The following is a 72,089-nucleotide window of genomic DNA, read 5'->3' on the forward strand; positions in this document are numbered from 1 at the left end:
TTTTAGATCTTACACTTAGGTATTTGATTTACTTTGAGTTGATTTTTATATGTGGTGTAAAGTAGGGGCCCAACTTCATTCTTCTGCATGTGGATATCCAGTTTTCTTCACAACATTTATTGAAAAGACTGTCTTTTCCACATTAAACGGTCTGAGCACTCGTTGAGAATCATTGACCATACCCACAAAGGCTTATATCTGAGTTCCCTATTCTCCCTCAATGTTAATTTTAAGAGAGAAAAAATTTTCAAGATTTTATATACAGTATGAGTTCAGGTATTATTTTTATGTTATAAAAAATATTATTTAACAAATAAAAATAATGCATGTTCATTCCAGATAATAAAGAACTTACTTATAGAAAGTAAAGTATAAAAAAGACAAAAATCACTGATAATCTTATTTTGGTGTATTCTTATTTTGGTGTAATCTTATTTTGGTATAGAGCTATAAATATTTCTTGATGGTATTTACCATCAAGAAATATTTGTAGATCATCTATGTAAGTAATTCAGTCTCATTACAAAATTGGGATCATGCTTTTTGATAGTTTTGAATCTACCTTCTTATACCTAATGCAATATTTTAACATTGTCCAAAGGCTTTTTTTCCTGAAACACATTTTGTAAATGGCTGTATAGTATTCCAATGTTTAAATAACATACCATAATTTATTTCACCATTTCCACTAGGGTTCCATATTTTATCTTGTTTGTAATTTCTCACTATTATAAATAATGTTGCAGTAAACATCACTGTACTTAAATTTGTACATATACTTATTATTATAACCTTAGGCATACACTACTTTAATAACAACAATGAAGAATTTTGCTAGAAGAAAGTAAAACTTTGCTCTAGATTCTTATATGTTGGCTCTTTCTAGAATGGCTTTCCTCAGTGGTATTCAAAACTGACTTTCCACAACTTTAAACATAGCTTTTTATCACAGAGATTAGATTTTCCTTTATAGTTATGCATACTTTCAAAATAACAGGACCACTATTTGTGTTCCTCCAATGGTGGACTCCAGATTAAAATTCTTAAGATTTTAGAATATATCATTTGGGAAACCAAGGAGTCATCATCTCTTACTATACCTTTTGATCTCAAATCTCACCTTGGTTTTAAAGTTTAAAATGTATTTTCAAAACTAAAAAATTAATTTTAATGCCAAAATTTCTAGAAGGTTGTTTTTGTTTAATGTTTTTTAATGGGTGGGGGTAGAAGTGCATTTTATTTGCTTATAGACAAAAGTAAACACTTCAAATAAATAGTAAATTTCTCATATTTTCTGGCTTAATAGCACAAATTTATTTGTCCCAAGTCTATCATAGATGATTAAGTCAAAAGTGAGTAGGCATGGAAAACTGATTTCTCATTTCCATTATTTTTCCCAATCTTTATGTGTAAATACTTATCTGATAGGGTTTGGTAGCAAATTTATTTTTGAGTCCTGATCTATGACAACTTAAAATTCACATTTCAACCTAATAATCCATATGTTTACAATTTAAAAGTTACATTTTTGTGACTGGGATAAACACAAGAGGAGGTTTCTGGGATGCTAACATTATTTTACATATTGACCAAGATATTGATTACAAAGGTGTGTTTATTTTGTAAAAATTTCTTCAGTTGTACTCCTAATGATTTGTGCACATTTCGGTATGTATTTAAGCTTAATAAAGAGTTTCTTTTAAAATTATATTTTAAGAGTTTTCTTAAGGATATGAGTCTCTACATTTTGTAGTTTAAATACTGAACAACGAAAATTCGAGTGGCTTCTCTTAAAAATTTAAGCTATGAAAACAATTTAAAACTGAGCTGTGTACTACGATTTTACAGATATAGTTTATTCTCACATCATTCTTGTAAGTTCAACAATTATTTTAAAAAGAGTGGATATATGTATAACTGACTCACTTTGCTGTACAGCAGAAACACATTTTAAATCAACTATACTCTAATAAAAATTAATTTTAAAACCCACAAATACATGTAAAATAACACACACACAATTTTCAGTATGCAAAAACACAGACTGCATGGACACCACCAAAGGGGCTCAACATGAAGCACTTTAAATGAAGTGCTGCAGCTGATAAAATTAACATTCTTAATTATTTAAAAGGTTTCAACTTCTTAAACTATTTTCTAGTTAAATGCATTATGGCTTCTTCTACCACCAATTTACCCCTGCTCTGCTGGTTGTAGCAATAAGTTGAACATTTCAGGCATCACCTCCACCAAAATTCAGAGAAATAAAATTAAAATTCATGTTGGCATTACTCATTAGGATATATTATGAATGCAGAAAAAAGGTAGTTGTGTTTCTCTGGCAGCTTAACGTCTTATTCCCCCTAAACCTTGTATCATATGACATCAGATACAGGTGTTAACAAATGAACACAGAAACGTATTAGCCATGTGGTCTCCTCCCAGCCTCCGTTATCTAAAGAAATGCTACAATATAAAAAACACTTTAAATTATTAATTATTTTAAATCACATGACTATTACCTTCTCTAACAAGTTTGCATAAACCACAGCACTTGATTCACCTTTTACTGCATTACTTCAGTGAGTTTCCCTCTGATTTTATATATGAAGTTTAAGTATACAGATGTTTATCAGGAACATATTTACATGCTCAGATGCTCAGCAAAGCCTTTTAAATGCTCTTCAGCCTTTAACTAATGTCCTAAATGATCTCAACATATTCTGGGCTTGGTTGGTACTACAGACCCAAGAAACTAGGAACAAAATAACGCTCGCCAGAAATAGCATTTATTACAACATCTATACCCAATACACATTGTACAGAGCCAACACATCCATAAATAATTAAGCAACTAAAAAAAATGTTTCCCACCTATCTTATCTGTATGCAACAGCCTAGCATAAAGAAATTCACTAAGTACCTGCCCACATAATAAAATCAACTACTTACATTAGAGGGCGGTTTTGCAGTCCTCATCCCACCTCCATTCTCATGTAATCCTCTCTCTTTATTTTCTGGCCACTAAATCCCATTAATCTCCCCAATAGGGTGAAGTAGAACATACTTAGAAATTTAGGATCAAGTTTAAAACTACCACCTAGGCATCCGTCAAGTGCAGATACTGGTATTCTCTCACAAATGGGTCCTAAAATAGGGGTCTGTCTGGGCTCCCCAACTGCCAAACATCAGCCTGGGTCCAAGAATCCCTAGACACCAGATTAGTCCCCATCGCTTGGCTTGAACCAATTCTTCTTTCTCTTTCTCTTCCATATTTTCTCTGGGCTATTCCAACCTGCCTTTATTTCTAATCTTGTCTTCTCTACACAAATGCTATCAAACTGTTTTCCAAAGACATGTTCCACATGAAGATTTCATGTTCCCACACAGTTTTCATTTCAATAAAATGAAGCGGCACGTGACTTAATGCCCTTTCGTATTCCATGAATATTCAGTGGGGTTTTTTCTTTCCTTTGTGAGATTTGGAACAAAATATTAATGAAACTTCAGAAAAACCAATTAAAGTTATCACCTTTGGTTTTAAATTAACGAATCAATCAAGTAGCTCTATTTTAGAGGAGTGAACTTCTGGGTAGGTAGTACAGGAGTGAGAAGCATGGGCTCTGAAGCCTGACAACTCGAGTTTAAATCTGCACTGTGCTAGGCACTAACTGTGACCAGGCAAATCACTCAATTGCACGGAGCCTCAGTTGGCTCACCAATACAGTGGAAACAATAGGACCTCCCTGGGAGAGTTGTTGCACGGATCTCACACTTTCATCCAGGAAAGCACTTAGAATCGTGCCTAGCAAGTAGTAAGCACTCAAAAAATGTCAGCCTTTATTAATATGCTAACGTGGGGGAAAACATAAAGCAGAGCGTAACTACATACTTGCAGGAATAAGACATACCACTTTTCTCCAGAACCGTCTTTCAAATTAATCTGTGGCCAAGACTAATTATTATGGTGAAACTGATTACGTCACCAAGGCAGCATATATTTAGAGAACAAAGTACAAGGTAACGATTTTGGAGAGTTTTGCATTTTTTGTGAAATAAATGGTAATATGCTTATAGAATGTCGAAGCAAAATATGTTAGCAGTTTCACTTTAATCTTTCTCATAATTTGGGGGTTTTTTAAGTGTAACAATGATACAGTTGTAAAAAAAGTTTTCTCCCTTTCTGAATATATGGGACATTTTGCAGGTTTAGTCTATTCTCTATTAAATTCTAAAACTTTAGTAGAAAAAGTAACCTGTAACATACAAATGCTCTTACAATAGTGTCCACACCAAGGCTTTATGACAAACATTTCTTAGTTTACCAATGCGAGGGTTAGTCTAAGTTGAATTATGGGAATATTTGTTTACGCTGACGGGGAACAGACGAAATGCTGCACAATTCAACATTAGTTTTAAAAAAAAAAACACCAACAGATAAAAAACCTGGAGCGTTTTAAGTCAACGTACAGCTTGAACTTGACACTAAATACATACATTCAGTCGACCTCTGACATCGCAGGGGTCCTGAAGCAGAACCAGGCCAGCTCGGGCCGCGCCTGGAGACGGGGCGGCGAGTTCGAAGCCGGAACGCGGCGGCCGCCCGGCCTCTGCGCGCTCTGGGCGCCGCTGCCTGACCAGGGCCCGCGGGAGCCCGGCCAGGCGGGGCTGGGAGCTGTGGGACGGGGGTTTCGGGAAAGAGCGAGGGGGAAGAGGGCCGGAGTTTAGGAACCCAGGGAGTGGAAGCGAAAGGATGCGGGGGCCTTAAGGAGCTGGACCCACACGCCTGTTCGGGGCGGCAGGAAGCGCCCACCCGGCCGCCGGGGTTGGAGGAGGGGCCCCAGCGCGCCCGGAAGCTGGAGAGCCACCCCCTGCTGGACCGCGAAGTGAGATCCGCGGTTTCTCTTCTCCGGACCCTCGAAATCCACGCCTGCGTTGCCCGGAGGCCTCAACTCCATGATTTATGCAAAACTACCGGGCACCCGCCTGTAAAAGGGGTAAGCGTCCCTGGGTGGGCTCGAACCACCAACCTTTCGGTTAACAGCCGAACGCGCTAACCGATTGCGCCACAGAGACTCTGATGTGGCGGCGTTCTCCAGCCATAACCTTTATGAAGAATAATAAAGGCAAGCGTGTGACTGTTCGTTTCCTTTCTGCTCCCTGATGCCTATCATTAAAATCAGATTTTTCCACTTAACATTTCTTACCCTTTAACTCTATTTTCCACCTTTAAAGCATATTGGAAAACTATAAAATACAGCAAGATCAAGCAGAATTTCAGATTGCAACGTGTTTTAAAATACTGCTGTTCCCCCCCACCTCCCCACCCCTCCCATTTGGAACGTTTTGTTTCAGGGAGATAACTATTTATTATGTTTGTTTTATAGGGAAATAAAAATTTTAATCTTTAATCTTATGAGTTGAGAAACTTTCCTTTTATTTCAAACTCTTTGTCCAGTACTTTGCTCACTCATCTTCATAATTTACTTGCGTAGCATTCCCAAGGTCATCTGAATTGTATTTGCCTTGTTTATTTTTATTTTCAGGTATTATTAAATACGTATATGCACTTCCTATTTGTTGTGTACTAACCTATAGTACAATTACTTGTCACTAACATCTTGTTACTTGTAAAGGACATTGGGGGAAAAGCTACAGTCACATTCTTTCATCCCTGTACGCTGTAGTTCATTGCTAAATCCGCTCTTGTTTTTTCCTTGGAATTAGCCTGTACACCCACATTTGAGCCATGCCACTTAAAACGTACATTTCATGGGATAGATATAACCCAATTTGAGGAAAGAGAAGTTAGAGAAGAAAAAAAGTATGATTTATGACTAACGCCTGAAAATCCCTAACACAGAAACACCTCTGGCAAACGTTACATCCCTGTAAATACCCTACATGAAAATCTTACCCTTTGTGTGAATAGTTCCTGATGCCTTTTGAGGTACTCTTCAAAACTCCAGGCACTTTTTTCTCCTATTCCCGCCTCAGAGAACTGCTAGTTTCCACTTGACAACTCTGTACTTAAACTTTTAAGTTACTAAATTGCTCTGTCCAGAATCCCTTGAGAAAGAATTCGTATCATGATTTATAGAAGTTGTATGCGACCTGCCTTAGTCCAGTCAATATTTTGAGTTCCTGTGGCTTGTTAAGACAACTTAAATTGGCTTTGGAACCAATTAGTGGAGTTCCTTGAAAGCGCTGAGATATCAAACAGCTGTGAATTCATACCAAGCTGTACCACTCTGGTCTCAAAAAACTTTTAGAAGTGCACTTGAAAATTTTAAATTTGAAAAAACAAAATCTAGGAAGCACTTATAAAGAATATATAATGAGTCTGATTTTGTTATATGATGCTACGTTCATACTTTATGTTTTATGTACCTGTTAATGTGAACTAAAACTATTAGGCATTGGTTTTTCTTCTCTGAATACCAAAATGAGTATTCTCTCCTCTGCTACTGTGCTTGTGACTATTCAGTTAGAACAGACTGCAACTAGTACCTCACCACCCCTTCATTCAATATTTACTCTGCCGTTTAGAATATTAGGAACAGTTCTACTCATGTGACTGTCTTAAGCTCCAATCTCTTTTCCTCACTTCAGTCATCATACTAACATTTTAACTTCTAAAAAAGAGAGATGTTGAGAAACAGTTGATGAGAAAAAAATAATTCAGAAAGAAATAATTAGCTCATTGTATGCTAAAAATTTTTTTCTATGTGAGGATCATTGTTTAAAATTCAGCCTGGTTCTGTAGTTGTTAATTTTTTTTTTTTTTTTTTTTTTTTACAGTACGCAGGCCTCTCACTGTGGTGGCCTCTCCCGTTGCGGAGCACAGGCTCCGGACGCGCAGGCCCAGCGGCCATGGCTCGCGAGCCCAGCCGCTCCGCAGCATGTGGGATCCTCCCGGACCGGGGCACGAACCCACGTCCCCTGCGTTGGCAGGTGGACTCTCAACCACTGCGCCACCAGGGAAGCCCAGTTGTTAATATTTTTAAGAAAATAAATTATTCTGTCCACAGTTCATTAGCTTTGCCTTTTGGTCTCTCCATTTGTAAATACTTCAAAAGAACATATAAATATTAAACATATTGAATGGAATATCAACATTTCACTCCAATTACGTATATCAAATGCAGCTTTTATGCAAAATGCCCATTTACAAAAATAAAAGCATGTGTTGTCACCTAAATCTTTGTGATTGTCTCATTTTAGGCCTTAATATCTATGCCCAATTTTTAAAGACAAATTAAGCCCACTGCATTAACTTTATTATTTATTTATTTTTGGCTGCACTGGGTCTTCGTTGTGGGCTTTCTCTATTTGTGTGGAGCAGGGACTTCTCTTCATTGTGGTGCCCAGGCTTCTCACTGTGGTGGCTTCTCTTTGTTGCGGAGCACGGGCTCTTAGGCGCACGGGCTTCAGTAGTTGTGGCTCGCGGGCTGTAGAGCGCAGACTCAGTAGTTGTGGTGCACAAGCTTAGTTGCCCCGCCAGCATGTGGGATCTTCCCGGAGCAGGGATAGAATCCGTGTCCCCTGCATTGGCAGGTGAATTCTTAACCACCGCATCACCAGGGAAGCCCTGGATTAACTTTAGAAACATACATCATTTTTCCTGAAATTTCAGGGTAACCCACAACAAATGATTCTTAAAGCTTCATTAATACTTAGGTCTTTATAATTGCTAAAAGTGAAAAGGACTGGGCATCTTGCCCCCTTTTTGTATATCATACACAATGAACTGCAACTTTAACTTTTCCAAGAATGTGCCCTATCAAAGAAGCTGACCTCTGCAGATTAATGGGCCTGTATATTTTATTTCCTTCTTAGAGAGGAAAAAAAGAGAGAACATCTTGCAAATGGGATCCACCTGTCTTGACATCCAAGGCAAGATGGACTACACTGATTTATAGACCTTCCTGGAAGCATGAATCCAAGGCTATCAGAAGATGTGCCTCCAGCTTCAAACCAACATAAGAGGCAACTCACAGGATTTCCATTAACACAACTGTGCATGACCTTAATTCTTTTCAATTCCTGTATTTCAAAAGGATTGAGTTGTTAAAAATGAAAAATCCAGTTAGAATGTAAAAGAAATCAATGAGGTAGAGAAATCATCTCAATAAATGGAAGATTGTGCCACCAGGAAATCAGTTAAAAGAGAATGCTGGGGACTTCCCTGGTGGTCCAGGGGGGTAAGATTCCTTGCTCCCAATGCAGGGGACCCAGGCTCCATCCCTGGTCGGGGAGCTAGATCCTGTGTGCATGCCGCAAATAAGAGTCCACATGCTGCAACTAAAGATCCCACATGCTGCAGCTAAGACCTGGCGCAGCCAATATTAATTTAAAAAAGAGAGAGAATGCTGAACCAGGAGTCTCTAAGAGCAAGAGAAGAACTATGAGACCAATTTTCAAAACTAACTGAAGTCACATTTTAAAACTGATGTATAGTAAAGGGGAGTCAAATCCTTCCAACCAGGCTCAAGCTTAAATGATATTTCCTACTCATTAAAAGTATCATCTCATTCAAAATTGTTGACTAAGGGTCAGTTACCAATTTAGCAGGCCAGTAGCAGCATGATACAGAGCGGTATCCATAGAGCATACTTCTCCCATAGTTGACCATTAAATTGGGTCTACACATAAAATAAGAAAATTGAGACAGGTATATTAGAATATCATATCTGTTTTTCCATCATTTTAAAAATTGTGTCAGCTGGGAAATTTTGTGAAATTATTCAGACAATAATCTCCATTTTATTTTTAATTAAACAGACATGGTATATGAGAAAAGGCAAACTAAGGCAGAAATAATATACTGATATTCTATTCGGTTCAATCAAAATTATTAAAAATTATAGTTTTTTTTCTTCATGAACCTCTCTTTTGGAGGTAGAAATCCTTTTCGATGGTTTTACCAAATAATCCAGAATGAAAATATTAATCATTGCTTATCTCAGTAGTGAAAGAGTATGATTTGCTAACAATATCGATGATTTCAACTGTGTCCAGACCAATAGAATCCTTGATCCAGCTAGAAATGGTGGGGAGTGGAGGGTCTGGGAGCAGCACAGATTTCCACTTTCTTCAGTAGCATGGGAAAACTGCTCCAGGAAGACCCTATGGGTATCTCAGAAACTTTCATGGGTTCTACCTCTCAGTCCGCCGCTTGACCACACCACCATCCATGAGGTAGCCACAGCCTTTTATTTTCCATGATGTGTTCACGTTCACAGGAGCAGTTGGAGGCAAGTTTTTTGCTATCCCGTCTATACAGTGAATGCACTGACAAATTCCCAGTCCTGCCTTTCTGAACTCACCCATTGGAAATTAACTTTAAAAAATTCAGAACAGGGCTTCCCTGGTGGCTCAGTGGTTGGGAGTCCGCCTGCCGATGCAGGGGACGCGGGTTCGTGCCCCGGTTCGGGAGGATCCCACGTGCCGCGGAGCGGCTGGGCCCGTGAGCCATGGCCGCTGAGCCTGCGCGTCTGGAGCCTGTGCTCCGTAACGGGGGAGGCCACAACAATGAGAGGCCCGCGTACGGCAGGGAAAAAAAAAAAAAATCAGAACAGATATCCTCTTTTCATTTACTTCGAAAGAATAAAGAGGGCATCCCTGGTGGCTCAGTGGTGAGAGTCCACCTGCCGATGCAGGGGACACGGGTTTGTGCCCCCGTCTGGGAAGATCCCACATGCCGCGGAGCGGCTGGGCCCGTGAGCCATGGCCGCTGAGCCTGCGCGTCCGGAGCACCGCAACGGGAGAGGCCACAACAGTGAGAGGCCCGCGTACCGCAAAAAAAAGAATAAAGAGAATGAGCAGACGCCAAAGGGAGATTCCATTCGAACTCAGAGACCGTAGAATTAATAATAGCTGCCCTGCCTTAGTCATAGACCCTATTGGAAAATAACACATTATATTTCTTTCGCTTCCAAATTGTCGTACAGATGCTATTTAAATTTTTCAAAGATCAGTAGTTCTGTTTAAAAGAAATGAAAGAAAAATAACATCTTAAATCAATCAGAGGGTATAATTTAGATGAAACCAGAGGATCCAAACCTGCGGTCATTAAGGCCAAGATGCTTTATTCAGGAGAAATACCAGTCACTGGCACAGCACTTCTTCCAGGGAGTCCCACTGAAAGCAGAGTGAAAAGTAAAACCACTGCCCCATTTCCACAGTTCCAATAAAATTTCAGGTATGGGGAGTGCGTACAGACCAAAGCCCTGGGAATAGCCTCCTCCTTGCAGCTACTTCCTGTAAATGGATAGGAAACCTTGAATTAAAGTCAACCAAATCACTGAGGAGATGGTACCTGGTAAAGAGCTGGTAGTCAATGAACTGTTCACTCAATGAATAGTTAACCATAGCATCGTTAGAATTTTTGAAGGCATATAAACGTTACCTTAGGTAATTTTTTAATTAAAAAAATAAAGCAAGCTCAAGTAGATCCATATTTGAAAGGTTTGGTAGTATTACAACATGATTCATCCTAGAACATTGTAAATAACAAGTGCTCTTGTATAAAGTATGATCCCACCAAAGGATGTTCTTCAAATATGAGAGATCACGAATAAAGCACTAGCCCAGTGCCCTGTGTTTATGATGTAGAGTAAAAGTTATCTTTTCCCTGTGGCCCTTTAAGGACACTATCACTCTTCCAGCAGCCCAAGTTGAAATCCTGACATCATCACAGGGGACACGGGTTCGAGCCTTGGTCCGGGAAGATCCCACCTGCTGCAGAGCAAATAAACCCGTGCGCCACAACTACTGAGCCTGAGCTCTAGAGCCCACCAGCTACAAATACTGAGCCCGCATGCCACAACTAATGAAGCCTTCACACCTAGAGTCCGTGCTGTGCAACGAGAAGCCAGCGCACTGCAACGAAGAGTAGCCCCCGCTCGCCGCAGCTAGAGAAAGCCCCTGCGCAGCAACGAAGACCCAGCGCAGCCAAAAATAAAAATAAATAAATAAAAATTTAAAAAAGTATTTAGTGGAAAGGAGGAGACAAAGTCAAAGTTTAGAGATGTTGCAAAGGTAGAATCTATGACTTTGTGACTGACCCAATATAAGAAAAGCCTTTATCTTTTTAAATTTTTATTTATTTATTTATTCTTATTTTTGGCTGCGCTGGGTCTTCGTTGCTGCGCAGGGGCTTTCTCTAGCTGCGGCGAGCGGGGGCTACTCTTCGTTGCAGTGCGCTGGCTTCTCGTTGCACAGCACGGACTCTAGGTGTGAAGGCTTCATTAGTTGTGGCATGCGGGCTCAGTATTTGTAGCTGGTGGGCTCTAGAGCTCAGGCTCAGTAGTTGTGGCGCACGGGTTTATTTGCTCTGCAGCAGGTGGGATCTTCCCGGACCAAGGCTCGAACCTGTGTCCCCTGCATTGGCAGGCGGATTCTTAACCACTGTACCACCAAGGAAGTCCCTTCACTACTTAATGTTAATCCAATACATTCCATGTTCCAATTTCCCTACATAAAACGTAAGCTCCAATAAGTGTGTACCAAAAAAAATAACATTTAATGAGCATTTACTGTCAGATACATGCATTATATTTATCTTTCATCTATTCTGTAAGATGGATACTATTGTTATACCCATTCTATGGATAAAGAAACTAAGGCTTATAATGGTTTAAAATTTAAACCCCAAGCCTATTTAAACTTTAAATAACTTGCCCAAGGTACCACCTGCTGTTCCTTGTTGCTGTACCTTTTTTTTTTTTTTCCACTCATCCCTGTACTTAGAATATCCTTCGTTCGTCATCTTGCCTATTAAAGCCTTACTTCTCCTTCAAGCTCATATAGTGGCCTCATCCTATGAAACCTTTCTTGATCCCTCCAACTAGATAAAATCTTTCCCTCTTGTAAACCATCTAGCACTTCTTCCTTGGCCAAACCTCACATTATATTGTGGCCATGTTTGCACCTATTGAATCTCCGTTCTAACCTATATACTCCTTGAGGTCAGAAATGTTATCCATCTTTATACCTCCCATAGCACTTGACTTAGTCATGCTAAATAAATGTACTGAATAATTGAAATAATAGTGAAAGTGAAAGAGCTATCTATATTCAATATTTGTTCTAAAATATTAGTGGAGTTTACAGGTTCCTAATATGAAGCTGACTAAAAAATTAGTACTAGAGATTATCAAAGGAAGCAACAGGAATCCCAAGCTGATCAAAGAAGAGACTAATAAGAATCCAAATCGACTGTCTCTAGAAAAACTTTAACATTTTTTTTAAAGTTTAAAATACTGCTATTTAGGGAGGGTGGGAGGGAGGGAGACGCAAGAGGGAAGACATATGGGAACATATGTTTATGTATGACTGATGCACTTTGTTATAAAGCAGAAACTAACACACCATTGTAAAGCAATTATACCCCAATAAAGATGTTAAAAAAAAATACTGCTATTTCTAAAGGTGATTTTGGTACCATTAAGGCTGAAGTGCTTTTCTAGACTTATTCATTTAACAAACACATATATAAGACTTTGTTTCAGGCACTGTTCCAAGGCCTTTGCAAATATTTACTCATTCAAATTTTATAACAACCTTGCGAAGTAGGTTCCATTATTATCATCCCTGTTTTACAGGTAGAGAAACTAAGAAGTTAAGTAACTTACCCAAAATCACACAGCTAGTAAGTGACAGGGAGAGTTCAAATTCAGGCATCCTTCTCCAGACAACTCACTTAACTGCTAGTCTATCCTGCCTCTTTTTTTTTTTTTTTTTTAGTGCACAGTAGTTCTTGAGTACTGTACAATAGACATTTTTAAAAAATAATTTGGAGACTTTAAAAATCTTCCACTAGTTTAAAGGTTTTTTAAACATGATTTCAGACTTAAAAGTTGCAAGAATAGTACAAAGAATTCAACCAAATTTCCCAAATGTTAGTATCTTACTACACTGACTTTATCCTTTTCTCTTTCTTTCTCTCAATATTTAATTTTTTCTGATCTGTTTAAGAGTAAATTGCAGATGTAATAGCCCCTAAATACTTCAGTGTGTTTCCTAAAGTTAAGGAATTCTATTACATAACCACAGAACAATGATCAAAATTAGGACCTTAACATTGATACGGCACCATTAGGGTTAGGACTTAATCTGTAGATCTTATTCCAATTTCACCAGTTGTTCCAATAAGGTCCTTTATGGCAAAAGAAAATTTAAGATCGTAATTTGCATGTCATTGTCCTGTCTTTCAGTTTTCTTTAATCTGTAACAGTTCCTGAGTCTGTGTCTCTTTCTGTCTCTTACATACCATAACTTGGACATTTCAGCAGAGTACAGGCCAGTTATGTTGTAAAATGTCCTTAAATGTCAGGTTGTCTGGTGTTTCCTGATGACTAGATTCAGGTTAGGTGCTTTTGCTCCCTCTAACACATTTAGTATACTGGATACTGTAACATCAATCTGAAATAATGGTAAAATGAAAAAAAAAATGAGGCTAGAAGAAGCACAGAGAGATGAGTGATGTCGATCATGAGTCTGGCAGAAACAGAACTTCTCAGGATTCCTCAACATCATATGTACAGTCTCAACTATTTAAACAGGAATATTCTTGAAATAATAATTTAAATTTTATTTTAAAGTCCCCTAACTGTACCTCTTCTTTGTTTGTTTCAGTTATATGTTCACTGAATCGCTATGACCTGACACTTCATCTCCTGAGAAATAGCCACCAGAAAGTGGAACAACCGTTGCCTATGATTTTTGGGTGGGATGAAGCCCTCAGTGAATGGTCATTGAGTTTTGTGGTTCAAAAATAAAATCCTTGGGCTTCCCTGGTGGCGCAGTGGTTGAGAGTCCGCCTGCCGATGCAGGGGACGCGGGTTCGTGCCCCGGTCTGGGAAGGTCCCACATGCCGCGGAGCAGCTGGGCCCGTGAGCCATGGCCACTGAGCCTGCGCGTCCGGAGCCTGTGCTCCACAACGGGAGAGGCCACAAGAGTGAGAGGCCTGCATACCGCAAAAAATAAATAAATAAATAAATAAATAAAATAAAATCCTTTATCACTTGGTTATAAAGAATCAAGTCTTCCTCACCTGTTAACCTCTTGGTGAACAGATACATCTGAATTTCTGAAACTGAACTAAGACTCACATGGAGCTGCTGGGGTTTATCAGAGTTTGGACAAGTGTGCCTCTTGTCCTGGACTGGCTGCCACAAAACAGTTTGTATTAGTTGGGGCTCTTCAGAGAAACAGAACCAATAGGACATATATACATATACAGAAAGAGATTTATTCTGAAGTGTTGCCTCCTGAGGTTATGGAAGCTAAGAAGAACCACGATCTGCCATCTAGAAGCTGGAGGCCCAGTCCATGCCCAAAGGGCTGAGAACCAGGGGAACCAATGATGTAAGTCCCAGTCCTGCCCAAGAAAAGGAGCACCAAAGTCTGAGGGCAGAACAAGAAAGATGTCCCAGTTCAAAGAGAAAGGTCCTTCCTCTGCCTTTTGCTTTAGTCAGGCCCCCAATGGATTGGATGATGCCCATCCACACTGGTGAGGGGGATCTTCTTTACTCAGTCTACTGATTCAAATGCTAATCTCCTCTAGAAACAGCCTCACAGACACATCCAGAAATAATGTTTTACCAGCATTTTGGGCATCCTTTAGCCCAGTCAAGTTGACACATAAAATTAACCATCACACAGCTCTTAAGCATGACCAATAAAACATAGGGAGCAGAGATTTTTCAAAGATTTAGCACTGTCTAAATAATCACAAAAATCCTTTCAGAGATAATAGGGGATCTATGCACAATTCAACAAGGGATCTCAACAGAAACATTGTGCCAAGGGTTCCCCTTTGTCAAGACCAGGAAAGAGTTTGTGATCTGTTTACTTAGAGGGAAAAAAATCCAACTTTCTTTATGAGCTAAAGAACCAAATACAACTGTCTACGGCAGTTCAAGAGAATTCTTTCCCCATCATGTGAGCTTCACCTTACTACCATATTTTTTCTAACCTAGGGAATGTTTTTTACGCTTTCTTTTCCTATTAAGATTGCCAGTAACAGAAATACAAAGACTAAAATTGAATCAAGAGATTCTATTGCCCGAGTGAAGAGATTTTTCATTTCTGAGAATTCTTACATTTAGAATAGAGACATTTAAAATCATTTGTCTAGGTCTTCCCTGGTGGCTCAGTGGTTGAGAGTCCACCTGCCGATGCAGAGGACATGGGTTCGTGCCCCGGTCTGGGAAGATCCCACATGCCGCGGAGCGGCTAGGCCCGTGAGCCATGGCCGCTGAGCCTGCACGTCCAGAGCCTGTGCTCTGCAAGGGGAGAGGCCACAACAGTGAGAGGCCCGTGTACCACAAAAAAAAAAAAAAAAAAAAATCGTTTGTCTAAGTTCACAGGCATAACAAATACATATTTCTTTAAAATTAATAATTTGAAGGCTTTTGCTTGAAGTCGTACACTAGGTTTTAAATTAACATTAAGCATTCTAACAATAAGAAATTGAAAGTCTCAGTTCATAATTGACTTTTTAACTGCTTCATAGAATACACAGAGAAAGTGCCAAAGCCCATATCATCAACGTAAAAGTAGAATTATATAAAAGGTTCATGCAGGTGAGCACTTAAATTTAGATTTATGCATATAATTTACTTATTTTAGATGGGAGACTTTAATGCAAGGCTTCTTTTTCAATAAGGTATGAAAGAAAATCCAAACTGACAAGTCTCTTGAATTATCAAGTAATTTGAGAATAAGAATGTCTTCAATGTAATTCACTTTACAGTTCTGGAATTGCAGTTGCGGTACTGGCATGAGGATAGACATAGAGATCATGGAATAGAATTGAAAGCCCAGATACCTGTAACCAATTGATTCTCAACAAGTGTGCCAAGGCAATTCAATAGGGAAAGAACAGTCTTCAACAAATGGTTCTGGGACAACGTATCCACATGCAAAAGAATGAAGTTGGATCCCTAACTCACGCCATATACAAAAATTAACTCAAAATGGATCAAAGACCTAAATGTAAGAACTAAAATCATAAAACTACTAGAAAAAACCGTCGGCCTTCATTTTCATGACCTTGGATTGGGCAACAATTTCTTTAAAAAAAAAATACAAGCACAAGTAAAAAAAGAAAAAAATAGATAAATTGGATGTCATCAAAATTGAAAACTTTTGTGCTTTAAAGTTCCCTGTTAAGAAAGTGAGGGGAAAAAAACCCCACAGAATGAAAGAAAATATTTGCAAATTATATATCAGATAAGAGTCTAACATCAAGAATATATCAATATAAAAACTCTTAAACTGCAATAATGAAAAGAAAAATAACCCAATTTAAAAATGGGCAAAGGATTTGTAGACATACCTTGGAAGAAGCTATACAAATGGCCAACAGACACATGAAAAACTGCTCAATATCATTAGTCATTAGGGAAATGTAAATCAAAGCACAATGAGATATCACTTCACATCTGCAAGGATGCAATAATAAAAAAAGATGGACAATAACAAGTGTCGACCAGGAGGTGCAGAAACTGGAACACTCCTACATTGCTGGTGAGCACGTAGAGTGATACTGCTACTTTGGAAAACAGTTTGATGGGTCCTCAAAATGTTAAACATAGGGCTTCCCTGGTGGCGCAGTGGTTGAGAGTCCGCCTGCCGATGCAGAGGACACGGGTTCATGTCCCGGTCTGGGAAGATCCCACATGCCATGGAGGGGCTAGGCCCCTGAGCCATGGCCGCTGAGCCTGCGCGTCCAGAGCCTGTGCTCCACAACGGGAGAGGCCACAACAGTGAGAGGCCCACGTACCGCAAAAAACAAACAAAGTGTTAAACATAGAGTCACCATATGACCCAGCAATTTTATTCCTAAGCACTTGAAAACATAGGGCCACACAAAAACTCATACAATAATGTTCACAGCAGCATTATTCACAATAGCTCAAGCTGGAAACAAACAAACAAACAAAAAAAGATGGAAACAACCTAATCCATTAACTGACGATTTGACAAGCAAAATGTGCTATGTCCAGTTCATGGAATATGATTTCACCATAAAAAGGAATAAAGTATTGACACATGATATGAGATGAATGAACCTTGAAAACTTCATGCTGTTTTTTGTTTTGTTTTGATTTGTTGTTTCATGCAAAGGTAAAGAAGCCAGACTCAAAGACCACATATTGTATGGTTCCATTTGTATGAAATGTCCAGAATAAGCAAATCTACAGAGAAAGCAGAAGCCAAGGACTGGAGAATGGGGGACTGGAGGATGACTGGTAACGGGCATGGGGTTTCTTTGGGGAATGATTAAAATATTCTGGGATTAGATAGTGATGATGGTTGCACACTCTGTAAATACCCTTAATTGTACACTTTAAAGAAGTGAATTTTATGGTATGCAAATTATATCTCAATTAAAATAAATAGAAACAGGAAACATAACTGTGCCTTTGAATTGTTTACTGGTGTAGAAATGAAGGCACAGAGAATTAGCAAAAGTGCCCAAAGTTAGCAGTGGAACCTGCTTTCTGATTTGCAAATCTGTGTATTCTAATCTACTGTTCACTGTGACTAGCGGGGTCTAACCCAACTCCCGTGTTGAAACTGTCACCTGGTTTCCAGTTAATTACTGAAATTTGATGACAAATCTGGCAGGAAACATTTCCTTACCTACTCACTCTGTAAAATGCAGTGGCTTGATATCTAAATCTACCTCTGTATTATCAGTTTATTTAGGATCAAATTTTAAATCAGTACGGTGACTGAAAACCTTGCACATGCCCAGTCCCATGCACGTTTCTGGAAATGCAGAACTCAAGGTCAGAAAGTCAGGGAATTAGAGATATAGATTGAGAAATCAAGTGTCTGGTGGTGCTGGTTTAAGTCCTAAGATGGGAGGAAATTGCTGGGGAAGAGCAAGCAGAGAAGAGAGGAACTAGAACGGAACCCAGGGAACAGATGTTTCAGAGCCGTCAGAGATCAGCCTGCCAGTGACAGGCACTGATAAGAAGTGGTTAGTGAATGATAGAGGCAGGAGAAAGCTACCCTACCTGATAGGAAACCTTGTATCTTATCACATTACATTGTTATTATCTGTTTACATGACTGTCTCCCTTGCTCCTTGGGTTTCTGCCTCCCTCTACTGCAGAAAAGTATTTCAATAAGTCACCAAGACCCTCCAAATTGTCAGACTCCATGGACTTTCACCACTCCTTCTTACTTTATCACTGTATTGTATTTGATACTGTAAACAGACCATTACCTTATTTTTTCTTAAAATGTGGGCATAAAAATGGTGCTCTTCTCCTGGGGGCCCAGAATGGGCGGCTCCTTGGACATAAGGCTGAGTTGGTGCTGCAGAGAACCCTCCTTGGACGTGTGCCATTCACCTCTCCCGAGCCCCTCACCCTCCCAACTCCACCGTCTCCACTGCAGCACGAAGATCAGTCAGAGTTCTTTGTGATGCTGCCCCTATGAAGCTCTACCCAGGGGATCCCACCACAGGAAACAGTTAGATGTCCATAGAACAGATGTCCATAGATGTCCATAGAACAGAATGGTAAGAGTAGAGTCCTGGCTTCATCCAAACACACTGCCTTGTACAAGCTTCGTGACCCCTCTCCTGGTCCCATCCCCTTTGCAGAAGCCTCTTCCTCCGTTGACTGTCTAAACTGGCATGCTTCCTCCCTAGTCTCATGGTGCCAACCCCAATCTCTATATAAACAACTTATCAATTTACATTTCTCTTCCAGAACTGCTCCTGAGGTCCAACACCATATATCCATCTTGTCCTTAAGAAACCTCTCAAATTCAACATGCCAAGAAAAGGAACTTTCTCCCAAGACATGTTTTTCCTACATTTCTATTATCATGTACCCTTTAACCCAACCTGCAATCTAGGAATCATCCTATCTCTTTCCCTCTCCCAAAACCGACTGATAAGGTAATCCTATCCACTCTACCTCCATACGATATCTTAGATCCAACAGCATTCTCATTAGTGTGCCGCATGTTACAGCCTAATCACTTCTTCCGTAAACTGCTGCCATTAACTCCCTACCTCCCATCATGCCTTTACCCCATACAAGCCTCCAATTCACTGAAAGAGTGATCTTTCGAAAACACAAAACTGAATATTTAATTTACTAAATGAAGAAGTTTCAATAACCTATACCATGGTTCCCACACTATGCACAAGTCACCCTTGGGCACCACAGTGAACTCAGGTTTGCTATAGGCTATTTAATTTTTTTGAGGGAAACGCAGCAACATCTATCAGACACCACACAAACTACCACTATTATGGCATTTGGAACTAACTACGTAATGAATGGAACTGTTATTTCTCTTGGCCTAGGGTACCATGAAAAAATTAGAGAGACACTAAGGGTGCAGTGAACTGAGAAAGTTTGGGTACCTATGACCTACCAAATATCTTCAAACCCTCTAGCATGACATAAACTGGTACCCACCTCTCCAGCTTCATCTCTCTCATCACGCCTTGTCTTCTTCCCTAGTCCTACTCTTCAATCCAGCAGACAAACTTGCATCTCTCCAGACATGTCCTTTCTGCCATCCTGAGTGGTCAGACTCTGGCTCTAAGAGAGTAGAGACGTGGCCTACCCAGGGTTTAGGGGTGAGACCGGATACCCTTAAGAGAACACAAGATGAAGTAAACAAACCAAAGAAGTCACTCCACAACCCCTACACTGGGTGGATTCTGTATGAGTTGGATAATCTGAAGTTAAAAAAAAAATTGGTTGACTATTCTTCAGAATTTCACATGTATTTGTCAGGCCAAGGAAAGGGGAGAGACCAGCCCCGTGGTCCTCATCTTCTCCCCCTTTTCTACAGAGGTCTGTATTTTTCTAGGGCAGAAGGCAAAGAGGCAACCAACAAAGCAACAGTAAGACTGTCTTTGTTAATGGCTGTACCACCCCTTCCTTCCCTGAAAAGGGGCCTAGCACCTGAGTTATATAAATGACTGCTCTTTTCTCTGTGCCCCACTTTATCTCATTTTATCACAGCACCTCTAATATTTTTGCACTTACCTGTTCACCTGTCTTCTCTGCTTGACTATAAACTTGTGGAGGGCCAAGACTATGCCTGATTTGGTTCTGTATTCTCCTCACCTAGCAGAGGGCCTGATACATAGTAAGTGATGAATGGAGAGTTGATGAATAAATTTCAAAGAGGGTGTGGGTGAGCCCCACAAGAAGCTCAAGCAAGTTAGAAAATAAAGTGTCCATTAGACTAAAAAGTCCAAAAGTCACTGATGATAGCAGTTAAAGATGTTTCTAGAGAGGGACAGGGACAAACGGGTTTGCACATGCTGAGGTGCAAACTAGGAGACGTGGCAGTGCTTACCAAGTAAAAACCACTCCCGCATTTCCTCCTTGCTATACAGAACTTCAGTTTTCTTTAGGCATCGAGAAGATTCCCTTTGATGTGGAAACATGGGCCCAGTTCCTAAACTATATCAAAATTCTGACTGATGAGATGTAAGAGGAAATCCTTTGGTGGGGTGTTTTTGGAAAATACTTTACCTCCTCTACAAGGCTAAGGCTGATGAAGAATAAACTTTCTGCCTGCCTTCCCACCTTTGCACCCATGGTGAAGATGTGATACTTGAAGTGTAGCAGCCATTCTACAACCATGAGGTAAAGGTCAAGTGAATTTCAGAGCTGTGACATCACTGAACCCCTGAGAAAATATTAGCAACTCTTTACCTACGGACTTCTTGTCACGTTAAAAACAAAAACAACAACAACAACAAAAAACCTTCTGTTTCAGCTGGGTTTTCTATTACATTCTAATTTATACAGGAAGAAAGAAAAGAGAGACAAGTGAGTATAGACCCCTCTTTTTAATAAACATAGTACAAATAATACAGATTAGCAGCTAAAAGACAGTTTATTTCAGTTGTCTTTGGAAATGAGGCTGGAAATGCAAGTGTAATGAGGGTACAGGGGCCTCTACTGCCAGAGAAGAGACTTGGACTGTAATTCTGTTGGCATTAGGGAGTCATAAAAGGTTTCTGAGTAAAGTTTTAGGACTTCCAGAAGGTTACTTTGGCATAATGAGCAGGAGCCATATGTGCCCAAAGAGTAATGCGTCTCACGGCACTTGCATTTGACATGATTGTACTGGCGTCGCCCACCAACGCATACGGCAGGAGTTCATACCATGTGGGAACGCCCCTCGCTCAGCTCACACATGAGTAAGCGAAACAATAACCATGCTGCTTCCCCATGCTTGTTGGCCTAATACTAACAAACATAAAGTCTCAAAGCAAATGAAATATGACATCATTTCAGTGCTGCCATACTATGAATAGTCCCTGGGAAAGTTACAAGCAAACAAAACTTCTGTTAGTGAAAAGTAGCAACGGTAGAAATATACATTGTATGAACTCCTGCCATGTAGAATGAGAACACGAGACCACATATATACTTCCAAAATACCAATTCCTGATAATCTGCACAAAAAAATTAGACGTGCCAAAGTAACATCTTGCATGCTAGGCCTGAGACTGATTTTTCAAAAGTGTTTCTATAATGGTGTGGAAGGTTTTTAATTTACTTCCTTTTAAAAGCATTTTTAATGATTAGATCATATAAGAATAAATGCTCTTATGCTTATTCATAGTTTCAAACATGTTTTCTCTTCTCACTAAATGTACTCAGAAAACAAATAAGCTTACAACAGAGAAACACCAAACTAGGGAAATCTCTGTGATGTGAACATCATATAACAAACACAGTAGAGGAAAAATACTAAGGAATGGTGTTTACTGTCATCATATATGTGAACAACATCCTACAAAGATTATTACTAAGAAAAAGAAAAGTGTCATTGTTTGTTTTTTGCACTAGGAATTGATGTTAGAGATTTTTTAAGAATAAATCTATTTATTTATTTTTGGCTGTGTTGGGTCTTTGCTGCTGCGCTACGCACAGGCTTTCTCTAGCTGCACGAGCGGGGGCTACTCCTCGTTGTGGTGCGCGGGCTTCTCACTGCAGTGGCTTCTCTTGTTGCGGAGCCCAGGCTCTAGCCCAGGCTCTACTTCAGTAGCTGTGGCACACGGGCTTAGTTGCTCTGCAGCATGTGGGATCTTCCCGGACCAGGGATCGAACCCGTGCCCCCTGCATTGGCAGGCAGATTCTTAACCACTGCACCACCAGGGAAGTTCCAAAGATTTTTAAATAAATTATAACAATCTTTTTTTTAATACATTTATTTATTACTTACTTACTTTTGTCTGCGTTGGGTCTTTGTTGCTCCTCGCGGGCTTTCTTTTTTTGTTGTTTTAGTTGCAGCGAGCAGGGGCTACTCTTCATTGCTGTGCGCAGGCCTCTCATTGCGGTGGCTTCTCTCGTTGTGGAGCACGGACTCTAGGTGCACGGGCTTCAGTAGTTGTGACTCGCGGGTTCTAGAGCGCAGGCTCAGTAGTTGTGGCACACGGGCTTAGTTGCTACGCGGCATGTGGGATCTTCCCGGACCAGGGCTCAAACCCGTGTCCCCTGCATTGGCAGGCGGATTCTTAACCGCTGCACCACCAGGGAAGTCCAATTATAATAATCTTATGATAAAGTACAAACAACAAAAAGGTTAACATCCTGCCATAGGTGGCTCTGATCTTTTTATGAAGAATTGATACCCCCTTTGGATTCCTTCCTATTCCCCTCCTTCCTTTTCTCCAAAAGGAAATCACTTTTGAAGTCAATATATATCCTTCCTGGTAATAGCACTATACTTTTACTTCACATGTGTATATCCGTATCCTTTACTTACATGATTATTCATGTGTAAATTATTAAATTCTTTATATGCTAGTCACACATTCTGAATATTAATCCTTTGTCAAGTTCATGTCTTGGAAATATTGTCTCCATTTGTCCTTTTATGATGTCTTTTGTCATATATATATTATTTATTTTAACATAATTCAATTTATCCTTTCCTCTATGGATTGTGCATTTTAATGTTTTAAGAAATCCTTCCCTACACCAAGGTCATAAAGATATTCTCCTGTATTTCCTTCCAATATTTTTAAAGTTTTGTTTTTCTTATTTAGGTTTTTGGTCTATCTGAAATTTAATTTGTGTGTAGAGTAAGGTAGGGATCTAATTTTATTTTTGTCCATATGAATGTTTGTTTTTAAATGAGAAAAAATAAAGAAGGAATTAATCCCTCCTTACAAACTGTAAACTCTTCAACATCAGATACCATGTCTGATTTATACCCTTCTCCCCAATACACTGCCTCGATGGGCTTTGAACATTACTAGTACTAGATATCTAGATATCTAAATATATGATACTTTTTTCTAGCCCCACTTGCTTATATACAAAGTTGTCCATCTAAAATAAACTGAGTTGTGCCTTAATTTATCTCCTTTGAGCAGGAAATAACATCTTAATAGTATTAACTTGGTATTAAGTACTGAATCATTCCAATTAAAATGAAGGGTAATAATAACTTTCTAACTTTGCCTATTTTTAGAAATCTTGTCTGGAAAAAAGAAAATCTACCTACCCTTCCAGTGAGACTCATTTTATTTGTTCATCTACCAGGAGAAAAGCATAACAAAGCAGCAGGAGCCTGGATTAAAACCTATTTTTAAAAGACATAAAGTCAACTATTTAAGTCAGAGAAAAACACATGCAAAACTCAACTTGATAAACATATCATGAGGATAGCAATTCACAGATTTAGGCTCTTAATAAGGCCTAGTTCCATTGGTTTAGTTCTTGCAAGACCTACTTCCTTTCTCCTTTCTTTCATAAAGAAATAGTCTGAAAGTAAGATATGAACATAACCTAACTTTAATCAAAGCAATAAATGAAAACCAAGGAAGGTAATTTTTAAAAAGAACCATTCTAAGATTCTTCCAAAGAATACTAACCTGAGACATTTTTTAAAAGATTCTCCTTGTAAAAGTTTGAAATCTTTTCAAATAATTCCAAGAGCATTAGAATCACATACGGGAGGAGCACTTGTATTTTCTTCTGGAGGATATGGTTCTGACAGACCTCTAGAGGAGGTGAAACTGGCCAGAAGATTTGGGAATAAAGTGAAGTGTAGTTGGTAATAAATATACTGGGAAGCAAAATCAGTTTATTTTCAAATATTGTACGGAGACTAACCTTTCTACCATGACTAAAAGACGAACTCAGGTCAGAAAATGATGTCACTGCTTTAAGATTCGTATTGACTGAAGCTCTTCACTTGAAATAGCTTCTATCAGCTGGTTCTTTAACAGAACCAAGGCAAATTCTGCCCAATTCCCCCTTATCCCCCCCCAAAAAAAGCAAAAACAAACCCCGACACTCTCTACTACTAAGATAGAGCACAATCAGGAAATATCACCTTCTGCTCTTTTAACGTAGCAACATATTTCCCACTGTTTCACTGAAGAGCGCTTAGAGACCTTGAACCTCAAAATCATAATGCGTCTAGAGAAACTATCCGAGAACCACAACTGGGGGGTGTTATGTATTCAAAAGCATCGGTCTCTTTTGAAAGAGTTCACCCTCTTTTTTTTAAAGGATCAAAGTCAACTATGAGTGTAAAAGAAAAAGTCATTTTCAAAAAAGTCTGGCCTTAAAAACATAAGTATCTTAGTGCTTGGGGTTCCCTCTGCTCAAAAGAAAACAAGAAAAAGTGATTAATATTGCTGTCTTCTCTGCACGCTTCTCTTAAAATGGTCTTTGGAAGTCCCTTGGGAAAATGAGATCCACCTATCCGAAGTATGCCACGCTCACGATCACTGCAAAAACGATATTCTAAGCTTAAAATATATAAAAAGGTATTCACTTCTGCGTAAGCCCTGAGCCGCCTCCTGGGCGGTGACGCCTGGCTGGTGGGACGGCGCCGTGCGAGTCCGGGCGCAGAGCCGCGGGGAACGAGGGCGCAGGGCGAGCGCACGGCTAATTAAAGGAGCTGTTTGGGTTCTAAATAAAACCTGTCTCTACCAAACCCACTCACTACCTAGCCTCACCGTCCCTACCACCCCCGCTCCCCGACACGCAGAAAACATCAAGTGAGACGGGCGGGGGAGCGCGAGCCCAGAAAGGGAACTGAGAAGAGAAGCGCCTGTGACACAAAATGGAGAAGGAGGAACCGAGAGGGGAAAGGAAAGAAGGAAAAGCGGGGAAAGGAGGTTGTTAATCAGAAAAGCAAAGGGGCGATGGGGTAGAGATTACAGGGAGGAGAGCCGAGGAGAGGGGCGTTGAAGGACTAGAAACACGAAGTAGACGAAGTAAGAGACAGAGGAAAGAAAGACGTCCTAGAGGCCGAGGCTCCATTTTCAGCAGCGCCATTTCGCTTTTCCTTTCGCCGCGTTTTGTTTGGTTTTGTTTGCAGCCGGTGGACGGGCGCCAGCGCAATTCTGCAGCTTCAGCAGCTTTGGTCCGACAGATGGGGAGGGACGCAGGGCCTGGGCGCTGGCGCGGCCCCCTCCCCGTCCTGGACGTTCCGCGCATCTCCCGCCCGCGCTGCTCCTGGCGGCAAGGCGGCCCCCCCCTCGGTCCCCGGCCCGTAGGGGAGACGGCCCCGGGGCCCGCGGCGACACCCCCGGGGCAGGCACATAGAGCCCTCCAATTCGCCCGCGGCGTTGGTGGTGGGCGCGTGCCGCAAAGGGATGGAGGAACCGAGAAGCGTCGAGGAAAGAAAACGAAAAAGACAAACTGTACCCGAGGGGAGGAGGGGAGGGCGCACGCTGGGCGGGGGAGGGAGGCCCGAAAATAGACCTTTCCCGGGTAACCGGGGGCCCGGCCCGCCTTCGGCCCCGGGGTGAGCGGCCCGCAGAACACCTCCACCTGCGCCCGGCGGCGGGAGTGGCGCGGCTCCGTTCGCGCACTCGCGCCCGGGCTGCGTCCCCGGCCAACCCGGAGCCCTGCTGCCCGAAGCGGCGCCGGGCCCAGGCCTCCAGGCCTCTCCTGGGCGCAGCCGGAAGAACGGCCAAGGTCGGGCTCGGCCGGGAACCTCAGGCGGGCCCGGAGGGAAAGACGGGCCAGCGCCAGCCTCGGGGTGCCCGTCTGAGAGGCGGCACGGGACGCCGGTCTGCGGGGTGCGAGTCCCAGGGATTTACGGTGCGGGCGGTGCCTCGAAGCTCCTTCGGGGTTAAATTCTGGAGCAATGGGAGGCGGTTCAGTAAACAGAAAATCAGGTTTTCTCACCCCCGACCCTCAACTGATGGTTTCCGTCGACTGAGTGTCCGTTGTAAGAGTGTCCAACGCGCCCTGGGTACATTTACTTCGTACTCCTCTCCTTTTTTTCTTCACTTGCACTTGACATTGTCTTTCGCTCAAAGTGACGTCCTTGCCGGCGCTAGAGGAGCCCCCGGCTCCCCGGCGCCCGCACCCCACCGCTAGGTCCACGGCACTCGCCGCCCCCGAGCCTCTAGGGACGAGTCGGGGGGAGACGCCGGGCAGGAAGTCCGTGCGTCGGGGGCTGCGGCCGGTCTCGGCCCAGCTCCCCGCGCGGACCCGTGCAAGGGCGGCCGCGGCCAAGGAGGCACAGCGGCCAGACCCGCCGTCGGGTTCTGCGCCGTGCTGCGCGGCCAGCCAGCACAGCCGCCTCCTGCCTCCAGGGCCCTCCTTCCTTCCCGGTGCAGAGATGTGGTGGCTTGAGGCTGGAAGCCAGGGCTTCTACAGGCCGGTGCAGCGGAGCCCGTAAAGGTGTGGACTTGGGATCACCGCAGTGGTAACTGAACCCCGCAATGTCCCGGGGCGTTTCGGTCAGCGCTTCCTTGGCTTTGCACCTAGAAAAGAAACGTCTTCAGTCCTGTGCGCCCCGGCTCACTGCGTCCTCCTTTCGTGGTCAACTCTAAACACAGCACTGTGCGTGCCACCGGCCCCTGGAGTGCTCGGATAACTCAGACCCCGCAGTAAATCAGACGCGCCACCCAAACTTGGCGCCTTCGAAAATCTGTCGGTGCGGGCGGCGGGGTCCTGGAATCCACTCGCTCCGCCAGCCACGCACGCGCAGGCCCACCTGCCGCTCTGCCTTGGACCTCGTAACTCGGCTCTTCTATCGCCACTACTACATTAATCGGCCTTTAAATTTTGAAATAACATTTAGGTTATTTCCAACAGTTGCTCCTTTATATAAATAGTTTTTCAGATTACAGATTTCCACAAGGAAAACATGTCTTTCTCAAACGGGGGGGCGGGGGGGGTAACCACCCAGTTTCTTGTATTCTTCAGTTAGAAAAGTTGCATTAAAATGCAGATTTCGAATTACTTCAGGGTTAAACTCTTTTCCCAAAGAGAAAGCTCGATGGCTAACCTCAAACTTTAATCTTGACATCTTTAGTTATGGTGATCTCCTTGCTTTTTGTGATTTTGAAACACAAGGAGATCGATGCTAAAGTCAAAAATTCAAATTCAGAGGGCTGTCTATGATGGTTTTAGAATATTCCACAAAATTAAGAAGTAAAGAATATTAACAAGCTATAAGGCCTAGTTCACAAATAACACTGCAGCTTCGGTTCTGAAACAGATAAAAAGGACCGCAGGAGATTTGAAAAATTAAAGTATTCACAGTCTGGTATAGACATCTGTCATTTGACAATATATGAAATTTAAATTGAGCATTGTCCATAAGTCTCATGCTTATATTATGTTTCTTGGATTTACTCAAGTTTTTTGTGCTTCCCTCTTTTGTGGGAAAGCTTACATATAATGCACTATGTTTCTTTTAATTTAATCATAATTTTTCTCTTTTTAAGTGCAAACTCAAAAGCCCTTTAGAAAAGGATATTTTATGACAGACAAATACAAGGGCAAATAAAACTTAAAATAAGTAACTTTCTCATCTCTCAAGGATCACTTTCTTCAGAAATAAAAGTTGGAAGTTGTAGTTTGGCAGGTACTCTATCCACTCTTAAATCTAGCCTCTGAATGCAACTGATTAGGTATTAAGGCCTACTTTTTTTTTTTAACATTGCAAAGCATTTATTAAACTCTTAAGAGAAACTTGGGTTTCTTTTCCTAAGTCCATGAACTGATTAATTTTCAGTGTAGAATAAAGATCACTGTGTTAAGGTACCCCACTTCCAGCATTTCATGTGTTAAATAGTGCAAAGCAGTATGCAATTCAGAAAGAAAAGCATCTCTGTTTGATAGATTTACCCTGTAAAAGAAGGCATACAACCACTGTCTTAGAATTAAAAGAAGAGGCAAATTTTAAGTAGAACTCTTATGTTTGATTCAAAATCCATTTAGAAAGATAGTTAATTACCTTCAGAGCAAATTTTTGGCAAGATAGTTCTTAGGAATGCAAAAAACTAAATCAGAAATGTCCAATATATGGTAGTCAACTTACACAATTTTTACAAAACTACATTATTATTTTTAACGTTACCTATTCATCTCTTTGTCTTTCAAAATCTTAATATTGGTAATTTATTGAAGACTTTTAAGGCACTTCTTTATGTTTAGAGTTGCCTGCTGTGTTACATCATAAGTCGTAATTGCTTCAACCCACTGAAATAAGTGTATTTAAAATGTTCCTTATTTGTTTTATGAATGCCTCAAGTTTTCAAGTATCTGCAGTTTTTACATTTTGAGGTACATTTTTTTAGTGCTAGAATTGTTATATGTTAGCACATGGAATACATTCAAGTATTTCATTCTATTAGGATAAAAATGTAAATGCCTAAAATAAGGTATGTACAATCACAGGAAGCAGCAAAGCAAATAACCTCATTTTTCTATAATTCTATTGTCATTTTAAGAACATTCAATTAAAAACATAAAGTAAGTTATTTGCTAAGACCTTATTTTTGTAGTAGAATATCAAAAAGTTTGCTAAGACCTTATTTTTGTACTAAAATATTAAAAAGTAATACAGTTTATATTCTCTAGCAATCCCTTCCCAATCCATTGCTTTATTAACTACTCTTCTGATTATGTCTACTGGATACCAAGCATGATCAAACACTTAGATAATGAAATGAAATGAAATTTTAAAATTTCCCTTTTAAAAGTCTGATATTGTTTCTTAATTGTTTTATGAGAAATAGATACAGTTAAAAGATTTTAACAATTTTAAACCTAAAATTAAGATAAACACTTGCACTCATTTATCAAATATACAGAATTTATTGAAGTCCAAGGTCATCTGAGCAATGAATGTGTTAAAAATAAATACTGAAATACAGGAAGTTCAAAAGTTATAATTCTTTACATTAACTGGGAATTTAAGAAGAGTGTTCTTTTTATTTAATATGTCTTGCTTTAGGAGGGCTGTATATGATACAGAATATCCTAAGAAAAGTGTGTGTAGTGTTGGTGGTGGTTGGAAGGCTGGTGGTGGGAGTTATTGAGGTAATCTTACTGCTTTTTTTAAATCTACATTTGTTTGAAAACATTTTTGTTTTCAGTTAAATATTTGGCAATGGGTTCAATGCCTCAGAAAATTTCTCAGATAATTATAAAGACCTAAAAATAACAGAGTAAAAGAATGTTGATCAGCTAAAATCCTATAGTTTTCATGTCACAAATAAAAATTGTATGTAAGCTATTGATCTTAATTGGTATTAATGAAAATTCTACAAATAATACAGAAAAGTTGCATAGTTGTGTTACTGAATTAAAAATTATTACTACAATAAATGGAATATTTTATAAAAGTCAGTGATCTTCTCAGTGGTTTTAACACATTTTAATATATTGTTTTAAATTCTTCACTTTATTATAGTACAAGTCTTCTGAATAGAATTGTTTTTAAACATATAGAATACCCAGCTGATTTCATACATTGGGAATAATAAGAAACTACTAGAATTCTTGGTTACTAACAATGATAAATGCAATGATAACAGAATTTCATAAATCAATTATATGCTCCATTTGAAGATTACAAAACATAATTAACTTACTTGACATTAACACAAACAATGTTTTGTTTCTTCACAGAACAGGCTATGAGCTGTTTTCAATTATTTCAATGAAATGCTGTCCTCTAAAATTAACAAATGAATGAACATTTGCATACTGTACATTGTACTGTAGACAATTTAGAGTGGGGCTACCCAATTGTTTTTCTAATGATATTTTGCCTCTTACATAATTTATTTTCCACTGAGGAACTAGTGATTACCTAATTATTTTTTTAACTAACTAACTTGGTGAAAAAAACCTCCTAAAGTAAGGTATTATTCTTATGAACACTGTGAAATAAAATTAATCATTTGAAATGGCATCTAGAGATTGTGATTTTGCATAAAAGAGTTATGTGTACCTTGTGCCATGCTCTCCCTTACAAGAACGAAGGAAAAATAGAAACACATATATAAATGATTAAAATAAACAGTTTCTGCTTATATAAAACAAACGAGAGTTTTATGCGAAGAAGGGGTTTGTGCAGAATTCCTGCCTGCCTTAGTCACAGGTGGAGTAGGCAACTTGCTACTTGGTACAATTTCAAGGGCAATTGCAAGGAGTGTATCCTCCCTAAATATTTCCATTACCCTTTATTGATGCCTTCAAATTTTTAGCTTAAATGTTAGAACGTCGGTAAAATTCAAGTACTACTGAGAAAACTCACATTCTCAGCTGTTATCAGTAATTTATACCTTTGAATGATTGTCAGAGCTAATGTTGGTGGAAGGAAGAGAAAGTTTCATGACATTGAGTAATTAATATGAATGGAGAGAACTTGAGGAGGTGGAAGGGGCAGAGAGAGGGCTAAGGATGGGAAATTGTTGAGGAACAGAGACAAACTTTTTTGTGCACAACTTTGCCTGGTCAAAAGTAACTGACGTGATAAAGACCCATTTAAAATGAGTAATTAATGATCTATAATCCATTTTATACCATTCCTTATATCTAAGCAATTAAGTTATCAGTGTAAGGTATAATGCGGAAAAAATGAATTAATTAGAGACTTCAGGAGCAAACGACTTGAATGTAAAATGCTCAGATCATTAAAGTCATGTGTATAAAATAGAAAGTGAAATATTGGTTGGATTATGTATTTGACAACCAGATAATTTATCTGTCCACATAAATTAACTAGATGATTGCTAAATTTCAGCTTTACTGTGAGCTGTATTCATATATATCATGACAAAATACAGTCCCAAATCATTTTTGTAAGTTTTAGATTTTTTTCTTTGTATTGGTTATATTAATGACGATTTCCATAGTGTGTAGAAATTAGAACACATGACAATTCAAAATCAATTGTTAAGAAAGCCAAACAATCATGTAATGGTTTGGTTATTTCATACGTAAACCAGACTCAGATTTTTTTCTAACAAACTGGTTCCAATCATTCAAGATTCTATACTAAAAGCGGTATTTAGCAGTTTTCAGACAATTTCCAAACAAATGAAGATTAACGAATCATCAGTAATTAAGTTTGGCTTCCTAATTTAAAGTAAAACATGAATTGTTGGTCAAAATGCTAATGACATAAAAGTGAAATTCATGTATATCCCTTGTTCTTAAATATTGAACAAATATCAACTAATCACTGAATTAGCCAACACCAAAAACTATTGAAATTCAATAACTTATCTGTGATCAAAGATGTATTTCAACAATCTAACTCTTCTTTAAGTTTAAACAACTGGAAACCATTTCTCAATGGTGCAGCCTTTCTTAATATTAATTCAAGAGACTTGGAGACATGTTGCTGATATTGGAAGCTGATATGTGCTGATTCGTGAAGGAATTGTTTAGCTTGTACCCTGGTCTCTGATGAAGGGAGACACACTTTCAGACACATGCAGGCATTGCAGACCCCAGACTTTTTTCCTAGCTGGTTATCTGCTTCCTGAGACCAATTTGAATAGCCGGTGAGTGTCTCCTTCCCAACCTGACTTGATTTTGGTTCCTATTTTGTGATTGCAAGCTGAATATTTTTCACTCCCATACTCCTAACTTGGACTTGACAGTTAAACTGTGTTTTGAGCCTACTTTCTTAGTGTTTGTCTTTGAAAAGATCTTGATCTGTTTCTCCGATCCCTGCCTACCCATCCCAGCGAATGGGAGACACGAACACAGTGGCTGCGCAAGCAGTCAGTGCTCTTTGTTCTGGTAGCCTGACCACCCCACCACCTGCCCTTCACGAAGAACAGGGACCTGTCATCTGTGGACTGGGCTTCCCTCGCAGCTATGCCTGATGTCAAATGGTCCAGGAATGAGTAACCGTGTGCTCCCAGAGCTGTTCTAGGGTTTCTTTCCATTTCTTCTACTAACTAGATCAGTGAGTAGTATTTTTTGTTTGTTGGTTGCCGAAGATGACCTTCCACCAGGTTTATCTGAAAACCTGGCCAATTAGCCCATCTTCAGTTCAAAGGAATAGAGGAACTATCGCCAGTACCCACATTGGCTCAGTGCTGGGCCAGCCCCAGCAGTGACTGGGTACTTGTCTTCTTAGAACTAGACCTCCAGGTATGGAAGATGGAGAATATGAAGGCCTTGAGCAAGGCCTCGTGTTCCTGGCCTCATCTTGGCCTTCATGCTGAAAGCCTGTGGACAACACCATGGCTCTGTCTGTCCCGGTGTTGGATCCCCTCATCCTGGGCTGTTGCCTTTGCTCTGCCCTGTGACAATTTTGGCCAAATCCCAGCACATCTGCGAAGCATCTACACCAGCAATGTAATCATAGGGAGCCAAAGCCAGATAGTGTTTTTGTAGAAAATGAAATAAACGTTGGTGCTTTAATTTATCACATTTTCTGCAACACAGCTCTTTCCGTTTTTACTGACACCCAACTACCTCTCTCTAGGATTCTGACGTAAACAAATGGATGGTAGGGTCTAACCCTACTACTCAGTCTTTTACTTCCTTGAAGAGTTGCTTTGGTCGTCTTATTCCCAGACATACTTTGTTATAATTAAATCAAGTATAGGGATTGCAAACCTACCTGTAGTTTTCTTTTTTTTAAATCTACTTTTCTAACATGTTATTTCATTATTCCTCATAGTAAGTTTATGAGGACAGTATTATTAAACTTATTTTACAGAAATGCAAGCATATTTTCTTAGCTCACATAACAACTCACATTTAACCAAACCTTATACAAGTATATGAAGTGCTTTACACATAAAGGCTCTGAGAAGTGGGTACAATTATTATGACATTTTACTGAGGAAAGAAGCCTTAGAATCCTTAGTAAAGTGATGGAGATTCTTACCACTGTTACTCACAGCCTTCCATACTGTCAACTCCAGTGGATCCTTTTTTTGTCATCTTTTTCAACCACATGACACCAGTCAATCCTCCTAGATAGACATGATGATTGCTGGCTCTTTTCCCCACCTTACTGGTCTCCTTGGCTGGCTCTTCCTTCTTTACCTTCACTCTCAGGGATGAAGCTCCTTAAGACAGGATCCTGTCCCTCTCCTTTACTGTCTCTACTCTCTTTCTCTAAATGATCCCAAACATTCTTATAACTCTATCGTAATCTGTACAATTACAGCATTTATACTTCTATCAGAGACCTCTTCTCTGAGCCCTAATTTATCTACCTAACAACCTACATGAGATCACCATTTGGATGCTCCATGGGTATCTAAAATCACATAATACCTCTAAAGCTAAATCCTTGACCTTTTGCCTACAAATCTGCTTCTCCCCATTCTCAGTGAATGGCATCACCTCTTACCTAACTGCTCAAGTCAGAAACCTGGAAGTCATTCTTTTCTTAAAATTCCTATATCCACTTCGTGATCAAGTTCTATCAATTTCAGTCCAAAATGTGTCCTGTCTTTCTCTTCTTCTCTATCTTGAAGGCCACCATATCAGCTCAAGCCACCATACACTCTGTGTTACTGTAATAACTTCCTATGGGGTCTCCCCTCTGCGTTGTCCCTGAAATATGTTCTCCATCCAGACCTTGTAATCCTTTATATATACGTTTTTTAGTAAAATTTTCACAGAAAAATGCACAAACCATAAATGTTCAACTCGAATTTTCACAGCCTGAACAGACCTGGATAACCAACACCTGAGTCAAGAAATAGGATGTTATCAGTATCCCCAAAACTCCCCTCATAATTCTTCCCAGTCATTACCTCTCAAAGGTAACCACTCTCCTGACTTCTATTGCCATAAATTAGTTTTGCCCATTTCTGAACATTATATAACCGGTATCAACATGTTTGAAACATAAAACATATTATGACACTACAGCCTAAACTCCTCAAAGGCTTCCGTTATACTTGGACTAAAATACAAACCTATTACTGTGGCCTGCAAGTCCCAACACAATCTGTCCTCTACGTATTTCCCCAAGATCAAGTCCTGCCATTTCCCATTTGCTCAGTATGCTACAGCTCACTTGGTCTTGTTTTAATTCCTTAAATATGTCAAGCTCTTGCCTTGACTCAGGGCCTTTGCATATGCTGCTTCCCCTGCTAGTTTGCTGGTTCCAGCATGGTTGGTTTCTTCTCACCCCTAAAAGTTCTCACTTAAGCATCACTTCGCAAAAGGGACTTCCCATGGCCACTGTAGGACGAGGTTCCTGAAGGCTGGTGTGTGTCAGGAATGATTCAGAGTCTCTTGCTTGACAGACAAAAGAGCATAAGAAAATTTTACTTTTGTTTGCTTTAGTGACTGTGCACACGTACAATATATGGGGGTATTTGAACTGGTTAAATTTGGTTTAAAAGGAAGCTGGAGGAATCAGAAAAAGAGTGTCAAACAGAGATGGCAGAATCTGAAAGACCTGCTTACTGTCTTCCAGGAAGCTAAATAAAGCTTCTCCCTTATCGCCTGTTTTAGATTAATTGTTGGGGGGAGGAAGGACTACAGCCTTCTCCTTTAAAATGCAAATAGGGAGTCAATCAGTCTGTGACTAACTGGGTACCTGGCAGGCAGAGAAGGGTGCGGGGAGAGAAGCAAGGATTCCTGCGTATTGGGCCATTTCCCCCAGGACCCAGGTGGCAGATACCTGGTGGAAACGGTGTCCTGTATAAGTGGAAACACTCATCAATCTGTATTAAGTATGTACATCTCCATCTGGATTTCTTGCAATTCCATTTTACCTTATTCACTCAAGCTTCCTCCTACAGTCAGCAAATACTTTCACACTATAAAAGGCTGCCTTTGGGCCGATGAAACCAACATCAGGGGGGAAGGGAAGAGGAGAGAAGAAGGCGGACAGGGAGTGGGCCTGAGGACACAATCCAGTGAAAAACAACACCTGTCCTTGGGGAAACTGATACAAAGTGGTCCTCCACGGGGGCCACAATCCCACGCTGTCCTGAGGGCTGTTAGGCAGGTCCCCGTCCGCCCCCTTCCTCCATACACAACTCCCGGCCCAGGCCTGTGGAGTAAGGCTGCACAGATATACTCCCTCGACATCGCTCCTCTGTTTCACAGAAATGTTCCAGTTTGAATGAAATGCCTCCTGTAGGGTTTGGGTTCGCCTTGGCTAAAATACTGTCCAGGGTCATTTGTATGAAAGCATTCTATGCTCCCAGATGCTTGTTGTCAGGGAGCATGGGCCTGGAGAGAACACAAAGGTGTAATTATTGTTTATAACAATAATTCTATCTTTATAATTAATTTTTGTTAATAATTATTGAGTACACTATAAGAGATATTAGACTTTTGTTACTGTTTCGGCTTTAGTTGGGCATTTCAAAAGACAGAGCCTGACTCAAGTTATCTCAGCTCACTGAGGTACGGGGCCTGAGGGTGGAGGGTGTGCAGAAAGCAGCCCTGCTCTGGGGTCACCTAGAGGGCTTTGCTCACTTCCTGGGTGTCTCTGGTGTCAGTATTGAGCATTGTCTTGCCAGGGCTGCAACCAGGTTTCCTCCCGCTGCTTCCAAAGGGTGGGCAGGGAAGGGAGGAGGGCTGGGGAATGTTCCACCTCCAGGGACCGAGGCCTGGCTCTTTCGTCTCACACCAACAACGTGAGTCTTAATTTCCCTCTCAGGCCCTCCAGTCTGCTCTCAGGGCATCGCTCTACCTCATAACTTTTAAGTTTCACCTTCCCAGGCAGATTGCTCTATTCACTTAAAGTTTTTCATTTCAAATTCCTGACAGGGAGAGAATCTAAATGGTCTGTTCACCCTTTCAAGCCTAGTCATGCCGTGTCACGCCTATGAATTTACTGTCCTTTCAGCTGGGGCTGAAACGGGAATTGAAGGGGTCATGCGATCCGTGTACCTCAAATCTGCCCTCTTAGGAGGAGTGGGGGGTGATCCATCTTCCTTAGAAGCAACTGGTTGCAGCAGGTGATGTGTTTGGCATTCCTAGGATACTCTCATCAGCAAAAGAAAAGCCTTCGTGATGCAAGTAATTGGCAGAAAACATACAAAGTCATCTTTCTTTTTTTCACCTGATGTTAAAATATATGCATATAATGATGTAGATGTTTTTAAAGAATGCATTCTTTTAAAAAAGCTCTGGTTTGGAATGTTTATTTGACCCAGCTGTGGAACATTATCCTACTGATTCAAAAAATTAATATATTCTTTAGAAGTATTGGTATTGATATTATGCTAGTCTATTCCTGCAAGCAATAAAAACCAGAATGTAATGGTCAATGTCAGGGTTTAGTTTTGTGTACCTGGACCTCAACGGAAAAGAAAGCTTTGATGATGAGAAGGCTTTGTAGAAAATGTGTATGTTCCAGCTACAGTATTCATAATAGATGTTAGGAATTTCCAACCCTTTTCAGCATTATTTAACATGAGTTTAACCCAATTTTCCCTTAGGCTCAATGGAATACAGGTGTCCAGGGAGCAACACAAAGATGTTTTTATCTTCCTTAGCTATTTCTGCAGTGGTGGGAGAATTTTCCCGTGTCCTGAATGAAAACAAGATTTTACATTTCCATCTGTCATATCTAGACAAAAATCTAGAAATCATCCTTGATTTCTTCCATCCCTTACCCCCTGTTTCCAGCCAACCCATCATCAAGTCCCGGTGGTTCTACTTCCAAAATATATCCTGAGTCTGACTGCTTCTCTCCACTTTCACACCTACCACTCCTGTCTCTGCCTGGAATACTGCAATAAGTTCTGTAATTAGGAATGCATTCAGCAGCAAACAACAGAAAACTCAACTATGGTAGTTTTGACAAAGAGAGCTTTACTTGTCTCTCATAAACGTAGTCCAAGTGTAGGTCTGATGTACAAACGTAGTCCAATCCAGGTCTGATGCAACGGCTCAACAATGCCATTGAGGACCCAGCTCTATCTTTCTTTTCTATCATCCTTAGTGTATTGGCTTTCATGCTCATGCTTGTTACCTCATGTTCTCCAGATAGCTGCTACATTGCCAGCCATTGCATCTGTGTTCCAGACAGGAAGAAGGGTAGGGGTGGAGAATGATTTCCTTCAGAAGTTTTGTCTTTTGTTTTTTTTGTTTTTTGTTTTTTTTTAAGAAGTTTTGTCTTTTGATTCAGAAAGGGAAGCCCCTTGGAACTAGACATTGTCATACTAAATGAAGTAAGTCAGACAGAGGAAGACAAATATCATATAATGTCACTCATATGTGGAATCTAATTTTAAAAAGTGATACAAATGAACTTGTTTACAAAACAGAAACAGACTTATAGTTATCAAAAACAAACTTATGGTTACCAAAGCAGAAACGCAGAGGGGAGGGATAAATCAGGAGCTGGGATTAACATACACACACTACTATATATAAGAGAGATAATCAACATGGACCTACTGTATAGCACAGGGAACACTACTCAATATTCTGTGATAACCTATATGAGAAAGGAATCTGAAAAAGAATGAATATATGTATATGTATAACTGAATCACTTTGCTGTATACCTGAAACTAACACAACATTGTAAATCAACTATAATCCAATAAAATTTTAAAAAGAAAAAGAAAAAAAGAAAGGGAAGCCATTGCACCTTTCGTCAGCCAGAAGAGGATCCCATACCTATTCTCAGACTAATCAGTATCCAAAGGATTAAAATTGCTGAGGTAGATATTATGGACTTATTTACACAGTACCTCTTTTAACCTCCTTCTACTGTGTCCTCCTGTACAGCTGAGACTGGAAAGCTAAAAACTACATTTCCCAGATTCCGTTGCAGCTAGGGAAATGGAGTGAAGTGAAGAGAGGCAGATAAAAGCTGGCCATTTTGCTGGTGTCCATTAGCAGAGGTAGGTTGGACCTGCAGTGATTAAATAGGAACTTCCTTGATTGCCCCTTCTTTATAAAACGATTTAAATCATTATTAACTCCACTTGGGTTTGTCCCTTTTTGGTTTTTGTCTCCAGCTGTTTCAATACATAATATTACCAAGTTCGGTAACCCACAATAAAGCACTTTATAGCCTGTTTGGTTTCCTCACAGTTGATGAGCTGTACTTAGAGTATGATAAATTTCTTTGGTCTCACAACCACAAATTGCTAGGCTTCTCCAAAGGCACTGGCTGCTGGTGGTGGTGGTGATTTTGATGGTGATGTGATTTTTCTAAATCATCTGGATCCTGGGAATTGTGACCAGTGGTGTTGAATTCTCCCTCTTGACTATTAAAAAGCTTTAAGGCAAATGGGTGTCCTTCTCCCTGAAAGTACCGTCTTCACTGTATATATTTTGTGTGCTAAATATATACACTCCTGATCCTATCTTTTCTACTCTTTTTTCTTGATTCCCTTACTTATTTTTGTTATTTCATTCTGTTGCATCCTTTTTCCTCATGGCAGCATCTTCTTGAAAATAGGGTTATAAGAGTATGTCTGCTAAAGAAGAAAAACTATGAAGATATTTGATCTCCCAAATTAGAAACACTATCGACAGGGACTTCCCTGGTGGTCCAGTGGTTAGGACTCAGCGCTTTCACTGCCGTGGCCCCGGGTTCAATCCCTGGTTGGGGAACTAAGATCCCACAAACCATGTGATGCGGCAAAAAAACAAAACCCAAAAAACTATCAACATACTAGATATCAAAAGGAAACACTGGGGTTAAGCATTTCATAGCTATAAGGTGACTTTAGTGGAATATTTCAAATTGGTCCCAAATATGAGTCTCTGCTTTGTTCCTTGGAAAAAATACTCTATACGCTGTCCTTAGAAAAAATGCGGACTTTCCTCTATAGGCCATAAACTTGTGAATAGGATGAATGTGAAAGATGCTCAGTCTCGGCCTTAAACATCTTACTACAGTGATACGGGACTGCACACATCATAGAACTGAGCTGGAAGTGTTTGTCCCCAACACTTTAGAGAAGCTAAGTGTGTATAAAAAGGTTTTAAACACTGATAGACAGTATAGCAAGGTGAGAAACCCATACACAAATGCCAGTGGTGTTGTCTGAGATTAGCACAGATGGTGGCAAAGTATGGACGGTGAGGAGAGTTTGCCCTGAAGCCCTGCTCTGACTGCAGATCCCTGACCCAGACCAGAAGCTTCACAGGGTGCCATTTCCGAAGCTGGGAGATCACATTCCTTCAAAGCATCTGGGTGATTTTGCTGCTGCCAAGTCGGTTAAAAACATGAGTGGCCATCCAATAAATACATTCTAAAGTGTACAGATGTGTTTTTCATGAAATGCAATCGGAAGCAAAGATTCAGCCTCATGGCTTCATAATCAGAGCAAATTTTTGACCCCCCCCCCAATAATATTAACCTGCTTCGTCATCAACTTTGTTGACGGAACACAATTCCTCTCACCGGTTTCTTTCCCATCCCGCACCCTACATCCCGCCCCCAAATCCAATCCACCCTCAAAAGCATTGTCAGCATTGAGCATATTCAAAAGAATGAGCTGAAAGCAATTTAAAAGGAGCTCTATAAAGTTTTGAGTAAAGGAGCATTATCGAATAAGTGTGTAACCCGTGAGAACACTTCCTTCTTAAAATCATTCCTTGGCTCACCAAGGCATTCCCGGTAAAGTCCAAAACCCTTGTAATGGCATCCAAGACTCTTCACGATGGGAACACTGCTTTCCTCCCCAGCTTCACCTCTGTCACTCCCCTCCTGGTGGCCTGACAAGATCCAGCCATACTGAATACCTGCTGCCTCCTAAATATGCCACATGCTCTCCTACCTCCAGGCTCCTGCCCAGCCTGGAGCACTAACCCACCCTCCTTGTCCGTTTTCCCTGCCTAATGACTCTGGCTAACCTTTCAGGACCTGTCTCAATCTTCACCTCAACCACGGAGCCTTCTCCCACACCCATTTTTTATGGCAAGTGCCTACCTCATTGTACCCTTTAAACTGACACAAAGTTGCTCGAAACTCTTTTGTCTCCAACTGCAGATTCCTTGAAGGCACAGACTGTGCTTTATCATTGCACCCCTAGCACCTGGAATAGTGCCTGGGACATAGGAGGTGCTAACACATGTTTGTGGAATGGATGAAAGTTATTATTCTGAAGGAAACAATTCATCTGAGTGGATAGTTTTGCTTGTTTGAAAAACAAAAATCACTCATCTTACGGACATAATTCGTGTTGTAGCGACATTGATGTTTCCTAATAAGTACTCAAAAAAAGTGTTGTCATCAATCTGATAATTCTACTACTTGCATTTTTTATCCCGTGTTAAACTTATGAAAACTTCATCACAGCATAAACAAGGCATTTATAAATCAAAATATTTTAAGGATTAAAAAAGGATATTTTAATCAAGGTCATACTAAGGATGGAAATACTCTCTAAATAGAGCTGACAGTTTGAAACAGATATTAGCAATAGTCCTCTGAAGAAGAGGAACCTAGTCCTGTTCTTATTTTATAAAGAGTAAGTGGCTGTTTTTCAAGCTGTGAAGAAAAAGTATTCGGAATAAAAGCTACTACTGTCTTTTCCCTGACCTGATGATGATGATGATAATCATAGTAATTTACCATGTTAAATGTGTACTGGGTGCCCGGTCCTTTAAGTGAATTCCTTCATTCAGTTCTCACAACAGTACTATCATTACCTCCATTTAAAAATGGAGAAGTGGGTTTTAGGTCCAGATTTACACACCTGATAACCAGTAGAGTCGAGACTGAAGCCCAGGCAGTCTGACACCAGCGCTGAGGCTCTTTCCTGACTTTGGAAAATGAAATCTCACCTTACGGATAGAAGATGCTATCTCTGAGTTTGGCTGGACTCCTACTCCATATATTATATAATGTTACTAGTAATGGAGTCGAATGTGGCTTAAAACTGGTTCTTCTGGGCTCTGTCCAATGGAAGTGTCAGACGTTACATTCTGTGCTACCTTTCTATTGCTTCATAACAAATTACCCCAACTGGGGCAGGTTCAAACATCAAACATTTATTCTCTCATAGTTTCTGAGAGTCAGGAGTTCTGGTTCTGGCTCAGGGTCTTTCATGAGGCTGCAGCCATTTCAAGGTTCGACTGGGGCTGAAGGACCCAAGATGTTGGGCTGAGGGCCCCAGTTCCTCCCTGGCTGTTGACTAAAAGCTTCCCACAGTTCCTCACCACACAGACCTGGCGACAGGGCAGCTCACAGCACAGAAGCTGGCTTTCCTCAGAGCAAAGAGTCCAAGAGGGAGTCAGAAACAGGTGAGCCAAGAGGAAAGCAGCAGTCTCTTATAACCTAACCTGGGAAGGGGCACACCATCACTTCTGCTGAATTCTCTGCATTAGAAATGAGTCCCAGAGTTCTGCCAAACTCAGGGGGTTACACGAGGACATGACAACCACAGATGGGGTCACTGGGAGCCATCCCGAGGCTGTCTTCCATACCTGCTTTAATATGCGACAAAGGTACAGGCATCTTGATTTCATGCCTAAGTGCCAGGTTTCCAGGTGCGAGTGTGGCCTTTTTCTTTTTATTCAATTGAAAAGAAATTAGATCATTAGACTCAAATGACAAATCTCAGCTTACCAAAAAACACTTTCACTAGAAGACAAGGTTGGAAAGACGAAGTAAAATTCTAAATGTCTTTAATTCACAATTACAGCCAATTGCTAATAAATTTCTTTGCATATATCACATTCTCTCCTAACCTAGTTCAAACGTAGGTCCAAGCTATAATGGGTCCCGAATAAAAGACCACATAAATAAGCAAAGAGCATTTAAAAACACTGTAGAGTATTGATTCCTGAAAACAATTGTATGTCTCCGTTACCTCCCCTTTATGGCTGACTAATTTCTGAAATTGCTGTGACAGGTATCATACCGGAGACTCCTTGGGGAAAGCTGAGGAACACATGTTTAAGATCAATTTGAGAAAAGGTATGTTACTGCTTTATATAGTGCAATTAATTATTTTTAGAATCTTTTAAATCAGTTGTTTCAAAAGATAAGAGAAATATACACCTTAGATCTAATGGTTAAAATGAAATGGTGATATTTCCAAATTTTAAATCCATTTGGAATGTTACATATTTTCATGCTTGGAAACTTAACCTTTACATTGTTTTAAATTAACACCTTACAGTGTCATTATCAGAGTAAGTAATCATTTGTTCTGCAATATTGTTAATGACCATGACCAAAAACCTTAAAATTCTGATCTGAAATGGCATGAATCTTAATCATAAATGGTGCTGTATAGTCATATGAAGGACTATGAGATATTTGCCCTTGACTTATTATAAGGTGAAAAATATGCATGCTTCTGAATTTTTCCCAGTTAATCAAACATGTAAGTTTGACCCATGAATGCAAAAATCAAAGAATAATTCTTTTCTTCTTCTTCGGGTTGTTGTAAATTTGTGTCATATGTTAGTATAATTTTTTTCCCAACAGTGAAATTCTTAACTGCGCTGTACATGTTATATACACTTTGCAACTCCAGGGCAGCAACTAGAACGCAGTAGCTGTGCGGATTGCCTTTTGGACTTGATCTGTGACCTGCAGAGGTCAAACCTGAACTGAGACTTTTCCAGGCTGATAGTACAAATTTGCCATTTTTATAATAATGTTCTTTCATAATGATAACATGAATTTTTAAAAATAAATTTATTTAGTTTTTTATTTTTGTCTGCGTTGGGTCTTCATTGCTACACGCAGGCTTTCTCCAGTTGCAGCGAGCAGGGGCTACTCTTCGTTGCAGTGTGTGGGCTTCTCATTGCAGTGGCTTCTCTTGTTGTGGAGCACAGGCTCTAGGTGCGCGGGTTTCAGTAGTTGTGGCACGTGGGCTCAGTAGTTGTGGCTTGCAGGCTCTACAGTGCAGGCTCAGTAGCTCCGCAGCATGTGGGATCTTCCTGGACCAGAGCTCAAACCCGTGTTCCCTGCATTGCACTGGCAGGCGGATTCTTAACCACTGAGCCACCAGGGAAGTCCCTTGACTGTTTTTAATAGCCAATAGAGTGAAGTCTAATTAATGTATATCGTGTGAATTCTGAGTTTGTTGTTACTCTTATTTGATTATCAACATATTTCTACCTTTGTATGCTTTATTAAAAGGGTTGATAGGGACTTCCCTGGTGGCGCAGTGGTCGAGAGTCCGCCTGCTGATGCAGGGGACACGGGTTCGTTCCCCGGTCCGGGAAGATCCCACATGCCGCGGAGCGGCTGGGCCTGTGAGCCATGGCCGCTGAGCCTGTTCGTCCGGAGCCTGTGCTCCGCAACGGGAGAGGCCACAACAGTGAGAGGCCCACGTACCGCAAAAAAAAAAAAAAAAAAAAGGGTTTATAACTGTCTCTGAAGTTTAAAGTAGATCCTACAAGAGAGTGTTTTCATACTTAAGATAAACTTTGTATGACCTTAGAAGTATTTTATTCAGGAGTACTTAATAATCAGTATTATTGCATCATTATAGCAGTCTCTAAAGGATTTCTATCATCAATTGTTTTTAACATAGCGCTAAAAGAAACTTATCTTAGTGAAGATGCTTTTTTTTTACATTTGAATTTTGTCTTCCCACTAATTCAGTCTTTCTCACGATGAATTCCACTTATTTGGTTTTATTTTTTGAAAATTTGAGGGTACTTTATTATTCAATGTAATATACCAACAATAGAATCTGGAATTTGACAAAGTCTCCATGTCAGACAAAAGTGGATTGCTAGGCTTTTCTAAATAGCATAAAATTAAAAGTTTCTCAAATTGTAAAAGTTTCTTTAATTCCAAATAATTTTGTATATTAACTGAATTTTCAAGAGAATTATCAATATATGTTTTTTATTTTCGTTGCAGAGAGAGCATTCTCCAGAAATCACTTTAAAATGGAGTGATAAAAGTAGATATACATTCAGTTCATTTCAAAGTGATACAAAAATAAAATTAGATGTACAGCTGGACATATGTAAATAAATATTTTTAAAATAAGAAAGAAATTAGTTTCTATTCAATTCAAAGTTATAGAATATAATTCTATACTCAATCAATTCATCAAGCAATAAGTACTTATTGAATATCTACTATGTACCCTGCCCTGGGCTAGTTGCTATTTGGTGATTATATAACTATAACTAACCATAATTAAATATATGTATTTCTGCATTCAAAGAGCTTATAATTCAGTTGAGGATATAAGATCTAAACAGCAGACACAATTTTAAATGAAATTAAAAGAAAAACTGTACATTATAAATGCAACAGAGGTTGAGAAAAGAAAGCAGTTAATAGGTGCTGGTGTATTCAAGTAAAATTAAAAGGAGAGGGCAAACTTTAAGCAGGCAGTTAGGAGATAACAGGATTTCAGCAAGAGACTTAACAGTAGCAGGCTTCCCTGGTGGCGCAGTGGTTAAGAATCTGCCTGCCAATGCAGGGGATACGGGTTCGAGCCCTGGTCTGGGAAGATCCCACATGCCACGGAGCAACTAAGCCCATGAGCCGCAACTACTGAGCCTGCGTGTCTGGAGCCTGTGCTCCTCAATGGGAGAGGCCGTGACAGTGAGAGGCCCACGCACCGCGATGAAGAGTGGACCCCACTCTCCACAACTGGAGAAAGCCGTTGCACAGAAACGAAGACCCGACACAGCCAAAAATAAATAAATAACTTAATTTAAAAAAAAAAGTAGCAAGTGGTCTCAGATGGAGGAAGAGAATAAACCAAATAACAGAAGTGGAAGTTCACAGGGTTTGTTTCACCGGCATTAAGGAGTTTATCCTGGGAAGAGTAAAGGCTCATTTTGGGAGTGGTGGAAATTACATTTCAATAAACTATTGATACATTAGTTATCCAAATGAAGGAATCTACTGAAAAACAAGTCAGAGGAGTTCAGATTTGACACACAAAAAGTAGGAGCCCACTACAGGTTCCTGAACAAAAGACTAGGGATAAGAGTATATTTTTAGGAAGCTTTTCATCAATGACTTAAATCAAAATATAATTAATTAAATCAGTATGAGCCTCTACTTTGCAAAGATGATGTTAAAAGATGACAGAAAGGGAGCTTCCCTGGCGGCGCAGTGGTTGAGAGTCTGCCTGCCGATGCAGAGCACACGGGTTCGCGCCCCGGTCTGGGAAGATCCCACATGCCGCGGAGCGGCTGGGCCCGTGAGCCATGGCCGCTGAGCCTGCGAGTCCGGAGCCTGTGCTCCGCAGTGGGAGAGGCCACAGCAGTGAGAGGCCCGCGTACTGCAAAAAAAAAAAAAAAAAAAAAAAAAAAGATGACAGAAAGGAAGCAAGAACCTCTTAAATTCCATTTGCTGAGGTTCAGTTATACTGTCTTTACTCCACCAGAAAGAATAAAAATTAGAAAGAAAACATTAGGAGAGTGAGTCCAAAACAGGTGGGAAGAGAGTAGTGGGCAGCTACTTTCACAATTTAATACGAAAAAGATATAGTGATTGAGTGCCTCCTACTTGAAAAATACTTTATACGAAGCAGCCAAACGTCAGTAAGATCCAATTCATGTGACCAAAAAGTTTACAAGATAGTAGAAGTGTTAAGGAATGTGCATAGACAGTTTAATAAATGTCATAACAGTCAGAGGTGCAGATAAATCCCGTGAATGTTCACAGAAGGGTGAATTCACCTGTCAGGTACATGAGTCAGAGTGGCTTTCATGAGAAGAGGCCACATGTGTTGTAAATCTCAAAATGAGTATGTTGTCAGAAGAAATGGCAAGAGAGGCTCAGCAAGGCAATGTTTTTCCTGGGTGGTCTTGTGTCTGCTAAAAATCAGAAGTTACTGTAGAAAAGCAGGGAGAATGGATTTTGGAGCCAATACATGGTTTGTATAAAGACTGTAGCAGGAAGATGACATCTGGCTAATACCCAGAATATACGTGTGTCCTGCTGCCCAAACTGGTTTGGAGTACGTGATTCCTTAGCAGGAGTGTTCTGGCTAACGTATTAAAGAAGTTGCTCAAGTGGGAGAGTATGATGGATGAGTTATGAGGTTACCAAGATGGAGAGAGATGAGAAGAACAATTTATCTTCTGAAGAAGGACAGAACATATTGTGTGAGCACACCGCAACATTTTCCATTCTTGGCTTTGCCCTTTAGGGTACCCATCCTCTTTTCATATTCAGCCCTGAATGCTATAATCCTCATTTCCTCATTCCCTTTGCTATCTTTGTATCTTCTTCCGTAGAAATTAAAACTCAAACTTCAGCCTTGGCCATACTTTTGCTCCAAATCTTCTATTATCCAGCTGCAGTGCTGACATACTTAATCTCCTTTATGTGACAAGTACCAAACTCAACTAGCTGGAAAACTTCAACGCAAAGAGAACAGACAACTCTTAAACGATACAAACCACAGACATTTCCCTTGATTCCCATTATTCCTTCTGTAAAGACCTTCCCTGTCCCCAAATACCTGTTGGTTTCTCACTAAAACCGACCACAGAGCAATCTCACTTTATGCATATTTACTTAACAAAACATTAACATCTAATTCATTGGGTTGAGAGTTTAATTTGCATACCCTCAAGCAACAATTTATTATTATTAAAAACCACTCGACCTTCTAGAGTGGGCTACGAAGACTTCCCTAAAAGTCATTTCGTTTTGCAACTGATTTTCTGAATATTTAATAGCACTCAAACAGGGTACTAAATGGGCTATTTGTTTGTAAAAAGAAACAATGCCACTTTATACACTGCTGTCAAAGTTTTGATAAACAAGTATAATATGGTCTTGAGAAACACATGAATCTCATTTATAGCAAAATAAGATTTTCTTGTGCCTCTTCCAAACAATGGCAGTGATTTTCCACTGAATTTCCTCCTGATGCTTTTCTCAGTCTCCTCCATCGCTTCCTCCTTATCTCCCTGAGCTCTAAATGTTGATGTATCCCACGCCTAGTTTCTAGTAAATGTTCAATAGATAAAAGTTGAATGAATAAATAGGTAAACAGTGAGCATTTATGGCTAGCTAGGGCAAAAGCATAATTAACGAGGATGCTTTCATGAAGGATAGACTCAAGGGAAGCCACCATGCCTTTCCCCTCTTTGTGGTCCCAGCATCTTTACAGCGTGTCTGTTATATTAAAGGTATTCCATAAATACAACCTGAATATTTATTAGAGAGCACAGGCTGAAGCTGGATTGCCTGTGTTCAAATCCCAGCTCTTCAACTTACCAGCTCCGTAACCAAGGGAAAAGCATTTAACTTCTCTGTGCTTAGTATCTTCATAAAATAAGAATAATAAGTATAATAGTACAGGCATATCTCAGAGATACTGCAAGTTTAGCCCCAGACCACTGCAATAAAGCAAATATAAAGTGAGTCACATGAGGGACTTCCCTGGTGGCACAGTGGTTAAGAATCCACCTGCCAATGCAGGGGACATGGGTTCAATCCCTGGTCTGGGAAGATCTCACATGCCCCGGAGCAACTAAGCCCATGCACCACAACTACTGAGCCTGCACTCTAGAGCCTGTGAGCCACAACTACTGAACCCGTGTGCCACAAGTACTGAAACCCACGCACCTAGAGCCCATGCTCCGCAACAAGAGAAGCCACCGCAGTGAGAAGCCCGCGCACCCCAATGAAGAGTAGCCCCTGCTCACCGCAACTAGAGAAAGCCCGCGCGCAGCAACGAAGACCCAATGCAGCCAAAAATGAATTAATTAATTAAAAAAAAAGAAAACCACAACCTTTCTTAAAAAAAATAATAAAGTCACATGAATTTTTTGGTTTCCCAGTGCCTATAAAAGTTATGTTTACACTATACTGTAGTCTATTGTGTGCAATAGCATTATGTCTAAAAAAATGTACATGACTTAATTTAAAACTATAAGTGTTAATTTAAGGCTAAAAAAGGCTAACCATCATCTGAGCCTTAAGCAAGTCATAGCAGTAACATCAAAGATCACTGATGACAGATCACCATAACAAATGTAATAATGATGAAAAAGTTTGAAATATTGCGAGAATTACCAAAATGTGACACAGAGACATGAAGTGAGCAAATGCTGTTGGAAAAATGGTGCCAGTAGACTTTCTCGAGGCAGGATTGTTACAAATCTTCACTTTGTGAAAAATGCAGTATTCACTAAGTGCAATAAAGTGAAGCACCATAAAGTGAGATATGCCTGTAATTTTATATGGGTTTAAATGAGTAAATATTTTTAAAGCATAGTAACCATTAGATGAAGGTGGTGATGGTGGTCCTATGAAACTCAAAATGAAATAAGAATATTCCGAATGAGCTAAAACCACCTAAGCTTTTTAAATGTAAAAAAGTTACATGAATTTGATCAAATAAGCAAATTATAGCATGCCCCTCCCCAACTGAAAAATCCATAAATAACTACTACAACCTCCATCATAAAATCCAAACTTCTAGCATTCAAGGCTTACAATTTGTATCCAAAATTTAACTTGAAAGTCAAAAAGATTTCTTTTCAAAGAACAAGGTAAGGAATTTTTCAGAAATGTATGATGATAAATAATGCCTCCTATTTTTATAGCACTATATGATTTTCAAAGAGCTTTTACATAGCTGACTTGTTTATAACCACGGCCACATTAAAAAAGAAGCCGAGACAGGCATTTTTATCTTCATTTTGGAGATAAGGAAGGTAAGATTCAAAGAGAAAAAGTGATTTGTTTGAGGTTTCATAGCTGACAATTGGTGTAACCAGGACTAGCAAACTGAATCCCCTGATATTGAATTCAGGATTGCTTTCACCACAACCCTCTATTGATAAACACTGAATTTAATGAGTGAGTTTTGCATCCCTTCTAGTGTTTATCACATGCTAGGTATATGATAGGTGTTTAATCCATATTTACTAATTGCTTAAGGTAAAAAATAAATATATTTATTCTTTTGCTCCGACTTACCAGAACCGTCATAGAAAAAAGATAATTCGTACCATTTAGCAGAAAGTAAACAAAGCCCCAAATCTTGCTAACTTTTATAAAAATTGCTTCAGTACTTTTCTAAGGTACAAAAGCTACTGTAATGGGCCCATGATTTCTATCGATATTCATATTTACTATTTGTCTTTCAAACAGGAAGACACCTGATCAATCTCCCAGGAGTTCTGCAAGATTATTGCTTGGATTTTGTGACCTGACTCATTTTCTTTTGAACCAAAGAATAAATCATCAGATCTTATAAAATCATCAGATCTTATAAAATCTGTGTTTCCGTCTATACTCCGTATATACTATTCCAGCCCCTCTTCTGTATTTGAAGGGTCAGAGAGATTTGACTTTAAACTGGCTTACAAAGGAGTTTAAAATCTTATGCTTTAACATTCCATTGCTACTCCTAACATTTTCTAGGTAGCATATAGAAACTACAAACTATAAAAATATAGGAAAGAGTATGATATTTATATTCAAGACCTTATGTTTGAAAATAGTCACGTTTCTAACTGAGCTATGAACAACAGCCTTCGAAGAATTTGGCACATACTGTAGATTTTTATCTTTTCTATTTCAACCACACCAAGAAGTAGTTTCTCTAAAGCTTAGAAACACCCAGAGAATCTCTTGTTTTTCTAAGCCTGATATGAAGAGGCATCATGAACAAAAACTTTTGGGGGAAAAAAGTAAACAAAAGAAATTTAGCCTTTTGGCCCTTTGGATAATTTAAAGGAGCAAGCACAATCTTTTGTGAGTCACTTGTCTGCTGTGGTTGATCTCGCCAAAGGGGTGGAGATATTTCCTCTGGTTGTGCCACAGCCTTGCTGACACTCCTATGATGATCATGCCTCGTAGAGGGAGCTGCCCCAGTGAAATTAACCAGCAGGTTTTAAAACATTAAAAACCAGGAAGGCCACTTTCCTCAGCCTCTTCTCCCTGACCTCCATCAAGAACATAGGATGAAAAACGTGATCCAGTAAAGGGGGGGGCACACCCAGTGTCCACGTTTAGTGGACACCACGTCTAAAACATTGGGCAGAGAGTACATTTACATCGTGGTACAGGCTGCTCGTGTAAACTGTTATTCTCTGGCACCTACACACTAGGGCGGGAGTCCAAACTTGTGAATGGGCAGAGAGCCATGCCAACAGATGGGCCCAGGGATGACAGCCAAGGGACTATGTATGTGCATCAAGTATAGGTGTTGAGAACAGGAATTCCAACTGAGAAGATCAAAATGACTCCCTGTCCCAAGCTTATGGTTAGGAGCTTGTCAATTCATGCCTTGTTTAATATAAATGGACTGGAATTCCAGAGAATTGACAGATTTTGAGGAAAGCTTCCATTTATTTTTATTTTTTTGTAAAAATATAAATATAAAAATCACTTGGACATTTGCAGGAAATGGTTTGGTGGCATTTAGTGAGCAGAAAATGTTTCAACTTCTCCAGAAGTTTTCATGATTTTTAAAGTTTCTCTTAAAGAAATATAGAATTGGACACTTTGATAGAAGTAGCTCATTAGTTTCTCATACACTATTAAACTCTTTAAGTGCATTCAGCTCTGTAATTTCAATGTCTCGTATAATCCTTTAGGAAATTTATCCTAACAGATCAATGAAATCGAATTTCCTAATTTAATCATCTGTTAAACCTCAAAAATGCCTGAGATCTACTCTACTTTGTTTTTGACATAGGAAAGATCATTCAGAGGGGATACTTTCTTGGTGTTTTAAGTTTTTCTTTCTAAAACTAATTTCAAAATCTTAAATCCTAAAGTTATATGATTCAAATCATAAATGGGTGGAGAGGAGATTCAGAATCCCTTAGATGGCTCACATGAGCAGAGAAGGGAACATGTGGCCTGTATTACTTCTCTATGCTTTTTCCTAAGTAATAAAATTAGGGAATCGGACTAGACCATCTCTCAGGTCCTCTCCAGCTACAAAATTCTCTCTTTCTAATAGGAACAAATGAATGGTGCTGTTCTTTCGAAACAGGAATCAAACTTTTGAGTAGAAGTTTCACCTCGTGGCTGTTATGACCCCAAAAAGAGGGCACAATGATTCCCCTACACAGCCCAAGTTGCCCTGGATTCCTAAGCATTTTAGAGGCAAGGAAGTCTAGATTCATCCTCACTCTTTCAAAGACCCTCAGAAACAGGTTTCCCTGATCATCCCAAACTTCTCCATAAAAATAAATGTTGTTGTTTGAGAGAGCATACTATATGGTTTTAGAATCTCTGAAAACACCTCTGATTCAGCGAGGAACAGTTTGCAAGACAGGGATTTAAATAATACCAGCTGTAGGTTATAAATCACTTCTTACCGAATCAACTGGTCATCAATTAGTAAGAACTCAACAAAACATGACCTTGTAAACTACTTTTTTCTTTATGCATTCCATTAAAATTTTTTTAGGGACTTCCCTGGTGGCGCAGTGGTTAAGAATCCACCTGCCATTGCAGGGGACACGGGTTCAATCCCTGGTCCGGGAAGATCCCACATGCCGTGGAGCAACTAAGCCCGTGCGCCACAGCTACTCAGCCAAAAAGTTAAAAAATAAATAAAAATTAAAAAAAAAATTTTAAAACAATTCTTAAGAAATTAAGTTTGAATGATTTTCATGCACTGGACATTTCTTAATAAATTACACTCCTATATCTGTAAAAAATATTTTAAAATTTTTTACTGAGGAATAATGTAACAGAAAAGGCCATGTATCATAAAAGTATGGTTCATGAACTTTCATCATGAACTGAATACACCAGTGAAAACAGCAACAGATCAAGAAACAGAACATCATCACAGCCCATGAGGCACCACTCTCTTCCAGTCACTACCTCCTCATCCCCAACCACTGTGAGGAATTCTATCAACATAGGTTAGCTTTGACTGTCTTTTAAACTTTATTTAAATGGAATCATACAGCACTCTTTTTGTGTCTGGCTTCTTTCACTCAATATTATGTCCATGAGATTCATCCATATTATTGAAGGTAGTTTTATTTATTTAAATTTATTTTTTATTAATTTATTTTTGGCTATGTTGGGTCTTCGTTGCTGCACGTGGGCTTTCCCTAGTTGCGGCGAGCAGGGGCTACTCTTTGTTGCGGTGCGCAGGCTTCTCATTGCAGTGGCTTCTCTCGTTGCGGAGCACGGGCCCTAGGTGCGTGGGCTTCAGTAGTTGCGGTGCACAGGCTCAGTAGTTGTGGCTCGCAGGCTCTAGAGTGCAGGCTCAGTAGTTGTGGTGCACGGGCTTAGTTGCTCTGTGGCATGTGGGATCTTTCCGGACCAGGGCTCGAACCCGTGTCCCCTGCAATGGCAGGCGGATTCTTAACCACTGCGCCACCAGGGAAGTCCCAGCATGTAGTTTTAGAATGTGCATTCTCACTGCTGTAGAGTAATCCATTTATCTACATGACTGTTGATAGGCGTTTGGCTAGTTTCCAGATTTGGGCTATTACAAATAGTATTCCTACAGATATTTGAATGTGTGTCTTTTAATGAACATGTGTATGCATTTCTTTGAGGTGTATACTGAAAGGAAGATTTGCTGGGTCATAGGGTGTGCAGATGGTTCAGCTCTAGCAGGTATCACCAATTTTCTCAAATAATTGCAACCAGTGTATATATCCACCATTCTACGAGAGTTCCTGTTGCTCCACATCCCTGACAGGACTTAGTACTTATGTCTTTTTCAGTTTTGCTCTTCTGGTGGTTATACTTCTGTGTGTGTGTTTAACATTTTTTTAAATTGAGGTGAACTTCACATAACATAAAATTAACCTTTTAAAAGTGAACAATTAAGTAGCATTTAGTACATTCACAATGTCCTGCAATCACCATTTCTATCTAGCTCTAAAACATGTCATTACCCCAAAAGAAAATTCTGTATCCATTAACTATTCACTCTTATTCCCTGATTCCTCCCCACCTGACATGGTTGTCCATGACAACCACCAACCTGCATCCTGTCTCTACGGATTTACATATCCTGAATACTTCATACAAATTGAGTCATACCGTATGTGACCTTTTTCTTCTGGCTTCTTTCACTTAGCATAATGTTTTCAAGGTTCGTTCACATTGTATGAGTACTTCATTCTTTCTATAGTGCAATAATATTCCATTGTATATATATACCACAACTTGTTTATCCATGCATCCATGGATGGACATTTGGTTTTTTTCCCAAATTGTGAATAGTGCTGCTATGAATATGTATGTACATATATTTGGTTGAATACCGCTTTTCAGTTCTTTTGGATAGGTATATATAATACCTAGGAGTGGAATGTCTGTGTCACATGGTAATTCTGTTTAGCTTATTAGGGGACTGCCAAACTTTCCATTTTAGATTCCTACCAGCAATGTACCAGGGCTCCAATTTTTCCACATCCTTGGGAGAAAAATAACACTTCTTATATTCTGGATTTTTAAAATAATTATTATTATAGCCATAGCCATCCTAGTGGGTATAAAGTGGTACCTCATTGTGGTTTTGATTTACATTTTCCTAATGATTAATGATGTTGAGCCTCTTTTCATGTGCTCCATTGCCATTTACATATCTTCTTTGGAGAAGTGTCTATTCAAGCCCTTTGCCCATATTTTAATTGGATTTTTTTTGTCTTTTTGTTGTTGAGTTGTAAGAGTTCTTTATATATTCTGGATATTAGGCCCTTATCACATATATGAGTTGTGAAATTTTCTCCAATTCTATAGGTTATCTTTTCACTTTCTTGATAGTGTCCTTGGACATTAGCACAAAAGCTTTTAATTTTAATGAAGTCCAATTTATTTTTCTTCTTTTGTTGCTTGTACTTTTCATGTCATATCTAAGAATCTATTTTAAATCTAAGGCTATAGAGATTTACCATTATGTTTTTTGGGGTTTTTTTCTGTGGTACGCGGGCCTCTCACTGTTGCGGCCTCTCCCGTTGCGCAGCACAGGCTCCAGACGCGCAGGCTCAGTGGCCATGGCTCACGGGCCTAGCCGCTCCGCGGCATGTGGGATCTTCCCGAACCGGGGCACGAACCCGTGTCCCCTGCATTGGCAGGCAGGCTCTCAACCACTGCGCCACCAGGGAAGCCCTTACCATTATGTTTCATTCTAAGAGTTTTATGATCTTAGCTCTATATTTATATTATTGATCCATTTTGAATTAATTTTTATATATAGTGAAGTAGGGATCCAGTGTATTTCTTTGCATGTGGACCAGTTATGCCAGAAGAATATGCCATTTGTTGAAGTTATTCCATTTGTTGAAGAGCATGTCCTTTCCCCATTGAATGGTCTTAGCACCCTTGTTAAAAATCAGTTGACCATAGATGTATGGGTTTATTTCTCAATTTTATTACATTGGTATATGTCTATCCTTATGTCAGTACCACTCTGTTTTGGTTACTGTAGCTTTGTAGTAAGTTTTGAAATTGGGATGTGTGAGTCCTTCAACTCTGTTCTTTTAAAATATGTATATATATATCTTTTATTTTTTTGTCTTTTAACAGCCCCTTGCAATTCCATATGAGTTGGAGAACCAGATTTCCCATTTCTGCAAAAATTATCATTGGAATGTTGATAGAGATTGCATTGACTCTGTAAATCACTTTGGGCAGTGTTGCCATCTTAACAATATTAAGTCTTCCATTCAATGAACATGGGCTGTCTTTCCATTTATTTACAACTTCTTTAACTTCTTTAAGCAATGCTCTGTAGTTTTCAGTGTACAAGTCTTTCACCTTCTTGGTTAAGTTTATTCTAAATACTTTATCCTTTTGGATGCTCTTGAGAATGGAACTGTTTTCTTAATTTCCTTGTCCAGTTGTTCATTGCTGATGTATAGAAACACAAATGTTCGTATGTGTGTGTGTGCACGTGTGTGTGTGTTGACCTCACACTTTTACAACTTTTCTGAAATTTGTCTGTTGGCTCTAGTTTCTTTTTTCTTTTCTTTTTGGTACAGTCTTTGAGATTTTTTATATATAGGATCATGTCATTGTAAATAGAGGTAGTTTTACTTCTTCCTTTCCAACTTGGATGCCTTTTTTTTCTTTTTCTTGCCTAATTGCTCTGGCTAGAACTTCCAGCACATTGTTGAAGAGTAGCAGTTAAAACAGTCATCCTCAAATAAATAAATAAACTTATTTTTTTAAAAAAACAGTCATCCTCATTTTGTTACTGATCTTCTGGGGAAAGTTTTCAGTCTTTCACCATTGAATACGATGCTAGCAATGGGTTCTTCACAAGTGCCCTTTATCATGTTGAGAAAGTTCCCTTCTGTTCCTAGTTTGAGTATTTTTATCATGAAAGTGTTTTAGATTTTGCCAAATGCCTTCTCTGTACCAATTGAGATGATCATGTAGAGTTTCACCTTCATCCTATTAAAGTGGTATGTTTTGTTGATTCATTTTCTTATGTTGAACCACCCTTGCATTCCTGGGATACTTCCCACGTTGTCATAGTGTATAATCCTTTTAATACGCTGTTGGATTTGGTTTGCTAGTATTTTGTTGAGGATTTTTGAATCTATATTTATAAGGAATATTTGTCTGTAGTTTTCTTTGTGGTATCTTTGTGCAGCTTTAATATCAGAGTAATACTTGCTTATTGTATGAGTTAGTAAATGTTTCCTCTTCTATTTTTCAGAAGAGTTTGAAAACAATTGGTATTATTTCTTTAAATGTGTGGTAGAAACAATGTGGTTTTAATTGTATTTCCCTATTGTTTAAAGATGTTGAGCATCTTTTCATAGGTTTATTGGCCATTTTTACATCATCTTTTGTGAAAGTCTGGTTAAGGTTTTTGTCCATTTTCCTGTTGGTATTCTGTCCTTTTCTTTAATTAATTAATTAAGTAATTAAGTAATTTTTGGTCGCGTTGGGTCTTCGTTGCTGCATGTGGGCTTTCTCTAGTTGAGGCGAGTGTGGGGGTACTCTTTGTTGTGGTGCGCGGGCTTCTCATTGCGGAGCATGGGCTCTAGGCACATGGGCTTCAGTAGTTGTGGCATGCAGGCTTCAGTAGTTGTGGCTCATGGGCTCCAGAGTGCAGGCTCAGTAGTTGTGGTGCACAGGCTTAATTGCTCGGCGGCATGTGGAAATCTTCCTGGACCAGGGATCAAACCCGTGTCCCCTGTATTGGCAGGCAGATTCTTAACCACTGTGCCACCAGGGAAGTCCCTGTCCTTTTCTTGAGTTGTAGTTTTTATATGTTCTGGATGAGTCCTTTGTCAATATGTGTATTGTTATATCTTCTCCCACTCTATAGTTTGCCTTCTCATTGTCTTAAGAGTATCTTTTGGTGAACAAAATTCTTAATTTAATATAGTCTTATTTGTCAGTTTTTTCTTTTGTGGTTAGCCCTATTTGTGTTGTGGTTAAGCCATCTTTGCCTACTCCAATGTCATGAATATTTCTCCTGTGCTTTCTTCTGAAAGCTCTGTAATTTTACCTTTAACATGCAACCTACCTGTACCTTATTTTTGTGTAAGGTGTGAGACAAGGGTTAAGATAGTTTTTTTTCCACTTAGATATCCAATTGACCCAGCACCAATCCTTTTCCTACTGGCCTGCAGTGTCCACCTTGGTCAAAAATTAGGTAATTGTACATGTATGGGTCTTTTTCTGGATTCTTCATTCTGTTCTATGTGGTGGTTTGTCTATCTATGCAGGAATACCACATTGTCCTAATTACTATAGCTTTGTAATATAAATCCTAGTATTTGAAAATGAAACCTTCTTCCTCCTCCAACCTTGTTCTTTAAGATTGCCTTGGGTATTGCTCACTCTTTGCATTTCCGTATTAATTTTAGAATCAGCTTCTCAATTTCTACAAAGCAAAAAGTCAAAGCTAAATGGGATTTTGATTGGGAGTGTGCTGTTCATAGGGCTTTGGAAGCTGAAGAAAAAGAAAGGACACATCTAGAATTTAAGAAGAAGATCAGAAGAAACATTGTGTGTTCAGTTAATATTTGTTCAGTGCCTGATTTTGGCCATGCCCTCTGTGAGGTGTGGTGGTGTGTGGAGAAACACTGAGAAACAAGACACTACCTACACTTAAGGGGCATTCTAGTGGATCTCTGAATTCCTCACTGAGACTCTCCATAGAATTGATGCAGTCTGTGTGTTGCTTCTTAATCATGACAGTTTTATAATGGGTGAGACCAGACACCTGCTGAGGCATTTTATGATCATTTGTAAATGTCTTCCTGATGAAACTGAGAGCTTTTCAAGTCCTCATGAGGTTCACTTAGGAAATAGAAGCTCAGAGTTTACTGAATTCTTAATATGTGCCACTGAGTATCTTATAGATTTTATTTAATTTTCATGACAACATCACCCAACAATGAGGTAAATATTATTATCCCCATTTATACAGATGAAGAAACTGAGTCTTAAAGGGGTTGAGTACTTTCCCCAAGATCATACAACAAGTATATTACAGATCTAGGGTTGAAACCCAGATCTTCCTGATTCCAAAGCCAGTGCTCTTAACCACTATAAATCAAAAGTAGAAATGATATAAAATGACTTATCCCTATGATTTAATTCCTTGCAGCAGATCTGCATGTGCAATGTTATAATAGAAGAGCCATGATATGAATGGAATCTTCAACAAAGATAGACATAGATGAATTTGTTGGTGTTTCTACAGTACTTTGGGGGTGGGGTGGGTGGGGTAGGGGGAGACAAAGTATCCAGAGTGATAGGGAAACTAGGATCAGTTATCTGGCCAGGTTGGCGCTGAATGGAGTAAAAATCCAAGCAGTTTTGAAGGATGGGACATTGGTATTACATGGTGCAGGTAACTATGGTCACCTGGCATAAAGTGCTCTTTCATACAAGGCACTGAGAAACCCAAGGCCTATTCGCAATAAACAGCATAAAAGATGTGAAGGATTCAAAGACTGCAGGGCAGGATAGGTGCTTCTAAGGGTATTGGAGAGCTTAAAGAAAGAAAATGGATTTTATCAAGGACTCAAACTAGGGACTTTCTATGATTTTCCTTAAAGAATCTCTTATCTATTGTGTAGCAGGGCCTCAAAACAAATGCTGAGACTACTGAAAATTGAACATCCACTTAGATCTTGTGAGTTGTCTAATTTCAGTACCAGGTGAAGTACCAGCCTCACCAGATCCCTCATGTTCAAGTTAAGATGCTGAGTAAGAAAGTGTAGGACTTGAGAACTGAAGTATGAATACATGGGAGGATTAGAAAAACTCAGAATAAACTGAAACTCCAACCCCATGGAGCTTCCCTTGCCGACCGAAGCGGATGACTCTTCTTGCCTTGCTTGAAGACTCTGTAAAGATCTGATCTGAGAAATATTTTCTTCATGCCTTACCTCCTCCACCCATCATTGTGTCTGTCTCTATGTCTATCTAGCTATATGGTTACATATATATGTATGTGTGCTTACGGGTGTGTATATATAACTATCTATAGTCACACATACATATATAACTACACACATATATACATATGTAACTATATGTAGTTATGTAAACATATATAATTATATACACATATATACATAAGTAACTATATATGTCATATATGAAATACACATATTAGTATATAGAATATATATAGTATGTAATAACATGTATTATATACATCCTATCATGCCTTGGAAGAGATAGGCTATAATAACAAAATCCAATAAAAGAAATACCAACTATACATCAAAAGAATTGTAGGATTATGCTAATTTATATTGGTAAACTTTGGAAATGGATTCTGAGGGTGTTAGGCTAAGACTAAGGGACAGAATTTTAGGTCAGACTGAATTTATTGGGTGTATTGACACCAGCAGCTGGGAATGGGTCTAATGGTTTTCCCAGTTGGTTGACTGAAACCTGGCTAAGTAAAGTTGAGCCACCAGAAATTCCTTGATATGATGTCAAGGAAAAATACAAATAGCAGAGAGAGAAAAATGTTGGAGTGGATTAATCATGCAGAGGCTGCTCTCATAACACCTAACTGCGTCCCCTTAGCGGGTCCAGAGATACACCTTGGTGAGGGGGATACCAACATCGAAGAACAAGTGAATGAACATTGTACTGGCTGTTTGATGTAGCCTGGGCATGTGTTGGTTGAAATGGGCTCCTGATTTCATTCCCCGATGAACTCACAATGGGAGTCCCAAGGTCCCAGGGTAGTATCACCAGGGCAAGGTGTGTGTGGCAGCAGAATGGGAGTGGTAAATAGAGTGAACCCTACAAGGATTTTTGCTAGTGGCTATTTCAGTATCCAGTCCCTAGAACCAAAATAGGTAGTTGGCCCACGAAGGGCCTATCTGATCTAAATAACAAACATCTTCCGAGTCTGGTGTAAGAGACATGCTCTGAGGCTTGGCGGTGGGATTTCAGAGCCACTCACCTGATTCCTGAACCTGAGTTGGTTCAGTGACCCAGAGTGTCTGCACTGAAGGGGGAGTGAGGACCCATGGAGGAAAAACGTGCCACAACGACACACATATGTACTGTGAATCTTCATCCTGGACTTTCCCGAAAGTACCTGCGGGTCATTGATCAGGGGAAGAGTACACTGTAAAGGCAAATACCTAGATGTTTGGGGGATTATTGGAAACTGGCTCAGAACTAACTCTAATTCCTGAATGAAATTGTGGTTTACAGGTTAGAAAGAGATTGTTCCCTTACTTCCTTTAATCTTAGCTGGAATACAGCCTTCCCTGGCCACTCTATTTAAGAGTGCAAACACCTCCCCATCTAGAACTCCCTATCCCCCTTCCTTGACTTATATTTTGCTCCATAGAATTTGTTGCCTTCTAAGGTACTATATTATTTAGTTAGTTTATTGTCTGTTACTTCCTTTTAGAACATAAGCTCCATGAAGGCAAGGATTTTTTCCTGTTTTGTTTCTTGCTGTGTCCCATGCAGCTAGAACAATGTCTTGCATAGAATCGACACCTACAATGCAGTTATTGAATAAATTAAAATGAGAAATAAAGTTCTGATCTGTGTTTGTCTCACATAAGCCCAGTAGGACCCTGATTTCATTCATCTGTTGCTAAGTGCGTAAAGGAATAGATGAACTGAAAGACGGAAAGAGTGACTCCTTTTCATAGCAAGCAGGAAGGGCCACATTCAGATCCCTTGGAGCATTCCCTGTTTGTCCCTCTACACCAACAAGTCACCAAAGAGCAATTCCCCATACCTGAGGGGTCACAGAGATAAAGGCCGTCATAACAAACCTAACAGATGCAGGGATATGATTCTTTTCACTTCACCATTTAAGTCACCTGTACAGTCAGTGAAGCTGATAGACATTTGAAAAAGACAGCATATTATCAAATATGTAATTCAATCAAAAATTTGGAGAAGTAGACAGTGAACTGATATCCATGGGATTCACTGATGCCTCACTCAGAAGTAGCTGGCCTTATGGAATGGTGGAATGATGATACGTGTTCTTGACAGATTGGTCTGTTCTCTTATGGGATGCAGCAAATGTTCTTAACCAGCAACCAATTCCCCCACAACCAAAGGGGTGAAATACACAACTGGGCAGATGCTTGTTACTCTTTTTTGCTACTCAGTATCTGAACTCTTTCTCTGTATTTGTAGAACCCTTCACTTTATGACCACCTTTTAAGCTGAAAATGTGAAACACTTCTTTTTTTTCAGATTCTGTGCACCTAAGTGAGAGCTATCAGTCAGATGCATCTACCAGTTCAAAGTCTTGGGAACCAGCAACACAAAAGACACAAGGGTCGTGGTGCTCTGGTAACAGATGCCAACTGTGGCTGTTTCCTGAACCAACAAAGGGCACTAGTTCCAGCAGGACCCTCCTGTGGCCAGTCAGTGACAGGATCTGCACGCAGCTATCCTGTGTGCAGTGCTGTCCTCCATGGAGCAGTGCCGTGGGCGATTTGGGGTGGTGTTTCCTGGCTGGGTGGCCACCATGCAGTGGTGTGCTGAAGCCAGCTTTCCCCACTTGTAAAAGGTGATTGCTAAATTTTCAGGAATTTTGTGAGCCAGTCATTAAATGTAATATTAAATTATATAAACTTACAATTAAATAAATTATATATAAAAAAGATAATAAACTCAAAACTCATCCTTTTCTAATTATTTTACTATATTTTACTGTTATCTATGGACTTTAAGCTTATTTACATCTATTGCATCTGTATCATACATTTCTTCCCGATTCCATGCTCACTGACATCACACTGGGAGCTTGGACATCAGCCATCTTGGGAGTATTTACACTATGGAAACTGGCACGCACCAGAAATCAAGGCTTGATTTGTTATTTTGTTGTCTAGAATTTGATTGTCTAGAATTTAAGTGATGGAAAAATGTCAATACAAATCAAAAGTGTGTCATGTTTATAACCATTAATTGTAAATAACAGAGAAATTAAGAAAACATGTTTTTTCCCAGAGAGCTGGTTTCACTCCCCAAAAGCCTCATTCTCTGCTCTTCCCAGAGATTCTGAGAGCAATCTACTATCCTTTAAAAAAAATCTTTTTCTGAAGAAATCAGAGTATGTTTCTAGAGACTAAGAAAACTGATGAATACACTATCTGTAACAGGATAGCACCTTTTCAGTAGCATGTAACAAAAATCTCTACCATGAGCCTACAGTGTTCAAGGGAAGGCAGGACTCTGCCACTGAGCCTCAGCTTGTAACAAGAACATTCCAATCCTTTGAACAGTAGTTCAATTCCTGTTTAAAACTGTTCATCTTTCTATACATCCCAATTTAGCGGCAACATCTCTTCCGCATCTTATAACATACACCTAGTGTCCCCAAACGCAAGTTTGTATTTTGATGTAGGACTATTTTACATATTTTTGAGGAATTTAGCTACTCTATTAAAAGTCACAAACATTTATTGAGTGCCTACTACTTACTGTGGCAGCAGCTGTTGAAGAATAAAGAGAAGTTTCGTGTGGTCCTTGAAGAACTTTATCATTCAGTACTAGAGATGACACATACACAATGGCTGTAATTCAAAATGAAACGTTAGGAAACATAAAAGGGGTTCAAATTTCTGTGAAACCTAATTTCAGCAAGATAACAACTAAGCAATCGTACCATCTATAACAATAAGCCAAGCTTGATAATGTGTCATCCAAATAAAAGTCTTAATTGTTTTTTTCAACGTGAAAGAGAGGAGCCGGACAGACCTGGGCTTGAGAAGCTCCCCGGCAATTTGCTTGCTCTGTGTACCAGTTAATAGTCCAACCAGGGAAGCAGGACCGCTAGGAGTGATATGGACTAAGGGGTTCATCACAGGGATTAGACATTATACGACTGTGGGAGAAGATGTGATAGCAGAGGTCTGTGAAGGACGGGGAAGGTGGAGGATCAGATAAAGTCACTAACCTGTGAACATGAATGGGAGTCTCTCGAGGGCTCTCCGGAAGGCCAACTCCTCTGCTGCTGGCCCCGAAGCCACCTGCCTGCAGACTGGCAAGACAGGCTGTGGGGAAGGAAAGCTGGAGGCAGACTGGTGGGAGACAAGCACACCTGCTTGTAGTAACACAGTGTGTTGGCTTTATACATGTCTCTCGCTGCATCTAATCTGGCCCAGGATCGAGAGCACCTGAAGGAGGAGATTGGCCGATGCTGAGGGAGCTGCTGCCTCAAGCCAACGAGGTGAGCCAACGAGGACATCAGCAGCAGCCTGCTTTGAGGGTAATGCGGCCGCTTCATCCTGCATTTCGAATGTTGCACAGATTTCTCCTGGGACCAACTTTAGACAGGAACCATACGAGTCAAGGAATTTGGAGAAACCTAACTGCAGTTTAGCTAAACTGACACAGTATCAAGCCACCATTCTATGTTACCTCAAGTAAAACCACCTTAGCGTCGGTTTCCTCATTTGGGAAAAGGAAATAATTGGGGATAGTGTAACAACTGGGAGAGTTGTTGTGAGGCTGCATATCTCAAGGCATAGTTCATGGTATCTAGTATGTAGTCGATGATTTATCTTATGAAGCAGATCATTTTAAGGCCTTTAATGCCAGTTTTATAGTGTTTCCCTCTATATTTCAAATTACCCTCTTTTGATGAAATTATCACGATGATTTGCTTTTTTTTTAAAAGAAATTACGTTTAATTTTCTTGAAATATATTTCAAAATTGTATGTCATTTTCCTCTGGATAGAAATGATTTTTAATTTTATTGAGAGTAAAACTCATATGCAGTTAACATTTATATTTATGGCCCCAAACTTGAAAATAAGTATATGATTTAGCCACCAACAGCCTGGTCTTCAACCTATACTGATAAGAATTTTTAGATCCCTCCAAAATAATTGTGATCCTCTCTGATCTATAAATTCCAATTAGTATAGGCTGAATACCAGGCTGTTGAGACAAACTTATGCCAAAAAACAACAACAAAAATATTCCTTATTCATCAGAAATTCTCATTTAACTGAGCATCCTATATTTTATATGGCAACCCTCTCTGATTCTCCATTCTTCTAAGGAACCCTGATCTCACTAATCCAAAAATCTCTTCTACTGTTCTACCCTCTCATACTATTTTTGCTGTCAATTCCCATAGCAATTCACTTCACACTCAATATATCCCAAGATGAAGCATGACCTTAACCTCTAAAAGGGCTACCTTTTCCATCATGTCACATCTGTCTGCACTCTTGACATTCTTCTCATCTCTTCAGATAGAATCTTGGGTTCATTTGTGAGTACCCCTCTCCATCTTTACCAACTTCCAGCCAGACACGACTAAGTTCTGTCAATTCCTTCTTTAAAGTGACTTCCAAGTGCTCCTTTCCTCTTCCTTTTTACTGCCACCACCCCTCCCCTGACTGTCATCTGCTAAATAGTCCCTTTAAGCCCAGTCTCCTTTTTTGATCCTGTCTGAATCCTACTCATCTTCCTAAAACACTGCTGTCTCACTGTTCTCTGCTGCTCAAGAACTACAGCTGCTTGCTCTTGTCTATTGTATTAAGTACTGTAACTAATGTAAAATGTTTTGCTCTTTGAAGAACAATATTAAGAAAATAAAAAGACAAGTGGCAATTCTCTCAAGAAAAAAATAGGTAAACTAAATAGTATTACATCACCTTAAAAAATAAATGTATAGCTAAAGACCTTAAAACAAAGAAAACTGCAGGCCCAGATGGCTTCCCTGGTGAATTCTACTACATATTTATGGAAAAAATAATACTAATTCTACACAAACTTTTCCAGGAAATAAAAGAGGATGGAAGTCAGTATTACCCTGATACCAAAAGGAGACTAAGATATTAGAAAAAAAGAAAACTAAAGACCAATATGTCTCATGAACACACACACAAAATCCTCAACAAAATATTAGCAAATCATACCCAGCAATATATAAAAGGGATAATACAACAAGACCAAGTAGGCTTTACGCCACAAATGAAAGTTAGTTCCAAATTTTAAAAATCAATCAATGTAATTTACCATATTAAGACTAGAGAAGAAAGACTGTATGGTTATCTCAACAGATACAGAAAAAGGCTTTGAAAAAATTCAGCATCTATTCATGATTTAAAAAAAAATCCTCTCAGCAAACTTGGTTTATAAGGGATGTTCTTATGTTCCTCAACCTAAGAAAATATACCTATAAAAAACTTACAACTAACATCATAGTTAATGATGAAAGACCAAAGGCTTTCCCTAAAGATGAAGAGCAAGGGAAGGATATCCACTTTCACCAATCCTATTCAACATCATACTGGAGGTCCTAGTCAGTGCATAAGGCACGAAAATAAATTAAACACATACAGATTGGGAAGGAAGAAATAAAATGATCTCTATTAACAGAAGACAGGCTTGTCTACACAGAAAAAAATCCCAAATGGAATCTATAAAAAGCTACTAGTACTAATAAGTGAGTTTAGCAAGGTCATAGGCTATAAGGTCAAAACCAATTGTATTTTTTTTTTTTTTTTTTTTTTTGCGGTACGCGGCCTCTCACTGTTGTGGCCTCTCCCGTTGCAGAGCACAGGCTCCGGCCGCGCAGGCTCAGTGGCCATGGCTCACGGGCCCAGCTGCTCCGCGGCATGCGGAATCCTCCTGGACCAGGGCACGAACCCGTGTCCCCTGTATTGGCAGGCAGACTCTCAACCACTGCGCCACCAGGGAAGCCCTGTATTTTTATATACTTGCAATGGATACTTAGAAAAATGAAATTTTAAAAGGTATCATTTAAAATAGCACCAAAAGCATAAAATATTTAGGCATTAATCTAACAAAATATGTACAAAATCTGCATGCCCAACTGTGAAGCACTGATGAGAGAAATCAAAGGAGACATATATATAAAAGTAGAGACATACCATTATCATGGATTGGAAAACTCAATATTATCATTTCTTCTCTAAGTTGATCTACACATTCGATGTGATCCCAACCAAAATCCCAGCAGTCCTTTCTGTAGAAGTCAACAAACAGATTCTAAAATTTATGTGGAGAAAGCAAACAAAATAGAACTGTCAAAACAATTTTGAAAAAAAAAAAAAAGAAGTTGGAAGACTCACACTACCTGCTTTTAAGACTTGCATAAAGCTACAGTAATTAATACTGTGTCAGTATTGGCAAAAGGATAGACACACAGATCAATGTGTCAGAAAATACAGAAATAGACCCACATATATATAGTCAACTGAATTTTCACAAAAGTGGAAAGGTAATTCAATGAAGACCGGATAGTTTTCCAACAAATGGGACAAAATAATTGAATATCCACATGCAAGAAAACCCCAATTTAATTCATATATCACACAATATATAAAAATTGACTCAAAATGGATCACAAACTCCTAAATGTGACATCTAAAACTGTAAAACTTCTAGAAGAAAACCTAGGTGAAAAAGCTTTGTGACCTTGGTTAAGGAACGGTTTCTTAGCCACAACACCAAAAGTACAATCCATAAAAGAAAAAAATGGGACTTAATCAAAAATTAAATCTTCTGCTCTTTGAAAGACACTCTTAAGAAAATGAAAAGACAATACATAAAATATACACAGAAATATCTGTAAAAACGTATCTGATTAAGGATATGTATACAGAATACATAAAGAACTCTCAAAACTCAATAAGAAAATAACCCTATAAAAAATGGGCAAAAGATTTGAATTCACACTTCACTAATAAAGGTATACAGATGGCAGATAGCACATGATAAGATGCCTAATATCATTAGACATTACGGAAATGCAAATTAAAACCACAGTGATATACTACTACACACCTGGTAAAATGTCTTTATTCATAATCTCCAAAAACTAGAAACAATCTAAATGTCCACCAACTGGTGAATGAATAAACAAACTCTGGTATATCCATACAATGGAATACTATTCGACAATAAGAAGGAATGATCTACTGATACATGCATCAACATAGGTGAATCCAAAAATATTATACTTGTTAAGAGAAGACAGATGCAAAAACTGCAAACTGAATGATTCTATTTGTGAGACATTCCAGGAAAGACAAAACTATAGTGAGACAAAGTAAATCAATGGTTGCCTGGGATCAGGGACGGGGCAAGTATAATGACTGTAAAGGGGAAGACGGAAAACTTGGGATCATGGCAATGCTCTGCTTCTTCAGTGTGGTGTGGTTACATGACTGCATACATTTGCCAAAACCCATTGAATTGTTCAACACTTCGGAATTGTCGAGTTTAAACCTCCATATTCTAAACCGTTTGTCCTCCATTCCACGGTAGGTAAGGGTTCTTTTTTAATACATTTATTTATTTATGGCTGCATTGGGTCTACTGTTGCTGCTCATGGGCTTTCTCTAGTTGCGGCGAGCGGGGCCCACTTTTCCTTGCAGTGTGCGGGCTTCTCATTGCAGTGGCTTCTCTTGTTGCAGAGCACGGGCTCTAGGTGCGCGGGCTTCAATAGTTGTGACTCGCGGGCTCTAGAGCACAGGCTCAGTCGTTGTGGCTCACGGGCTTAGCTGCTCCGCGGCATGTGGGATCTTCCCAGACCAGGGATAGAACCGGTGTCCCCTGCACTGGCAGGTGGATTCTTAACCACTGTGCCACCAGGGAAGTCCTTCCTTATTGTTTTAAGTTTACTTTATCTTCTCGATGCCTTATGAAGCATGTGGCATTGCAAAGATGTTCCAAGCAGAGCCCAAAGGACCACAAGTTATGCATTACTCTAACTAGAGGATGAGACAGCAACTCACTGACAGTTGCTGTAACAACCAGAAAGGTTTAGATCCCATGAGCTTTGGTATACTTTATGAAGGCATTGTAACTTATATAACTTTATAATGATCCTTACAGTTAAGATAAAAATAAATAAGAGATGTTCCAGAGGAAAACGTGAAGATGTATTGATTTTGCTCCTGGATACTTTCTAATGAGTTGCTAACCAAAGGAAATGGTTTAAGAAAAACTAGGGTAAGAACCAGTGGGAAGAGAAGGAATGGCCCACTAGGCCTTCGGAAGATGGAGGTGTTTACAGGATGGCTGACCATAACGGACACCGGCCTGGATTCTGAGATTCCTGGGGGACCAAGAGATGAAGGGTAAGATAATTATTGTCATCAAGGTCTTTGAGGGTATCTTATGACGGTTGCTATTAAAAGAGAGCTCTGTCAGGCTCACTGTAAAGAAGTGCTAGGCAGCCCAGAAGGTTTTTATTTAATTTTCTAAGTAGGGGCTTATGTGCTTGGGGTCCTCAGATGGTTGTATCATGTGCACAACAGCTGTAAATCTGAATGGAAAAAATCTATGCCAGTGAAAACCAAATTCAAAATTACATAATCACATTATTTGGTTATAATTGCATGCATGGAGCACATGCTAAGGCTGGGCTCTGAATGCTTTGCACATACTTAGGCTCTGAACGCTTTTCAAGAGCCATATGAAAGAGATGCCATTATTACTTCCATCATACATTTGAGAAAAATGAGAAGAGAAAATAAGGTCAAGAACTAGAAGCAGGTAGGAAAGGAATTTAAACCCAATTTTCTCTGACTCCAGGTTCTGTACTGCCTTCATTCATTCAATAAATATTATTGACTCTCTGTCATGTACCTGGTACTCGTCTAATAAAAGGACTCCTTTTAAGGACAGCAAAGTAAAAAAGTAAAGAAGTAACAACCATAAAGGTTTAAATTCCATGAGCTTCAGTATACTTTAAGAAGGCATTGTAACTTATTTATATAATTTCATAGTGATCTTTACAATTAAGATAAAAATAAACTTTTAAAGCAGAGTTATGAAAATCTCCCTATTTATCCAGAATATATCTCTGGATAAGTACTCCACAAAAGATTTTTTTTATTCCTTTTCAATAAATCTTTTTATCCTAATCAAGTATATTATTTGAAAAATTGACATTCCACTTGAAACTGGAGATAAATTCTAATCCTAAATTTTCCATTTAAACTCTTACATTTCCAAAATATTATTCATATAATTATTCAGATATCCTAAAGGAAAAAAAAAGAGTAACAACTATTTTCATTCAAAGAATGGCACGATATTATTCTAATACACAAAGTAGCATTATCTACTCTTCAATTATTGTATTTAGCTGGAATGATCAAATGATTATTTAAACTTTTTGCATAATGTAAAACTATGTCTGAGATTCTGATAACATCTCAGTGAAAGGTTTTCTTTTTCTTTATCATCTTAGGAATTATGTCGAGTGTGTTCAAATCTAACCAAGTCTTTCTCTTTACACTATTTTCTAAAACTTTAATAAAATAAAGGGCAGCTAAGAAAAAAAGCTTAAGACAAACACAATTAGATTGTCTTTATGCCATTTATGTCAATGGACAGATACTTAAGGCATAGCTAAAGGTTTAAGTCTGTTACTTTATGACATATGCTCCCTGCTACCCTGGCCATTACTTGACAGGATGTTTGCTTGCAAAATGACTATTTTCCTATAGTCACTCTTGATTTTAATATAACAGACTATCATTATGACTCAACTTGAACATTAGTCATCATAGAATGTCATAGTCTCTACAGACAAATATTGATCAGAGCAACTTTTAGAAACAGAATAAAAGCAAAATGAAATTTAAATGAATAAAAAAGTATTAGTTTGAAAATGCTTTTAGGTTTCTAAAAACACATTAATCATTGGTTAAAATATCTCACAAGCCTCTGTACTTTAGATTTTTATTAATGTCCACCTTGTTACAAAATTAAGGCAACCTTCAAAACCACAACATACATAGTAGAATATTATTTTCCTTCTATTATAATTGGCAAATGTAAAATCAATATTTCCATTTTACACTGTTGAAGGAAAGAGTCCTTTGTAGAGTGAATATTCTCTATAGAAATTTATAAAACAAAATATGTATCTCTTTATTGACACCACTGGTCTTATAAAACAATTCTTCCTTTCAATTCACAAATATTTTAATTCAATTACTATTTTTAAAAAAACAAGTTTTCTTAACTCTCTACTACTCACCTATATATTGTAGTTGGGCCTCACTAAAAATCTTCTGTCACCTTCAGATTTTAAGAAAAGCATATAAAAATTCAGAGTTTCCTTAGGCCTCATTTGGCCATGTATTACCATCTACATTATTATTCTTTACCAAATTTCTCCTCATTTCTCGGTCTATAATTTATAGAGCACTGCAAGTCAAATAAAAGTTGCCAATTATCTGATTAATTTTGATTTAGAATACTGTTGCTCCAAATGATCCAGGACTATTTACTTTAGCACAAAATAAAAAGTTGAGTAATTACCCAGATACTAGTAACTCAAGTCCAAGTTTCTAATAACATGGACTAAATTGCCCATATTAATACAACTCTCCCTTTCACCCTGTTGCCAGTCATTATTTTCTTGGTATTTTATGACATTAAAATGATTTTATAAATCTTGCTCCCCATTCCTTTCCATAAAGTACAGATTAGAATGCTTACAAAAAGGAATGTAATTTTGAAAATTACACTTGAAAGAGTTAGAACAACTGTGGTTATTTATGTTTTAAACTTAATGAAAATAATCAAACACTTAGGGAGAAAAAAATGGAAATTTTCATCTATTTCATAGGCACTTGTTTTCACAACAGTCTAGAAAATTACTTTCTGAGCATTTACCATGGTGTAAAAATCAGTTATGTATAAACGATTTATTTTCTTACCAGAGGCGAGGGGGTTGTAGGGGGATGAATGCAACAGGTGAAGGAGATTAAGAGATACAAACTGCCAGTTATAAAATAAACGAATCACCAGGATGTAAGGTACAGCATAGGAAATATAGTCAATAATATTGTAATAACTTTGTATGGGGACAGATGGTAACAAGAGTTATCATGGTGATCATTTTATAATGTATAAAAATATCGAATCACTATGCTGTACACCTGAAACTAATATAATATTGTAAGTCAATTATACTTTAATTAAAAATAAATTAATAAAGTATTTTCTGAATAGTTCTATATATGCAAAAAATATGCGAGAGAATTGAACACAATTATTCTAAGGATTTTTTTAAAGTATTGTTAGACTGAACTTTGCATAAAATTGTTTCAAGTCTATGTTTTATTTTGACAAGGGACATAAAAATATGTACTCTCTTGAAAACACCATTCAAAACAACCATAATTAAAATGTTAAATTCTTAACCAGTATTATCTAAAATATCATGTGTTTCAAAATATTAAAACTTTCACCTAAGCCTTTCTTTACAAAGTAATCTCTCTTAATATATTAATTTTGGTTTAAATGTTTACTTTAAATGAGTTAAAAGCACATTTTGTATAGTTTCTTTAGTGTTGGCAATGTATTTAATTCGGATCATGCATTCTTATATATATAACTTCTCTTCTGAAATAATTCATTTGATAAATGATGGTCAAATCTTTCATTTTATAAGCAAGTATAGATTATTGTTACCTGAGTTTAGTATATAAAATACTTTTATTTTTTGTTTCCTCTTTTTTTAAATTATACTCCTTTAAACAAAATAAATATGAATACTTATACATTACTTAAATTTCAAATTTTAATATATAAAAAGCATGCTCTCAAAATACAAACTTTTAAAAAATGTTGGCTTTAGACAATAATATTCCATTGACTAGGCCCATTTGTTCCTTTTTGTTGTTGTTGTTGGAATTCATGGATCTGGTCAAAACTTCAGTTTCTAAGGTATGAGAAAATACAGTGTTAGAATAGAGTCCAAAACCAGGACCAAAAAGGAAGGGAATCTCTTAGATATTTTCTGTTGTTATAGTCTAAATGTAAGCCATGTTAAAACTGGTTAGGTTCTGGACATGACAGATGATCTTCTGGTCCATTTTGAGCATGACTGTGAGGCTTAGTTAAATTCAGTGGAGCTAAGAGAATCTTGGTGTAATGGACTGTGTCAGAGAAAATAAACAGTAAATAAGTTTTCTGTAACATTTCTTCTCTGGAAGGGAAAAACTTTCCTCCCTCCCTCCTTTCCTTCCTTCCTTCAAAAAATATTCAATCTCTCTCTCTCCCTCTCTCTCTAAAAATGTAAAATAACAATTTAAAGGACAGTCTGCATGCATATGGAAGAATTAATCAGATATATTTATCAAAGTAAATTTGTTTCAACATGTCCATGCTTCACTTTCATTCTCTTCTAGCTAACCCATGGGTCATTCTGGCTGATCCCAGATCAATGAAGTAGGAAATCGAAGCGGTGATCTTTATAAGTGAAGTAGAGAATAAAACCAATCTGTTGTTGAGGGGGAAACTGTTTATTATCTAAATTCTCTATTTGACAGACTTTATTGGATGGTTGGCCAGCTCCTAATTTTCATATCACTCCACTGGTGACTTAAGGAGTAAACTTACTTTTTATAATCCATACAAAAGATAAGTACATTGTAATAATTTAAAAGTAAATAGTTTCCATTTGTCCATGTAGAGAAATTCTAAGACACACAATTCAACCTGTTCTTTTCTCATTAAATATACTGTGGAGTATGATTGCCTTCCTTGTTTCTAATTTCTTTAC

At 39.1% G+C, this 72,089-nt stretch overlaps 1 protein-coding gene and 1 non-coding gene across 2 annotated transcripts; both read right to left on the minus strand.

Annotated features, from left to right (window-relative positions):
- Positions 1-5,002: 5,002 nt before the first annotated feature.
- TRNAN-GUU (transfer RNA asparagine (anticodon GUU)) lies at positions 5,003-5,076 on the minus strand. Its single transcript has one exon. It is a non-coding gene; the product is annotated as a tRNA-Asn (tRNA).
- Positions 5,077-6,766: 1,690 nt separating this feature from the next.
- On the minus strand, positions 6,767-40,114 carry LOC109549629 (uncharacterized). The gene is made up of 7 exons (XM_073799912.1): positions 40,019-40,114; positions 39,563-39,700; positions 26,249-26,642; positions 23,897-26,179; positions 22,244-23,604; positions 19,461-19,639; positions 6,767-10,263 (listed from the first exon to the last, which is right to left on the minus strand). The coding sequence occupies exons 1-4, from the start codon at positions 40,112-40,114 to the stop codon at positions 25,158-25,160; spliced, it is 1,650 nt and encodes a 549-aa protein (XP_073656013.1). The 3' UTR covers positions 6,767-10,263; positions 19,461-19,639; positions 22,244-23,604; positions 23,897-25,157.
- Positions 40,115-72,089: the final 31,975 nt, after the last annotated feature.

The sequence above is a fragment of the Tursiops truncatus genome, chromosome 2 (assembly GCF_011762595.2).
Source record: "Tursiops truncatus isolate mTurTru1 chromosome 2, mTurTru1.mat.Y, whole genome shotgun sequence".
Taxonomy (NCBI): Eukaryota; Metazoa; Chordata; class Mammalia; order Artiodactyla; family Delphinidae; genus Tursiops; species Tursiops truncatus.

Bases quoted from the DNA above. Each gene is read 5' to 3' on its own strand.
- LOC109549629 (XM_073799912.1), bottom strand. From the start codon at position 40,114: ATGGGTGTGGGAGAAGGCTCCGTGGTTGAGGTGAAGATTGAGACAGGT. The intron at 39,701-40,018 runs GTGGGTTAGTGC...AATTGCTTTCAG, and splicing joins AGGGAAAACGGACAAGGAGG to CTCATTCTTTTGAATATGCT. The intron at 26,180-26,248 runs GTAAATGTACCC...CCATCAGTTGAG, and splicing joins AAAAAGGAGAGGAGTACGAA to GGTCGGGGGTGAGAAAACCT.